Consider the following 70,493-nt stretch of genomic DNA (forward strand, 5'->3'; position numbering starts at 1 on the left):
TAGAAGTTGCTATTGCTTCTAAATTTGAAAATAAGGTCAAACATCTATGCAATCAGTAAGTGTGATATCTGTATTCTCATCCTTCTGCAAAGTCTTGGTTTGAAAAATTTTTTTTCTTTTTAATCCAGGTCAGTTTCCTGATCCAGCTGTTCAGTTTTACAGAAAAGTTGTCAGCAGAACTGCTAGGTTGATATACGGTGTTGCAGGTTCCAGAGTGATATTTTGGAAAAAAGTTTAAAATTAGTGTTGTAGCAACTATTCCATAACTTACAAGCCTCCAACAACATGCGATATCATTAACAAATAAATGAGCAGAGAGAATAAACAAATTCTTTCATACATGAACAAGGTCATGGTTGTCGACTATACTAGTATCTTTACAACTGCCATATTTACTGACTTGTTAAGTCATGTAAGTTATTTTGAGATCTTGCCAAATAGGGAAGCTTGCTTTTTCTGTAGAAAATGATTCAGACAAAACTTGTTGGATAAACTCAAATAATTCCACTGCAGTTTGATAAGGCACTGCCATAGTGTCGTGCACCAATTGCAGCCCTGCCAGAGCTTCCTGAAAGCTTTTTGTTCATTTAGTGTGTTGGACAGGAGTCTTCCATGAACACTGTGTTAGATCAAGGAGGGGAAGGTGATTGAGTGTTGGGTTTTTTGGGGGGGGGTGGGCGGGGGGCAGGGGAACCTGATCTTACACTGTGCATTGCTTCTTTTTGTTTGTAACCTGCTACATATAAAACCTCAAATTATAGTTAACTTTGTGTTAAGAGTTTCATTCTACAAGGAGACTTGCTAGAAATACCCATCATAAATTTCAGTAAAGGTAATGTGAGGAATTCCTCTTTAGCAGGTCTACTTAAATTATTTTATTTCTATAAGCGATGCTTTGAAGTGCTAATGCTATTGCTGAAGCAAAAATAACTAATACTGGAAATTGTTATGGTAAAATTTTTACCTGTTATAAAAAGCTGTGGGTTTTTTGGGCACTTAGATACTTTCTGAAGTCTGGAAATACTGCTGTATGTGCTCCAATTCAGACACGTTCTCTTGAGTTTGTAGTTCAGCAACTACTTGAATAAGTTTTGTTTCAAATAGCAGTTACAATTGTTTTAGCGCTTGTGAAAGTGTTATGAAAGGACTTATTTATTGGAAGTGGCTTAAAGTATTTCCTTTAATCATGATCCCAGTGTGAGTTTATCTGTTCTAGCTTATTGAATCAAATCTATGCGCTTTTTGTTTCTTAAAGTTCTTTCAGAAGTAGTGAAAGACACAGTGGGCTTGACTATCTACCCCAAAATCAGTGGAACCAGAATAAGGTGTCTTGCATAACCCTCGACAGCTTGAAAACTGAGCAAAAGCGATGTTGGCCACTTCAGAGCTAGGAGTTAGTAGGTTCCTGTAATACGTCTTCCAAAAAGTAAGAGATATTACAAGTTTTGTTTGGTGCACAGAGGTGATCCTGCCAACTTTGAATACTAGCAGTCTTAAGGTGGAGAAATTTTCATATGTAACTTCCATCTGTAGGGGAAAAAAAAAAAGATCATTCTGGAGCAATATATTTTTCTTGTAAATCTTAAATATTTTAGTTTGGCAAATTTGAAATGCATGGGAGAGAATATGGAAAGGTTTTTGTTTCTTCGTCTTTAAGATGCAAGTTTGAAAGGAAAGAAAATAAATAGTTGAAATCCCCCGTTTTATGTTTAAACTACCACTTACGCTTTTTCCTAAAATCTGGACTTTTTGCAACACTACGGAGCTGTTGCCATCATGTAAAGTACACCTTCTCAAATCCACCGGCAAAACAGATCACCATCGCTCCTGTCAACAGAAGTCGCTTGACTGCTGGAAGCAAAATGTAAGAGGTGTGGTTGTGTGCGTGTTGTGTGTGCTGTAGAAATGATCAAAAACTGAGTGGACTGTTTTGTTTTAAATAAAGTCTGGTAACTTGAACATTGATTCTGACTGCTGACTGATCTCCTATTTTAACCTCTTACTGCTAAGGAAGTATTTCAGAGTCTATCCTGAAACTGATTTCTCTTAAGTGTCTTATGCATCATCTTCCTTCTGGTCATCACAGGATCGTTCCGTAAATAGCAGCTGTTACTACATAGAAAATAATACCGTGCATCAGTTCATTCTACTTTTTTTAATGTGATCTTTACACATTTATGGGAAAAGTCTTATTTTCGTTATTCTCTCCTTACTATTTTCTTTCTTTCCTTTTTCCTTCTCCCCTGCCCCCCAGCTGAAAGCAGGAATGTGTTATTAGCAAGTTCTGTATAAAATCTTGTGTGATCAGGATGAATCAGAGTACAGGAGTGCTGCTGGAGAAAGTCTAGTTTTACCAAACAAAAAGTTCCAAGTACATTTTAATGACAGTATAGAACTTATTCCACATAACTTGAATAGGTGTACTCATGCTATACTGAAAACACTTGCCCTATTGAAGAATATATAGAAAAAAATGCTTCATCAGTGATTAAAACTGTGCATTCTTTAAAATCCCCCAAATTAATATGTATATATTTCTAAATTTTATTTTCAGAACCATTTATTATGAGAACTGGTGCTGTATGCTGTAAACCAGTGTTCCTTGTTCCCAGCTTTGATCACCACTTAATAATAAGCAATATTTCATGGAGCAATAGATGCAATTACTTGTGGTTTATAATACTTCAGATTTCGGTATCTGTCATGTTAGGCATGTGATGGCTTGCTCCAAGATGTGGTTTTAGCCAGCTAACTAAAATACTTAAATATTAAATTACTCTTCTCTATCTTATATTCTGCAGGATAAGCAGAGTTTATATGCAAGCTTAAACTACTGCAGTGTTGAAGTAATGATCTATGTAAAGACATCTGTTTTAAGAAAGGAAGTACAGAAATATATACCATATGAGCAACAGGGACACTTGGCTGAGCAGCAAGCAACTTCCAGAACAGGGTTTTATATAGGACATAAAGGCAACAAACAAAAACTCTGGGAGGATGGAAGCGAGAAACTTGGAGGCTAGCAACTATATGCATATTGATATTAAAAATAAAAAAAAAAAAACCACGTGTGTGTAACACTGCTAATCTTGTGATAGAAGGTAGAGAAGAGATGACGCTGTTCTGAGCACAGCAGCAGGTAAGGAGCAGGTGTGCTAGGAGACATGCAGGTTGCGCATGCAGAGTGACGTGCTTCTCTCCCGAGCCGAGAACTGAGGAGAAGGCTGCTAAGGGATTACGTATGGATTGAAGGCTGCTATGAAGGCTTATGTGTGAATTCTGAGGACAAGAGTGGAAGAAGCCTCCCCTTTCACTGGGCTATTGCAAGTTGGTCACTTCAAACTGCTCGGGTTGGGTCGGGGGGAGAAAGCATGAATGTGATAGAATCCTTCATAATGGCATGTTCACGTATAATAGCTAATATCCCACGTCTTTCTTGCGAGGCCTTTTTCTCCTTTACAACAGCATTCCTTCTGTTGTGCAGGGATAGGAGAGAGGAGGGCAGTGAATGATGGCCATGACTATTCCAGGTGTTTAAAATATAAATTTAAATGAAAAACATGGTGTGGGCGCTCATTCTGTCATGCCCCCCAACCACTCTCTGCTGCGGATTGTATATCTTGCCTTTCTCCCATCTTTCTTCCTTCTCTCCTGGGGAGTGGGAGCCTGTACCTGCCCCTTCCCACTCTCCCCAGGAGAGGAGAGGCTGGTGGCCCTCTGAACGGGAGGATAGCAACTGGAGCCCCAGCTGGGCGCTCACCTGGCAGATTCACAGCCAGGCTTTGCTAGGACAAAATATTGGAGGGAGGTCATGAGGAATAACGTGGGAAAGATCTGCTGAATATGGGAAATGCTTTGAAAGAGGGCAGGCAGTTGAGGACCAGTTTTCCAGGGGACTTTATTAAAACCAGCTGGTACAGTCCTACTTTTATTAACTTCTGTGTATTATCTTAAATTGATCTTGACATTGCAGTAGGTGAAAGACCAGATGTCTGTACTGAATCTTCTGTTATAACAGGTCTAAAAATCTTTAATTCATAGTTCCCACAGTGAACTCTCGCAGATATCTGTTAATAATATACATCAGTCTTTTTTTTTTTCTCTGTAGAAAAAAAATAGGAAAACTTTCAAAAAATTCTAAATGTAGAATGTAAATTTAAAACTGGACGTGCTATTAGCAATGAAGAAATCTTGATGTAATCTTAATAAGGATTTAAACTAATGTTGCATAAGGTGCAGATCAACCTCCCAAAGTTTCTTCCTGTTTTTAATTACTAAAAATCACATCCAAGTTCCTTTCCCAATGTATTGCTGAAAGCTGACACAGACACTGGGCATCATGCCTGTTGGTTAGCAAATAATCTTGAGATTAGCTCGTAAAACAATGTTACCTGATTGGTTAAAGCAACCCAAATAAAATGGTGTCCAGCTATTAAAGTAGGTTAATATCTGATGAAGTAAACATCTTCAGCTGCAAGTTTCAGAATATGTTTTGAGTTTAAGCTCCAAACACCTCTTGGAGTGATGCTAATTACATTTGCCTATTGAAATGAAAAGTTTCTTGATGAAGAACAAAGGTTGTCCTGATTTACGGCCACTAGAAAAGATTGACAGTGTTATTAGAAGACTTTTTTTTTTTTACCTGCGCTAGATGAAATTTTACTTAATTGGAGAGAAAGATGAAAGTACTGTTATTTGAGTGTATTTGTATGTATTTGAGGGTTATGGGCTTTTCTTTAAATCTCCCCCCCCCCCCAACAGATTAGCTAAACAATATATTTTGAATTCCTGTTTGTGTTTTTATACATCTTTATTTGCATATTACAGGAGGGATTTTTGCCATTTAATTGTTAACTTTGAAAATATTACTTTAGATTTTAAGGGATTTATTTATTACAACAAGTGGCATCTATTAAAGAAGTTGTTTACTTATGGTCTTGCTTATCTCAAGGTTTGGGTGACCAGTGTTAGATGCCATTATAGGCTGATATATGATTTTGTTAGTTTTTGGGAAACAGCAAAGCATATAATGATAATTTAATGTGTATTTTTTTAATACTGTTCAACTTTTTTCAGTCCCAGAAATCCTGGATAGAAAATACTTTCACCAAGAGGGAGTGTGTGTATATTATACCAAGTTCAAAAGACCCCCACAGGTAAGCTAGAAATGGCATAAGAATTCACTGTTACCTTTTAAATTGAAAAAGTGATGTAAGAGTATTAGACTAACTACTCAGTCTGTAGCAAAATACTGCCTTGAATTCAGTCCTTTGTGTCTGGGCAGTCTCATTGTGTCTCTCTGTGTGTCTCTGTCTTAGATTTTTTTCTTATGGAAGTACCTTGGCATTGCAGGAATCCCCTGATAGGTGTTCACCTACTCTCCTTGCTGCTTTTAACCAGTTCGTCCAGCGGTGTGTCAATGGTGTGTCTACGGCGGGTGTCTTCTGGTTGTTTGTTTGCTCTTTTTTGCTGTTGTTGTTTTTCTTGTGTGGAGTATTTCCAAAAAGTCAGAAAGTCCCATAGAGTTATTTGGACTATATTTAGGTCTGAAGAACAGCAATGCAAGTGTAACAGTGATGTGTGAAAATAAAGCTGATAGTGATGTAAGAAAGGTTGAAAAATTCATAGAAAGGAGGAGGAAAAAGGAATATTCTGAAGGGAATGAGACTAATAATAGATACAAAGCAAAGGCTGAAGAAAGCTTTACTTCCAGGGGAGATAAGCAAAACAGAAACAAATATCAAAATATTCTCTCTAGTCCCTTTTCATCATTAAGATCTGTGAGAAAACAATGAGAGTAAAAAATTGGGAAAAAGGGTTTTAGAGGGGAGGCAGAGACTAATGAAGAATATTTTAAATCTCTTGGATGCTTTTATCTTATACTGAGTTAGACACATGCTACTAAAAATCAAGCAACTTAGTGCTAACCCTAGCATTTCTTACTTGTAGAATTTACCTTCACTAAATGTCACAGATGTAATTTAAGAGTTCCCACAATGAATGAACTTGATGTGCATAGTCGTAACATCTGGATCACTGATATGAAATAAAGACAGATTGAAAACATTTAAATTTTGTATTTTAAGGCAGTGTTGTCTACCTCAAAATATTAAAATTATTAACACAAAATTATTAATCACATTTTTTTAAGCACAAGACACTTTCTCATGAGCTTGAGAAAAGTTCTGCTTCAGTCTTTTCCATGAAAAAAATTAATATGATCACATTTGTTCCATGCAGGCAGAATACTATTTTTTTTCTTTTAGGAACTTGTTTTCAGGCAGAATAGAAGGAACAAAGTCAATGCTTTTGAATTTTTAAATTATTGTGAATTATTCATCACATTCCTTAAAACTGTGTGACCTGGGGAAGCTTTTAGAATTTATGGCCATGACTGTAGCACATGGAAAATCTGCAAATGCAAATCAAGTAATTAGGAAGCTGTTAAAATTTCCAGAGCATTTCCCAAGGAACAAAATGATCTTCAACACTTACCCTTTTAGTTTAACCCCTGTGTAGCATAAAAGGGAATTTACAACTTTCCCATCAGATTTTTTCCTTCAGTTTCTAGAATCCCATATTGTTGTTCCTGAATCATGCGTAACTGAATCAAATGTAGACAAAATCCAAAATGTCATATGTAGGCAATGTTTTTGATCCTTACTTTTTAGTGTTGGTATTTATGCTTTAGTAATTGCCAGAGAAGATTTTAAGCTCTAGTTTAATATTAAAAACCTAAATAATTAACAGTAGAATATAATTTCTAAAGAGGATAAAATTAAGAAATTGGTTATGCTCTAAGTCTGAAAACAGTTTAAGATTACTATGTAATTTCTGCAATTTCACCTGCACACATTTGCACTTGCATACTAGTGAATGGTTAACACTGCTTTGAAAATTGCAGAAAACGGCTATATCAACTTAACTGCTATGTTAACTTTAAACATTAATAAAACTATTAGCAGAAAAACAATGAAAATATTTAAGATGAAAGAGGGTAGAAATGGGAAATTTTTTTTTATATAATAAACTCACTGTGTAGAGACATGGCTGTATAAAGTTTATTCAGACATCTTTTTTTTTTCCGCATGCAACTTAGCAATGATCAAATAACAACCTTCCCACACATGCAGTTCGGCTTGGATTTACCTTAGGAGTATCAATTTGTAGAATAGGTACAACATTGTATAGCTAAATTGAGTGAAAGAAAATGTCAGCCTGTAAGTAACTTCTCAGCATCTACCTAAATATTTCCATTTGAGAGTACTGCAGCTATCTGAGTCTAAAATATTCTTGGGCTTCAGGTATTGATGGTTCAAAGCTTGAAAACTAGTTGAAAGCCACAAGACTGAAACTTTCATCTGTTTATGCATTTAGCACATTTTCCAGTTACTGTAGATCTTTTTGTTCAATAATTTTTGTGCAAGTACATGAGAAGTGGTGTGACTTTTTTTTTTCTTTTCTTTCCCTGTTAACATTTGAACTGGAGTTAACCCATATATTTAAATGGTATTTCTTACAGATGCCTTCCAGGATGTCAAATTTGTCAGCAGCTTGTAAGGTAAGAGTTCTTTTAGTTCTTCTTCACTATTTTTTAGTGTTTTTCCATTAAATATGGGCTTTCATAATGGGGTTCTAAAAAGTTTTGATCAGGATTACAAATAAGCCAGTGAAAGGTTAGAAGATTTTTAAAAAAAATGAAGAACTGTCTGCAATACTTAGATCACTTATTTATAGATATGACATGAAGTACTTGGCCTCAAAGAATCGATTGCGATTTTCTATGTCCTGACTACTCAAAGCATATTCTGGCCTCTAACTTGCTGTGTCAGCGAGCTTGAATATTTTGCATAACTGTGTTTTATTGTTTATCCTTGTTTTAAATATTTATGGCAACAAGGCTTCTTCTAGGGAAGAGATTTATATGATATTTAGAAACTTTGCTTTCAGGTGTAAATCTAGCCTGTCTCTGTTATAAATAAAATAAGTTTTCTCTCTTGTCTTCATTCAAGTATTCTAAATGATACGCTTTGGTGCAGGTGCTGTTGTGGCCGCTTGGTCAGACAACATGCCTGTTTTACTGCAAGTCTTGCTATGAAATACTCCGATGTGAAGCTGGGTGAAAACTATAATCAGGAAATAGAAGAATGGTCAGTGGAAAAACATACGGAACAGACTCCTACTGATGCTTATGGTGTCATCAACTTTCAAGGCGGCTCTCATTCCTACAGGGCTAAGGCATGTATGACGTTTACTTTTTTCTTTTTTCTTCTCTAAACACATTGATACAGGTGGTGGATGCTTTCATGTAATGAAAATGACTGGAGCTGTACAGTCATAAAGCAGTGTCTTCTGTCAGTCTAGTAATTTTATTGTGATTTGAATTCTTTCTAATTTCCCTTTAAGTGTTTCACCCCCCCCCAGAACAAGTCACTCAGACTTATCAGAGAATTAATTGGCTTCATGTACAGGCTTTACTGCAAATTGCAAATCATGATAAGAATCCATTTTTTAATCATTTCAGCAAAACATTACATTAAGAATTCAGTTGCATATTGTTTCAGACTTACTTAGAATACATCTTACTCATCTGTGGTGCTTGCTCACTACTGTTACATTTTTGTAACACCTGTTAAATAACATCTGTTATTTAACTCTGTATTCATAAATTTTCAAACTTGGAAAAAGTGTTTAAAATTATGGGCAGATGGGGAATATACTTCTTTACTAATCAGCCTGATTAGATTAAGGTTGAGGGGGGGGCTGTCTACAACCATTTTGTGAAAGACTTGGTAGTGATGGTGGAAAATGTTTAATGCTCATGCAGATTTAACTGGGAAGAGTTTTGATAGTTTAACTCCTGTAACCAAACTGAAGCCCTTGAAAGAAGGAGCTGCATTCTTTATGCTGCCAACAGAGCCTCCCAAGGACCGTCTAGATCCTCCCCATGGGGAGAAGGGCTCCTAGCAGAATTCTTTCACATTGGTATAGCAGTGTACGTGTTCCCTCATACACTTAGTATACCTTAAAATTGCTGAGAATCCATTTCTAGAAGTACAGAAATAGCAAGTTACCTGTACTTGCTTCTGCTGAGCACCAGTGGGGTTGCTAAAACCACTTTATTGATAGCAATGTTTTTAGTTGGAACTTGATCAAGGTAGGGCTTACTTTCTGCATATCCCCCCCCCCCCTTGTTTTGAACAGTTCATATTAAGGATGTAGAAGTATTCTTAGCTGATGAACTGACTACATCTTGAACTGTTAACCATAGCAAGCTTTAAAAAGCTGCTAGATTTGAAGTTTTGTATTAAAGAATGTAGCTTTTCTTCCCACAAAGAATAGGGAGGGAAAAGCAAGTCACTTCGTCTTTCTGTAAGACTTTTCACATGAGACATGCAAGTTTTCCCAATAGACGGCAGAAATTTTAAAAGTATTTCTGAATTTAATCTAACTTAGAAATGATCCAATACTTTCAAAAAATCTCATTTTTCTAGGGCACTGTGTCAGCAGAATGGAATAACATCATATTTCTGTAGCCTTTTCCCCTTTTCAAAACTTGCTTTCAAAACTATTAACTATCTTGGCCTTAATTTTGGAGGGCATGATGTAAATTTGTCTACTTACTGCATCTGCCTTGTTTCGTGGAAATAAATTAAATTTTCTGTAGCCAGGGTTAGGAGAATATTTCCTGAAATATGTTCTGGTTGTTGTTTTTCCTCGCTGATTGTGTGATGGTTTCTTCTAAGAACCTTTTAACTCAACTTTTTTTCTTTTGTCTTCAGTATGTGCGATTGTCATATGACACTAAGCCTGAAGCTATTCTGCAACTTATGCTTAAAGAATGGCAGATGGAGTTGCCGAAGCTTGTTATATCTGTACATGGGGGCATGCAGAAATTTGAACTTCACCCACGCATCAAGCAGTTGCTTGGCAAAGGTCTTATTAAAGCTGCAGTAACAACAGGAGCCTGGATTATAACTGGAGGAGTTAACACAGGTAAGAAAAGTACAAGTGAATGTGCACAGTTAACTGGATTATAGCTTATAAAAGCCAAAAGATTTAATGGCTGCCTAGCTGTATCTTAAAGCAAAGTGTTTTTCAAGTTTTAGTTTGGTCAAGTGAATTTAAAATATTTTATCACACATTTTGAACATATATAGCTTGAAATGGCCTGCTGTATTGTCCCTCAAGGACAAACAACACAATGGTTTTCAAACTGCAGGAGGAAAAACTTCCACTTCTTATTGCTTTATTTGTGATTAAAACAAGTACAGTAATGTACTGGAAGCTGTCTTTTAGTTCTCTCTAAGCTAATACTTATTTTGTTGCATTACTAATGTGTGGTGCTTTGTCTCCTAGTAGTAGGTGTTGTGCACTGTATGGGTGCTTTTTCTTTGGTGCTCTGTAAAATGAGTTCTCAGCTCCTTAACAGGCCAAATTAATAAAATAGGTGTATTTCTTAAAGCTATTCTTTAATAAGACGTGGTACTCAATATATTGGAATTGTTTTTGTGCACAAACAGGTGTTGCAAAACATGTTGGTGATGCTCTAAGAGAACATGCTTCCAGATCATCTCGAAAGATTTGCACTATTGGGATTGCTCCATGGGGAGTAATTGAAAACAGAAATGACCTTGTTGGAAGAGATGTAAGGATAAACTTATCTAATTGAAATAATTATCTACATGACTTATTTTTTGTCAAATCTGCTCAAGCGTGTTTTTTCACTGCCTTTGCAACATTGGAATGCTTGCTTTATAGTGAAGATGCACTGACATCTGTGACTTAGGCAGGGTCTTTAGGGTAAACAAGTTGCAAAATGCAAATGCACTAGAGGAGGAGCTTGTTCTAAAGTGTGTGTGGTTTCCCCCCCTCCCCCTGGCATTAGTGAATCAAATAGCAAAAATGCTGAAGTATTATAGAGAATTTGCATTTACAAAGGATAATAAATTGAAAATTTTTGATACTGAATCTTCCAGGCTAATGTTTGCCAGAGTGGTCACAAGTTTTGCTTGTAGACAGACACCTTTTCAAGGGACCTTTTCTCTATTATCCTTCAGAACCAAATTCTTTTGTGATAGTTACCTGTTTTGCTGCACGAAGTTACGTAGCTAGCTACAGCTGTTGGTGTATCCTGACCCAAGGCATACTTACATGTGTTAGTGCTTGTTGTTTTCCATCTGTTGTGTCTAGACAAATAGCTAAGTTTCACAGGGACTAATTTGAATCTTTAAAGTAAAATATATTGTTGTGTGCTTATACTTAGGTGGTTGCTCCATATCAAACCTTGTTAAACCCATTAAGTAAATTAAATGTCCTAAATAATCTCCATTCCCATTTCATTCTGGTGGATGATGGAACAGTTGGAAAGTATGGAGCAGAAGTTAAATTACGGAGAGAACTGGAAAAAACTATTAATTTGCAACGGATCCATGCAAGTAAGTAATCATGATGACCAAAGACTGAGTGTTACTATGCTTTACTGAATAAGATGTTTATGTCAAATATTCAAATGAGAAAATACAAAAACTAGGGKTTTTTTTGCATGTTTCAACCTTACTTCTGGTAAACAACCATTTTGCACATCATTTCAGCTGCTGCTTTGGACCTTAGGAGTTGCTGAAAGACTTAGGATTTCTCTGAAACCAGAGAGGAAAATTCCTCATTTGAACAAAGCTGGCAATTTTGCTTTGATAAAGTAAATAGACATCATTTGAGTTATTAGTGTGTAGTCAGGCCTTACCAGTCTGATTAATGTTTTTGATGGTGATTGCTTGCAGTTCCACAATAGAGAAACTGAGTTTGGAAAACATCATCTATGTTTGTGTGAGGAAGCAGTGACTTTATGTAGTGCTTTCCTAGCTATGGAGCTGTGTGTGTGTTTTTCTTATTCTTCTAAGAATTCTTCCATGATATTCCCTGTCAATAGCAGGGTTTCCATGTACCTGTGTTCAAATTAGGTACATTTTCCCTTCTTTGGAAATTACTGGTGTGCAGGAGGGGAAACAGGGTTATCTAAAGAAAAATTTTCACTTTCCTGCAGTAGTTTGGGAGTGTTCCTGTGAGGAATATCTCTTCTGTTTTGTAGATTGTGTGTTCTATTGTATTTATCTGGCTTCTTTGCAGGCCCCCCCCCCCCCCAAAAAAAATACCCAAAAAACAAAAAAAAACCCCAGTGCTTAAAACTGTGCATTAGCAATAGTTAAAATGTATGCTGAACAGCATTTTAACTTTCATCCAATAGAATGGGCATGCTTGGTCTGTTAAAAATGTAAAGTGAATGCGCTGGCATTGCATATGTACCTACTACATTGTTTCCGTTAACTGTTTTTAGTTGGCAAAGGTGTATGCAATTCTTTCAAGCATGCACAAATAGATCAGTACTTTACTTCATCATCAGTTCTGCAAGAAATCCAGATTGCATTTATCCAGTGAAGAATCCTTGATTTCAAGTATTTCTTACACCTCTGTTTGTGACTTGTTTTCAACCCAATTCTAAGATGTTTTATGACATTAACTTGCTGTAGTTTGTTTAAAAAAAAAAAAAAAAAAATTGTCGAACCCATTATATGACCTAGCTGTTCTTTGTATTTTGGAATAAATGGTTTTAAAGTAAGTTGTTATTTGGAGTAAAATGTTTTGTTTTGGAATCTACTGTTTCCCCACTTGATCTTGCTATTTAATGCATCTTTGACAAACAACAGTGAGAAAATTGGCAACCCTAAATCTGTATGTCCTGGCAAAAATCTGACATTTCAGGGTGAGTCAGTGACCATGTACCTAGAATAGAGTGGTGTAAGTAGAAGGCAAGAGCTGAAAAAGCAATCAGTGTGAATAGCTTGCAAAATAGTTGTGCTGTAGCTGTGGCTGGTAAAAGAGAATGGAAATAATAGTGTTTGACTATAGCTAGAACTCTCCAGCAAGAAAAGTAGATATTTTGAGAGAGAATGTATTTTTGCATTTTAGATATGTGAAATGTCTACCCTTGTTATTGCATTTGTGTAGATAAAATAATGACAAATAATGCTTGTTTGTTATTTATTGACCTTCAAATGTTAACCTTGTCTGTTAGTATATGCCCCTCCTGTAACTTTGACACTAAAAACTTCTTTTGCTAGACCTGGTGAAATGCTTCATGTTTTATGCTTACGTTTTCATTTATACTGACAAAGGTCTAAAAAAAAAAAAATTGAAAAATAGGGATTTGTTTGTGTATTTACAACTTTATAGGAATTGGCCAAGGTGTGCCTGTGGTAGCACTTGTATTTGAAGGTGGACCCAACGTCATACTCACAGTTTTAGACTTCCTTCAAGAAAGTCCTCCTGTGCCAGTGGTAGTATGTGAAGGAACTGGTAGAGCTGCAGACATATTGGCGTATGTTCACAAGCAAACGGAGGAGGGAGGGTAAGTTGTAGTACTTCTAGTCAAACTCTCAGTTATATAGAGATGTCTTTTGAGAGTAGTCCTTTAATGAATTTGTGCAAGAGCTTTATCTATGGAAAGACAAAAGCTAAAAGAGTGTAATATTGCATGTGATACAGTTTTCCAGGTTGGCTGCGAATAATCACTTTGGCTAAAGACTGAGATTTCTTTCCAGTTCTGGCTTCCTCCCATGTGACATCTACAGAATCTGGGGCAACTGGCATGGTGGGCTTGCTTTAGCAATACTTACAAAAGGAGAGGAAAAGTAGATACACCTATATCCTAAATAAGGGGAAACATCTCGCATGTAACTTCACTAATGTGCAGTAATTGTGTTATACTGTTGTAACTAGAGCACCCAACTATCAATTTAAATGCTCTGTCTGCTTTGACCCCAGATTTAAACTAAGCAGCAGTAACCTGCTAAGTGACTAACATGACTTTTTAAGTATGCACAATATACTGTTTTGCTCAACAGAAGTCAGAGCTGGCCAGACCTTCCAGAGATGTGAGAATGACTTATCCTGAATACATTACCAAGTTGCTTGAAAATATCACTTGACTTGATTGAATGGAAATACTTGTATGCCATTAGTTATTGCATGGTAGTAGCTTGCCTGAAAAGGGAACAGGAAAAGTATCTATATTATTTCTTCTGAGTAGTGTTAAAATTTAACTTTATATAAACTTAAGTGCAGAAAACAATTGTCTGTTCATAGTTTCAAAAACAAAATGTGATTTGCTTGTGGTCCGCAGTCCTCAGTGGCTTCCAGTTAGCTGCCAGATTTGCTTAAATCTTTAAACATGTTGGATACTAGCTGCAGGGACTGCCTCAGGACCAGGAGGAGGAGATAAATGTAGCGCTAAACCAGACAGCTTTGTCCATTGAGAACGAGATCAGATGCAGATCTTGCTCAGAGGGGAGAGTACTTACCTGAGAATATCTCAGAACTGAGTTTGGGAAGGAAAGGGAGAGAGGTTGAGTTACTTTTAGGAGGCAGTAGCAGAAAGTCTTAGATTAAGCAACCTATACTTCATTATAATGGTTGCCCAAGCTTTTGCCCCTGAAACAATTATAAGCTTATAAATGGCAGGACTTTGAATGGACATGTTCAGACTAATTAAATGTGTGGCTGTTCCTGCTGTTCATATATAACAATTTGTGTTTCTCTGTTTGTTATAATCTCAGGAATGTTCCTGAGGGTGCAGAGCCTGAAATCATTTCAACTATCAAGAAGACATTTAATTTTGGTCAAAGTGAAGCGGTTCATCTGTTTCAGACATTGCTGGAATGCATGAAAAAAAAAGAACTTGTAAGTAGATATCACTATAGAAAATCTTTATGTAAGGTACATGCATTTGTGTATCTAAAATGAAATCCTTTCTCAAAATGTTTTCTATGATCAAGTTCTTAAATTTTTTCTGGCCATAATATATCTTTCCAAACACAGAAGATAGTCAAATCTAGGGTTTTTTTGTATACTTTATCTCATGGCCAAGAGAGACTTCATTCTTGTGATTACTTCTGGTAATTGAAGTTACTTCCTTGTTTCCAATCCTATCTGTTTTCAACTGATAGGATTCTGTTTTGTTTATAGTTCTGTATATGTATTTATTTTGTTTGTGGGTTTTTTCCTTTTTTTCTTGTTTTTATTTTATTATATTTTTTGAAAGCCTTTAGGTGTTCTGCTTTGTCTTTTAGTTATTAGCGTACAAATGAAAGACTGCTATCATTGAATGCTTAAAGTAAAAGCACTTAATAGAGCCTGAACTATTATATATAGCTCTTTTATATATGGCCTGAATTCAGGTACTGGTGTCTCATTTGGAGACCTTATTATGCTGTTCCGAGTTCTTAAGTTGACATGTTCAGCTAAACACATTTGCTGGCAGGTTAATCTTGTAATCTAGAATGAACTGGGGAGGTAAACAGAATACTGTGTGGTAGCTGATAGAGATACTGTGATAGCCAATAGAGAATTGTCATCATAGTGCGAAAAGACATTGAAGAGTGTAAAGGGTTTCTACTTTGCTTTTCTCATAAAAGGTTGTTTTTTGTGGCCCCCACTTAGGAAAACAGTCTAGAGTACACACTGAAGGTAAGATTTAAATTGAGTGTAGATTTAAAATGCATTGAAGATAAACAGATTTTTTTCAATGTTATTTCAATTCCTGATATAAAAGACTGGGGCTAATCAGCTTTGTCCAATAGAATAGGAAGAACATGTGTTTAAAAATAAATGTATTTTTTTTTTAACAGATTACTGTTTTTCATATTGGGTCAGATGAACATCAAGACATTGATGTTGCGATACTTACAGCATTGCTAAAAGGTGAGACTTTAAAGAGCATTTAGAATCCCCAGCTATTGTAGTTCAGTGATTATATACTGGAATATTTATAAAATATAATCTGTAGGAATCTTTATTTTTTAAGCAAATAATTATCTAGTATGCTTTCTCATTTTACAGTGTCATAATCTATGTCATAACTGATAAAATATCTACCACAAAGTTATGCTGTATTACTTGATTTGACTGCTTTAAGAAGTAAGAATTGTTTAATGTTTTATATCTTAATTCATTTAATTTTTTTCATTGTGTTTTGTTTCTTAAGGCACGAATGCATCTGCATTTGACCAACTTGTCCTTACACTTGCATGGGATAGAGTTGACATTGCCAAAAATCATGTTTTTGTTTATGGGCAACAATGGCTGGTATGTATGCAGTCTAGATTAAGCAGAATGGCATTTTCTGAGAGAGAAACTCAACTTTCTGCAAAGAATGAGTCTTTTGACTTAAAATAGTCTGTAGAATACTGACACGTTTATTTTAGGACAGTAATTTCTGAATACTTGATAGATTTATAACTGTTTTATTATTGTGTGCTTAAAAATAGTCCAAGAATTTTAGAAATGTGCTAAGCATTGCGAATAAATAGGGGAGAAAAGACATTGCAAAAGATGAAAGCTGAATTCATGTTGTTCAGATGTTCTTTCTTTTTTTACAGTTATACAATCATGTAACATTCTTAAAAAGTAGCTAGCAAAATACATATATTAACTTTGGTTGGCAGCACTGCTGCCTCTTTCAGGGAGAGGGAGAAAGTACCTATTTTTTGTAGTTTGTAAATTAGTTTGAAAACTACATTGTGATCTTGCCTTTTCCCCTATTACTATAAAGATAAAATACAATCTTATGGGACTGCACAGTCAAAAGTACGTACTGGAAGGCTTGTTGATAGCAGGGATAGTCCTGAGCATTTGTCTTTGGAGCAAATTGTGCTTTAAATGTTTTATGTCTTCCTACCTTTCATCCAATGTCAATATATGAGAACAGCTGAACTATGTTAGACTAAATGTCAATTTAGTCTGGTGAGCATGTCAATAAGAGATCTCTGTGGAAGAGTATAGGACCAGAGAAAACACCCAGCAATAAGTTCTCAGAATATTCTCTCATCATGTAATTGTGTGAAGCTCGGGCGATTTCCTGAACCCAAGGTGGCATCTTTGTAGACATAAAAGGATCTGCCCTCTGTAAAGGAATGAGATCAATTTGTAACCTAAGTATACTCATCTCAGTGCATTTTTACCGGTTCTCTCCAGCCTCTAGCCTGTACTCGTTTGTTGTAGGTTGGCTCCCTGGAACAGGCTATGTTAGATGCCCTTGTGATGGATAGAGTTGCGTTTGTGAAACTTCTGATTGAGAACGGCGTAAGCATGCACAAGTTCCTTACAATTCCCAGGCTGGAAGAACTTTATAATACAGTAAGTGAATGACTGCTTTTTAAACAGATTGCTTTTTAGAAAAGCTTTTTATTTGCTCAGTGTTGTGCACTGGGTCATGCGCACTAGCCTACGTGCCATGTGATGATGATAAGGCCAATCCTTCACAGGAGGTTGGAGTTGAGAAGCGCATGCTGTCTGGCTGCGTTGCAGTGCCACAGCTGCTTTCTGGCTCTCCAGAAATGGCACCAGAAACAGTTTGTTAGCAGGGTGTTCATTTGAGTCTGATATTTGGGTATAGATACTAAAGAGGAAATTGCAGCACAGTTGTGGAACGTGTGAAATGTAAATCACAGTGGGGAAGAAAACAAGAGAGAGCCAGATGACTGAAACTTGCACGTAAAACAAAGTCCATAGACAATATTCATAAGGTGAATTCTGTCTATAGCTGTTGATCTTACCATAATAAATAATGTAATAAATAATAATTGTAAAAATAGCTTATTTTGTGAACCTACATGGTTATAAACATTGCATAGAAAAATTGTTTCCATGAATGCTGATTTAAAAATTTTAAGGTAACTTTTGTATAACATTAAGTATTTACCAAAAAACAAAAAAAACCTTTTTGTCAAAAACTAACCATGAGTAGTGAATAGTATATAAATATGTTTTAGGCTTGCATTAACACTCTCATTATCTGGTTATGACAAGAAAAGCCTTGAAATCAATTTGTTAATAAACTTGTATATAGGAGACCACATGATCAGACTTTTAAATTAATGTTTTACGGTGTTGCTTTTTTTTTTTTTTTTTTTTTCCCCTTCACTTGATGTGCTTTTTTTAATCAAGATCTGTATTGGTGCCAGGGTAACCATATGTCTAAAAGTATAGCAGTTCCTGCCTTCACAGGAAATCGGAAAAAGAAGAAAAATCATCTTTGGTAAAAAGTGGGAATGTTCAGATTACAAATTTAAAAAGTAAGGGAGCTTTTACTGTGGATCCTTCAATTCTCTAAACACGAATATCAGTGTGTGTGTGTTCCTGTAACTTAAAATGGCTATTTGTTAAAACTTGTTTGTATAATTTTTATAACAAACAATATGCATATTGTTGCTGTTTGCATTCTGTTTTTTTTTTCCTTTGTGGACAAATTATAGGTGGGTTAATTATGTCTCAAATCAGAAGTACCATCAAAGTTGTAAAATGAAACAATAAGGAAATACTCTGTACTTAATATTACAATTTGAAATATTTGCCTTTAATGGTTACTACTTGTTTTTAAAAACTAGGATTTTTTTTTGAGTCAACATGTGATAATACTGGGGGACTTCTATTGTAATCTTCTCATGTTGTCTTTGCACTTCTAATTTCTCACTCCAACGTTTTTTTTTCCCCCCCCCTTCTGTTTTATAAAGAAACAAGGCCCAACTAACCCAACTCTCTTTCATCTTGTTCGGGATGTCAAACAGGTATGCTGTAAATGTAAAAATCTGTCAAATAGCCGTATTAGGTTGGTGGTGGTGTGTGGGTGTTTTTTTTTGTTTTTTTATGTCTCTCATTTGTCAATTTAATCTTGGAGTTATTAATTAGGTTTGATTGAAGCAATAAGCTACCTCTCTGCAGTCATACTGTTATTTCCAAGATTTGCAGTTGCATGCCTAGCGCCTCATTGCCAGACAGATGTGCACTAAACCTGATGAGTGTTGTCTTTTTTCCTCTTGCTTCTGATTGTTTTGCTTTTTGAGGGGTTGGAAGCTGATATGCACAGGTGGAGTCATTTTGGCTGTTAAACAAAAAACCCCACAGCAGAACAAACGTACATCCTGCTAGGGAAGATCATACAGAAAAAAAACTACAACCATGTCTCCTTTGAAACTACTAAATATTGAGCCATGTAGATAGGTTTTTATCATGAAAGGCTTAATTATGATGTAACATGTAGAAACATTCTAAGCAAGATTAAATTAAGATTATAATTTGCAAAACTAAAAGTACCTTTTGTATTTCTAGGGAAATCTTCCTCCAGGATATAAAATCAACCTGATTGATGTGGGGCTGGTTATTGAATATTTGATGGGAGGAACCTATAGATGCACCTATACAAGAAAACGCTTTAGAGCTATATACAATAGTCTCAGCGGGAACAATCGGGTATGTGGCAGTTGGATAATAAGACAAACTGCTTCATATGTTCATGACTAAAAAATAGATTTTTATATATATATATATATATATATATACACACACATATTTTGAAAAAGACGAGCCATATTATTTTGTTCTTTTTTTCGGTGGACTGGTTCTTTTAAGACAATTGTAATGCCTATGAAGGCATCTAGGAGCTGTTTTAGGGTTGAGGAGAAACAAAAGGGTTTTTTTTAATGCATTTCCTTACTCTATCATCCCAATTACTTTTCTGTTCTTCCCCCTTTTCCTACTTGTAGGGGAAAAATGGGTGCTAAATGTGCTGATTCTCCAGCACTTGGGATGCAGTTATTCCAGCTTCTTGGCAGTTACACTGGTTGCTTTAGTAATATTTTTTTGAATTGTTTTTAATTTGATACTTCTTAAGTGTTTAATGAAAGCTCTAAATGTTGATGTTATATAAATTCATCACAGTTTCAGTGACAAAGTAAGTGTTCAGTTGCTCAGCTAAGCACCTGGCTGTAAACAGTTGATTGTATATTGTCTTGTAGGTAGGTGTTTAAAAAAAAAAAACAAAAAACAAAAAACCAACTTGCTGTTGTTCTTGTTGCAGCGATCTGGGCGAAATCCTTCAAATAATACTCCTCAGATGTGTAAAAGCCATGAGCCTTTTGGTAACAGGGCAGATAAGAAAGAAAAAATGCGACATAATCACTTCATCAAAACAGCACAGCCGTACAAACCAAAGGTACGGACGTGAGAGGGCATGCGGCGGTGTTTCGTTCTTTTTAGGCTCTTAAGAGGGGATAACCTGGATGACATCTGAGTGCCACTGAAATAAATAGTAGCTATTTTAGTGTAAAGCTGAAATTTCAGTCTTGCCTTCATGCTTGTTTATAAACCATCTAGCATGCTTACAGGATTGTGTAAAGAACGTCTTTATATTAGTCTTCCGGATAAACTCTGGTACATTAAGGAGCAAGAGCTTATGCTTGGCACAGTTCTAGCAACGGGGGAACTATATGGTTTTGTAGACAGAGCATGATTTGGCTCTGTTATAGGCAGTCTTGATGACTTTCTTCATTTGTGTGTAGAAATATTAGTTACAGCTTTTCTATTGACCTATAAATCAAAGCAATTCAGTCTCTCAGTTCTTTGAATGATTTAGACTCAATTGAAATTTTGAAAGAAAGTTCTAGCTGCTTCTCAAGTATGTTCAGAAATTCATTTCTGTTTTTATAAATGCATATCGCTTGAGCCATTAGATCATTGTATTTTATTACAGTTTCTATAATGAACAATTCAGAGATTTAAAATGTAACTTTCTGATTTTATTTTAAAGATTGACACTGGTGCAGAAGAGGGAAAAAAGAAAAGAACCAAAGATGAAATAGTAGACATAGATGATCCTGAAACAAGACGTTTTCCGTATCCTCTCAATGAGCTGTTACTTTGGGCAGTGTTAATGAAGAGGCAGAAGATGGCCCTGTTCTTCTGGCAGCATGGGGAGGAATCCATGGCTAAAGCCTTAGTTGCTTGCAAAGTATACCGTTCAATGGCATATGAAGCAAAACAAAGTGACCTTGTTGATGATACTTCAGAAGAATTGAAACAGTATTCCAAGTAAATTACATTTTTTTTATTGTTAAAGATCTGTTCTTGAATTTCCCATAAAAAACAGTAGGCTAGACATGAACAAAACCCTAACTATTCTTTTAGCATACTTGAAGAAAATTGATTTTTTTTTTTGAAAAGGATTCAGTGGCGCTCTAGTAAAAGTTGTGTATTAGATGTTGCCCATTTTACGAACTGTTACAGATCATGACTTATAGTTTAATTAAAATGGCACCGAATGTGCCATTCATTTACTTCTGCGTGACTTTTTCCTTCATAGTATTTTAATAATTGTATGTAGTCTGCATATGTTTTTTTATGGAAGTCACAAATCCACATGCTGTACTTCTGAGTTATAATGCAGTATATCTGCCAGAAAACAGGAGAGGTAATAGTCCACTTGGGCTGCATTATTGAGAATTTGATTGTACAGGAAAATTAAGCTTGAACTCAAGATCATCTGTACACATACTAAGTTTTGATTGCTTTGCTCTTTTTTTTTTCCTTCTAGTGAGTTTGGTCAACTGGCAGTTGAACTGTTAGAGCAGTCCTTCCGGCAAGATGAGACTATGGCAATGAAATTACTCACCTATGAGCTTAAAAATTGGAGTAACTCAACTTGTCTGAAGCTAGCAGTGTCCTCAAGGCTTCGTCCATTTGTAGCTCATACTTGTACACAAATGTTGTTATCAGATATGTGGATGGGAAGGCTGAATATGAGGAAGAATTCATGGTACAAGGTAAGCATCATCATAGTTCATTATTGATGTAAGAAAGGTCAACAGGACATACTTCATTTAGGCCTAAATAGAAGGAAAGCATGTGTTTAAATAGTATAAAGCTTTTATCACTCTAGCTTAAGTTAATAATTCTGTAAAATAGTTCTTCTATAACATAATCAAAACTGGAAATATTTATTGTTAACTGTTCTTTTGATACTCTATTGTCTTTTTAAATAAGGTACAGAAATATAGAAGGCAGAAAACAGGCAAGTAGCCTTTAATCAGAGGCTTAAATAGATCATGTGAATACTAATCCACTACTAAAAATATAGTGGTAAAAAAATTAACAGAAAAAGAAAAACACTGTAAGAATATAGTTTCATGCATTTTGGCTTTTTACAGGCTGCGCTTATGACTTGATGTAGAAAAGCTTTGTATATACTTTATTTTGAAGGAAGAAACTGAGCAAAGGGAGGGTACAGCATGAAACACGGGTAGGCAAATTGGGAGTAGGTTTTCCAATGGTGCCCTGTATGATACAGATCAATTGAACCAAAATGGGGGTTGCATATTTCCTTGAGGTGGTGCACCAAAAACTTATTGCTGCTAGGAATATAATGAAATACAACTTTCCTACAAAATACCAATAAGCATCACTTAACTTGTGACCTACTAAAATCCTCTTTGATAACTGATTCGCCATTTTCTTGCTTGCTTTGTAACAAGCTAATGACAATAAATAGCTTTTACCTGTTTTCTTCATCCTTATCTTAGCCTTCATTTTTCTACCATGAGCTGAAAAACAAGACTCATATATACTTTTAAATCTGCTTTGACAGTACACAGTTCCAGAGTTTCTGGGCAGTAGATTGAAGAGCAGAGTGTAAACAGAACGTCTCTGGATCTTCGGGCTTGGAGTACATTCTCTCTAGTGGCTTTTGATTCTGAAATTTATTGTTTGTTCCCCTTTCCTATATCCTCAGGTCAAGGAATGCTCTCTGTATGTCGTCTTTGCCTCTTAAGTATGTATATAAGTAACAACAACTAATTATTTTTTTCTACTTTTTTTTTTGATCTCACTAACAAGCCAGGGAAATTTGGTTTGTACTTTTACAGGGGATATTCTGTGTATTGGTGTATTCTGTTATTTTGATATAGCTGTGAACTATTTTAAAGGTGTTTGCACTTAGTCTTCATCTTTTCCAGGTGATACTGAGTATTTTACTCCCCCCTGCTATACTGCTGTTGGAATATAAGACCAAGGCTGAAATGTCACATATTCCTCAGTCTCAGGATGCACATCAAATGGCAATGGATGATAGTGAAAACAACTTCCAGGCTGCAGCAGATGAAATACCTATGGTAACACGGCAGGGGGGTGGGGGTGGTGGTGCAGAAATACTAAAGGCAACATTTCTAATTTAAAATAAAGAATAATTACATTTTTAAAACTAAAACAAGACTTAAAATACCCAAACAAATCTCTAAAAGCATGTGTTTCTGTGTGTGACATTAACAACCCTTTCACTTTAGGAGGTGTTTAAAGAAGTGAGAATCTTGGACAGTGCTTCAGAAAAGCATGATATGGAGACACCAGCAAAACCAAAAAGGCTTCCAATTACACAGAAATTTTATGCATTTTATCATGCCCCAATTGTGAAGTTTTGGTTTAATACGGTGAGTTTTATTCTGTGTGAATGTGTTTTTATTTGGAAATCTACTACAGATTTGGGTTTTTTTCTCAACATGTAGCTCTGTGACTTGAATCAGAGTTTAAGCACTATTTTTTTTCTAATATTACCTTACTAAACTGGAAATGAGAAGTACTTAATTCTGAAAAACTGCATACCTGCAGTGCTCAGGTATGTTTTTAAGTTTGTGATGGTTTTGGTAAATATCGATCTTGTAAGGTAATTAAGAAAAAGTATTTAGCCTGAACACTTTTATTTGGCCTGAGCAATTAGTTTCATCAACGTTTAGCAGTAAATCCATCATCATTCATTAAGCTAAAAAATGTTCATGCAAGAAGTGTTCTTGCACAATTTTGTTTAAAATATTGTAATATAAACTCTATAATATTTATTACAGAAAAATAGCTTACTGCTTCTACTTTTCCTCTTAGTAAGAGGAAACGTTTGTGTCTCCATCTAAATAATAACCTTTCTGCTAGGGTAAATGTACTGTAATCATATGTGAAGCTTTTATTTTATACCACATCAAAAGAAGCCATGTACCTCTATAAAGAACACTTATGTAATTTTATGAATAATTTTCCTTGCTGTTTTTAGTTGGCATACTTAGGATTTCTCATGCTTTACACATTTGTGGTCCTTGTGAAAATGGAAGAATTACCATCTGTTCAAGAGTGGATCGTTATTGCTTACATTTTCACATTGGCAATTGAGAAAATTCGTGAGGTATGTCCGTAATAATCTGTGATTCCATGTTTCTTTGTTGGTTACAACAATATGCTTTAAACTGTCTTAATAAACAGGAGAATCTAAGAAACCTTAAGCATCAGAGTACATGATGTAATAGCTTTATTTTAAACTTTGTAAACTGCTGGTTTTGGTACAAAAGGCTTCTTGGGCTTGCTTTTGAATCTTTCCTATTTAAAAGGTGGGGTGTATTTTGGTTTATTTTGGTTTTTGGGTGTCTTCCCCACACACACACACACAAATTTCAAGGAACTGGCAATGGTGCCCTGGTCTGTGTGTGTTTTTTGTTTTTGTTTTTTTGTTTTTCCAGAGCTGATTTTTCTAGCTCTCTGTCTCTGTGACTCTCTGTCTACAAGTTGCGGTGCAATAAACAGCCTTGCTTTTCTGAGGGATGACACTTGCAGATATACCCATTGCTTTCAGTTAAACTCTGCCACTGTGACCAAGATGAAACAAAACCAGAAAGCTTTATCAAGGCAAGACAGCTATCGCAGCTACAACCGTGCTGACAAGCAAAAGACTTCTTTCAAAAGTCCTAGAAGAATCTTTTAAATGGAAGAGCTAATCCATTAACCTGGTACCCCAGGTCCAACTGAAGGACAGAAACTAGAGCTCACTTTTGTAACAGTAACTGTATCCAAAAAAAAAAAAAAAGTAGCAAACGGAATAAAAACAATTCCTTTATACGTTGTTCAGGCAGATGGGAACATAATACATCCTCCTTCTAGTTGGGAAGCTGATGCAGTGCACTGTTTTTTTGGATTCCTCAGTTTTAACATGTGAACAGTGATGCATTTGAGTAGATATTTTATTTTTGCAAGTATAAAAATTTATACTAATTCACATGTTTTAGTGTTCTATGTGCAATAAGTGTGAGGAGACCTGACTCTTAAAATTATTTTTTCTGCAGATCTTTATGTCAGAGGCTGGGAAGATTAATCAGAAGATTAAAGTGTGGTTTAGCGATTACTTCAATATCAGTGACACAGTTGCCATTGTCACTTTCTTCATTGGGTTTGCATTGAGATTTGGAGCAAAGGGGAACTTTGGTGAAAACACTTACAAAGAGAATTATGTTTTTATTGCTGGAAGAATAACATACTGTCTCAATATAATTTTTTGGTATGTGCGATTACTGGATTTTCTAGCTGTAAATCAGCAGGCTGGCCCTTATGTTATGATGATTGGGAAAATGGTAAGTACTTATTCTGGGATTTTTTTTTTTCCTACTGAAATACCTTGCTGCCTCTATTGATAACTTTTATCATTTAAATTTAGAAAAAGTTTGCTTATCCTGGTGTAATATGTTGTCAACTCAAAGTGTGCAGATGTAGCTAGCTGGGATAGAACTTAATGTGTTTCAATACAAGTACTGATTAGAAAGTTTCCTTTGTTTTACTTGCTATTCCTAAGCCAAAGATGTTGCCCTCTGGCTCATTGCTCTTCCGATATCAAAAAACATTTGAATTTGTTTTAACTTTAAACAAATTATTTCCATTCATTGTTAGCGAGCAGCCCTAAAATTTTTTTAGGTAGCTTTTCATAATTTTTTTAAAGTTGGCAGCTGCAGGGATACACTCATAGCTTCCTCTGCGTTGCCGTGTAGTTCTGGAATTTTCTTTCTTCCAACCTGGTGGGCTGTTTAACGGGTTATTTTATATCCGGCATTGAGGGGTACTGTAAGCGTGTTCATAACTAACCGTACATCACGGTTATGTTTTGTAATGTGAAAGCACCTTTCCCAGCAAGCAATTGATAAGCGACGGTTTCAAAGCCGTCTCGGAGACCCCTGTTTATTGAAGAGCTCAGTAAGTCCCTCTTCTGTAATAAGGCGAAGTGAATGCTGGGGGTTACGTGCGCTGCTCTCGGCAGGAGCCCTGCTAGGGAGGAGGCAGAATTCTGCGGTGACACTGACGGACCAACAGGCGAAAGAGTAGTCGCAGTAGGAATGAAAAGCGTGGGGGGGAGGGTTGTAAGGTTTAAGAACTGTGTGTGTGCGTGGGGTGGTGGTGTGTGGGGGTTTTTTGGGTTTTTCCCCCCCCCCCCCATAAAATGGTTCTTACAGAGTTGAACCCTGTTGTTCCTTAAAAGGAGGGGTTCCAGTTACGTGTTTTTTCTCTTTGGTTTGTTGCCGGAGGCATAGGTGCTGTTTCTTAGTCCAAACTCAACCCTTGGAAAACTGCACCTGTATTTTGTACAGCTGTTCAAAAAAAATATAGGAAGGGATATTTCTCTTGCTTTATCAGCCGCTACTCTTCCACATGAGTATTTAAGTATTGTGAAGAAAATCTGTCAATTACCTTTTGGCCAAGAGCAGTAAATGTGCCGTAAGCAAGGAGACAAGAAAACAAATTTTCTCACAGTGTTTAGTTGACAAATTTTCTGACTGACGTATAAAATGCTTTAGACTCTTTTCATTAGAAAATATACAGAACTCATCAAGCTCACACTGTAACTGTAAAGACTTTTAAACTTGTGAAATTGTAATTATGACCTTGTGGGATTAACTGTGTGTTGTGTTTTGTTTGTTCATAGGTGGCCAACATGTTTTACATTGTGGTGATTATGGCACTTGTACTGCTTAGTTTTGGTGTTCCTAGGAAGGCAATATTGTATCCTAATGAAGCACCATCTTGGACTCTTGCTAGAGATATTGTGTTTCATCCATACTGGATGATTTTTGGTGAAGTGTATGCATATGAAATTGATGGTAAGACACTGCAGTTTTGAATTAAATAATGAAAGACTTTTTCTGATGAGATCTTCTGAAGCTCTTATGAAATTTTCATTTTATGAAATGAAATGCCTTGTATTGTTGACATATTGATTCAGGTCATTGGATTATCTCCTCTTTGTGAGCTTCACCTGTATAAGTTCTTGACCTGACATCTGTTATTCTCACTTTTTCATTTTCCTGTATAAAGCTTGAATGGCTTAGAAAACTCTACTTAATCAGAATTTCTCATAAGGCTATTCCCAGCCATACTTCGGAATTTTTTTCACACAGCTATCATGACAAAATTTTGGCTAGGTGTGTGTGGGGGGGGGGGCGCAACATGTTATCAGATTAATACCATAGTATAATAATACTGTGGTATTAATCAAACTTTGTCTACCATATTGCTAATATGTGGGGATTTTTTGAATTGCAGAGCAGTGCATGATGGTTATAAGTGGTCTTTTTTTTGCCTATATTTTCATATAGGCGTTTTTCTTCTGTCATAGCTGAGTGCTAAAAGCTGTACCTATTTTCTGTGTCATTTTTTCCCAAAACAGTGTGTGCAAAAAATGCTGATGCACAAGTTGCTCCTCTCTGTGGGGCAGGAACATGGTTGACCCCATTTCTTCAAGCTGTCTACCTCTTTGTACAGTACATTATTATGGTTAATCTACTTATTGCATTTTTCAAGTAAGTGTATGGATAATTGATAATTGTTAATTTTTGCTAATCCTTTGATAAGTTTATATCTGACTTTAATAAGATGACTGGAAATCACATATCCTGGGGGCAGTTCAAAGCAATCCCATTTGTTAGCAGCATTTTCAGGCTCTAAGGCTGGTCTTTAATTCCCCCTCACTGCAAGCCCATGACCAAGGAGGGAAGGTTTGTGATGTGACTGGTATGTGTCACATCTATGAGACTAGGGAAACGAGAAGTTTAAGAGAATTTAAAAGCATTTTGAACCTTATTAGTCAGAAAACAAACTAAATTGCTTCTGGATCTGTATATTGACTCTTGCTTATGAGTTCATCTAGGAATTTCTCCTTTGGCTGAGTTCAACTGTAGAGTAAATTAGTCTTCTGCAATTCTCTGCAAGCATTTGTTTTTTGGGAATAAGCGGTTCACTGATACCGAAGACTGGCAGACTGCAGAATTAATGTGGGCCAATACAAAAATCGGTTTAGTTAAAACTAATTTTGGGGGTTTGGGGGCAAATTTGAAATTTGATCTCATGATAGGGTCACTTATTTCTGAGAAAAGGTACTGAGGTGATATTAGTTGAGAGAAGTTCATAACTCTCCTAGCTTTAGAGCATAGTCTTTTCTTGAATGTGTTTAGTTTCCACTATAATCATTTATCCGGTAAAAGATAAGTATGTGCTTTTCTTTCTTACTTTTAACTATCTTCAGAAATCAATTTAGTTATCGAAGTGTAAAATACTTGATGTGTTAAAATGCTTCTTTTTGTTCCCTTTCAGCAATGTGTATTTACAAGTAAAGGCAATTTCAAACATTGTGTGGAAGTATCAACGCTATCATTTCATTATGGCCTACCATGAAAAACCTGTTCTTCCTCCACCACTTATTATTCTTAGCCACATGGCTTCCCTGTTTTGTTGTATATGTAAAAGAAGAAAGAAAGACAAGACTTCAGATGGGCCAAGTATGAACAGTTCTTATCCAAAAAATTGTTATAACTTTTTTTATGCAATTAAAGCAAGCTGTCAGAAAAGTGCTAACTTCAAGTTTATAAATATATTACTATCAGCGCAGTGGAGAAGTAGGTTTTAGTATTCGGTATTTTTAATTTTGCATAGCACTTTAATTCTCTTCAGAGTTCTAAGGTGTTTTTACAAGGGGGATAGTACATGGCTCTTAAAAAATCTCTGGTAAGACTAATTTTCATCAAAAATAAATAATAAAAAAACTTATCAAAAGACCGAGTTTCCTGTTAGTGCTAATGGGGGAAGTCCATCAGTCCCCCTCCCCCAAAAACACTTGGTCTTTATTTAAAACCCTTTGAAAATTCAAAAAGAAAAAAAATTGTTTCACAAATAATAAAATCCAGCTAAGGAATCTAGACTCTTCCACACTCTTCCACAATAATACAAGTGAAAAAGAGTATCAGAGGGGCATAAGGAATGATAGCATTGTGCACAGATCATCTCAGAATTAGTATTTTTATTTGAAGTGAAATCTTTGATCTTGGGCTTCTGTTTTAGCAAGGAGAGGAAGGGACATAGGAGGCATTAGGTGTGTTTTGTTTTGCTTTAACACCTTTTGTAAAGTTATGGCTATTAATTTTCATCACCTCTACTACCTTACTATATATGCATCTCTTGAACTGTTGTTTTTTCTCTCTTTAGAACTCTTCCTGACAGAAGAAGATCAAAAGAAACTTCATGATTTTGAAGAGTTGTGTGTTGAGATGTATTTCAATGAAAAGGATGATAAATTCCATTCTGGAAGTGAGGAGAGGATTCGAGTCACTTTTGAACGGTAGAATATTTATAAATAAAACTCATGAACGGAGAAGCTTATGGGGGGGGGTAAGTGTGCTTTCAGGGAGGTAAAAATACAGCTCAAGAAACTACTCAAACCAAGTACTAGTGCAAACTTTATATGATGCCTTTCCATTGCTATGCGAAGTTAATAATGTGATTTATATATTTATGTATTCTGCAGAATAGATTTGCCAGCACTCAGTAAGTTGAGGCAATGGTATAATTTAGTTGTTCATGAAATTTTTATAAAATAATACATCTGAAAGTGCCGTAGACCCTTTATTGATGTGTATGTTAGTTTTCTGGTTGAAAAGAGCATACAAATATTGTGTTACAAAACAGTACAACACTCTTATACCATCTTACCAGTTTCAGAGATTTTTTTTTCCCCTTAGATGGGCAAAAAGGTTGCAATGATGTTTCTTTTGCATATTGAGAAAGCTCTTCATAGCTCCTTCATATTTTGATTTTTTTTCTTAGGGTGGAACAAATGTGCATTCAGATAAAGGAGGTTGGTGATCGTGTCAACTATATAAAACGGTCATTGCAGTCTTTAGATTCACAGATTGGCCACCTACAGGATCTGTCTGCTCTAACTGTGGACACTCTGAAAACACTGACTGCACAGAAAGCTTCAGAAGCTAGCAAGGTTCATAATGAAATTACACGGGAGTTGAGCATTTCAAAACATTTGGCACAAAACCTCATCGATGATGGCTCTCTAAGATCTTCTGTGTGGAAAAAACACAGCATTGGAAATGTCTTTGGTCCTTTTCCTCAAGGAGGCCTTGAAAGAAGTAATGCTTTACTCTGTAACATTTCTATACGTGATGACAGAGAAGGCCAACATAAGACAATTGGTCAGGAGTTAGCTCCAGTTCCCCGAAGAGAAGAAATAAACTTTCAAGAGGCAGGTTCCTCAGGCAGTGCCTTATTTCCAAATGCTGTTTCTCCTCCAGAACTTCGCCAACGAATACAGGCTGCAGAGATCTCAAAATCCAATAGTAGAAGTAAAAAATTAGGCAATTCATCCAACAGCATGCCACATGTAACATCTCCAACGGCTAAATTTTTTGTTAGCACACCATCTCGGCCCAGTTGCAAAAGTCAGCTGGATTCTTCAGTAAAGCATGAAGAGACTGTTTGCTCTAAGGCTACAGAAGGAGATAATAATGTAGAATTTGGTGCGTTTGTGGGTAAGTATAATAAAGTAGATTCTGAATGTCCTGAAGTCATTATTAGCTGCTCTTATCCTCTTGCTTCTGGCTCTGCTTGCCTTGCTTTCACCCAACCTTGTGTTGAAAATGGAGGATACGTTAATTGTGGTTTTATTCATGATGAGAGTGACACTAATGATAACTACAGCTGCAGAGTTGACAAATGTGATCACCAGTCCTCTGTCAACTTATCGAAGAACAACCCCCAAACGAAGTTGTCTTTGTCAACTTGCGACATGACGTCAACAGTCAACTGTAACACAAGTAGCAACTCACATGGAAAATTGAATATTAGAGATGAACTTTCCCAAAGTCAGCATGTTCTTGCAATGGAACTACAAAACCAAGATTTATGTTCTAACATCCTTATGGGACTACTTCAAAAACTGTGGACCAAATCTAAACCACAAGGTTTGACTTATCAAGAATTGTATGGTATTTTGGGTGTATTTCGGTTGCAGGTGACTTTATTCTACTGTTATGCTCTGCTTTTTTTTGCTTTTAACATCTCTAATTTTCTTATGTTGCTTGGATTTTTTTTTTTACTTAAAAATTGTTATTTCTTTACAATTCTGTCACATAGACAATATTTTTCTGAAAAAATTAGCTAGTTATTGAGTATAGCAGTTTCATGCAATTAGCATCTCTTCAACTTCATATAGGCATTATAGACAAACTTTGGGGGACTTATTTTAAAGATCCTACCTTCTCATTGCACAAACTAAAAATATTGTCTATTTCTTGACGAAATTACAGAAGACTTTTTAGGCTGATGGAATCCTGGACAAATATCTTTGTGGTATCTGTGTCAAGCTGAGGGATCCTCCTGTACTATGTTTCTAAACACTGGTGTAATTGGGGTCTTCCACTGTTGCCTGTGCTAATGTATCTTTTGGCAGTCCTTTTGGAAGCTTCCAAAATCCCTTTCTTGAATACAGCATTATGCCTCCCCTCGAGTTTTGCTTAACAGTAAACAGATGCATGTTTTTGGTTAGAGTACCTACACATTTGAATGGTAAAACAGTGGCAGATTCATTGCAAAACACAGGTGTGGGTTTACTAACTGATTACTGCAAGATAGGTAATGCTTTAGGTTAGGCTTAGTGTATAATACAAGATTGCAGTCTGGAATTGCCAAGTTGCCTGTAGAAGTGTTAAATACCCCACGTGTTCTCAGTGTATTTCAAAGGTTTGTACAAGATGCAAGCATTTGAATCTTTAGACAAGGATTTGTTCTACTGCAAGACTTGAAATGCTAAGAAGATAACTCTATGCACTAGCATTTTTAGATTTGTGTATGTGTAGGAAGAGTATTTGTACACTCGCTAGCTACTTGTTTATAACTTCCTCATGATTTAAAAAACAAAACAAGACCCTTTATTATTCGTAAAGCAAGTCTAAACAAAAATAACTGCCTTGGTGATTGTATAACTCTATCTAATCTTTGAATGTACTTCACCACTAATAACTTCATGTACTAACTATACTTATTTTATCAAAGCCAAATTTTTAGCATGTGGTCCTGTGACATCTAGCATTTAGAACATACTCTTCATTCTTATTGTCCAGGTTCTATAGAACTTTTGCTACAGTGCAGCTTTACGTTGTCAGTCCAAATAGGTTTTCATTTATTGGAAAGCCACAAGCTTGGTAAAACTGAAGAGTATTTCTTGCAGCTCGGAGGATGAAGGGTATATTGTAAAAGCTACCACAGAAAACTGCCTGCTTTTCCTTCATTTATTGTACTTACATAAATACTGCAATTTGGACTATCCAGTTCCTTCCATGTAAGGCATGTACATGTGAAATTTTAGAATGTTAGTTTCACATTTTGAAATGTGGCACTCCACGCCTTAATGTGGGAAAAGCAATTGTTTTCTCTTAATATTTTATTACACTGATTTTTATTTTTGTGTGTTTGGAAAATTTTCTCTAGTGCAATCAGGCGCACACAACTTAAATGGAAACTTAAATGGTTTGTAACCTTTTGTTATGATGATACAAACTATTTGGCATGGTCAGAATGTTGCATGTTGCCTTGAATTTTGAAAACTCTTTTTTTAATCCACTGTGTCAAAGGTCATAGAGACAGCATGGAATTACAGCGGTTTAAAGAGGCAGCAAACAGAATTAAAGAAAGAAGTTCTGGTATTGAGGTAAGCTTGGAAGATTTTCTGTGAAACTTAAGTTAATGGGGATAGTGGCTTTTTATTTTATTGTAACTTCACAATATGTTTTGAAAAACATAAGAGCAAATATAATTGCAGAACTTATATAAACATATCCTGGCAAGAATGCATATCTAAGTTTTATGATTAAAGTATAGTGGAAACCCATGCAACCTTAACTACACATCAAGTACTGTTGCTTCATAATATGATACCAATCAAATATTAAACAAGATCTGATGGTATGAAAGCAGAGATGAATATAATTATGAATTAAAATTAAGATAAAATTGTGTCCCACGATTAGAATGTTTAGTGTTGCTAAATGAATCATTTGATGCTCGTAAGTTTCAAGATGGGTGTAGCAAAATTTCAGTGAATTAGTGATGTTTTATAGAGCAAGATGATAGTGTATGTGATTAAAGAAGTGACCATGCAAAAAATTGTTCATTCTCTTTCCAAGGAAAAAAAAGTTTTTCCAGAAAACTTCTATGTGATGTATAATTCCAGTATCCTTAAAGAATAATAAAAATAACTATAGGAAAGTTATTAATCATGACAAACCTGTCCTGTAGTTGCCATAGCATATAAAAAAGCTAATTTTCTTGCTCTAGCTGTTAAGATAAATATATTGGTAAGTATGAGTTCCCATTTGCAGTTACCCATTTTTTTGAGGGAGAATCTGATATGAGAATTTAGTTATGACTGCGATGCCAGTGTTCTGCGGAGGTGCTCCTTCTGGACCTTCTGATATGTATAACATGTGACCACAAAACATCTCTCTCTTTTTTTTTTTTTGTCTATTTTTGCATGGGTCTTCTGGTATTAATTTTACAAATTGCCTTATTTGTTTTTTAATAGGAGCAACAGGAAGACTTCAAAAAAGCTGTTTTGGAGGGTATAGAGACAACCAGACTTCAGGTAAGTGAAGAATCTTTCTGTTTATTAGAGCCATGGTTTTCTCCCAATACTGAATTTATTCATTACAGATAAGATAGGAAACTCTGTTTTCTTATATCTTTATCCATAAAGTAACCCTAGACATCATTTAAAAAAAAAAAAAAAAGGTGGAGGGGATTTGGGCTATTGAATAGTTATGATCTATTTTCAACAAAAAATTACATCATTTGCCTTTAATCAACCAATATCTTCATCAGGTATGACACATTGTAATTGGGATATCCAGACGTAGTGCGTACACAGTAATAGAATTTACTAAGAAGCAGTCTGGAGGAAGCAGGATCTTAAAATCTACTGCAGAAGGCCTAATTTCAAACACACTAATATAAGTTGGCATATCTAGAATTCTGACCTTTAACTTCTGTACAGGAATTGATCTTTTGTCCTGGAAGCTTTACTGTTGCTGATGAACTGGAGAATTGTGGTTGAGTCAGATTTAGCAAGTTTTGTAAAACTAGAAATTGGTGATCCTTTTAATGACTGGTGTTCTGGTTTCACAAGATGCACTGAGCTGGCAGCTGTCCTCAAAAGAGGGAGGATCTGCATTTCCCTCTCTTCACCATGTTGTTCCTGCCGCTTCCTTGTGTTAGCTCTGGTGTTGTTGTACCCCTTTGCAAGACAGTTTAAGCTGTTAAAAGTGCAAAAAGATACCCTGTCAAAATAACTGGATAATTTTCCACTGCTTAACAAATGCAATTGATTCACAAAAGGGATCTAAAAAATGCCAGACCTTGTGCAAGAAGGGGCAGGAGGGGTTGTGTACACCTTCTGGCGACAGTGCACGGCTACCTTGGCTCTGCTGCATGTGAAATTGGAGAACCTCTGTTCTGGGCAGAGGAAATATGCCTGATGTAAGAAACAAAGTTGGTCTTGGAAGCTGATGTTGCCTTGTCTTCTCTGATATTTCGCTGGTGCTGGTGCACTGCTGCAGGCTCAAGCCTTCTTATTGCTTGCAGAGCCTCTGTACTAGAGGTTAATATAGCAAGATGTCCCTTGACACAAGTCAAATACCAGGTTGCGAACTCCAGCAGCATTTCCAGAAAGTACCACTCCTTCTAAACCCTTAGTTGCCCCATCTTGACTGATGTAATTGTTTTGGTTCCTACCATTCATGTAGGCATCACAGTCAGTGACTGTATGATGCTGAGGATGGTAGTACTGTTCCTGAACACTGAAAAGTCTGTAGATCTAAAAATGGAACTTTAGAAGACACTTTCCGCAACAGTCTTTGTCATCTCTAGATAGATACATCACACACACAAACATATTTATATGTCTGTGTATGTATGCATATATTTATTTTAAGAAAGGAAGGTGCAGAAAGCTGGTAACAACTTCCCAACTGTTTTAAGTCTTGAAATCAAAGCAGTGCATAACATTCAAAGGCCTAGTTTTCTGTTCTTCAGAATCCTGAATTCATGCTTTTTATTCAGGTAACCATTGGAATTAATAGGCTGGTTGTGAGGCATGTTCCAGCCCTATGTCAGTCTACATGTAGTTCCAGTTTGTGCCTTTCGACTTTTGTGCAAAAGAAACTTATTGTTTGAAGCTGACCACCTTAGTGGATATTCTGAGAGTATATAACTATTATTTTTAAGGAATATGGTCCTGAGGAAATTCATTCATAGATTTTAGGTTTTGATGTGGCAAGATTTCCTTACATTTTGTCACTGTTTTCAGTGGATCCTTAAAACTAAACTTCAGTTTCTTCCACAGCCACGTTCTCAAGTGAGAATTCATAGTTAGGTTAACAAATACAAAATAGCTGAACTTGTAGAGATCCAATGTAACACTTTTATACAGCTGTATCTTATTGTAACACTCTCTTTAAGTCTTCCTTTAGTATAGGTCACTAGTCTTTGTATGCACCTGAAAATGTTAGAACTAATATTTGCTGTAAAGATCAATTTAACTGAATGAAGTACTTGGTTTATGTATTTTTACAGAGCAAGGTATTTGAGGTACATACAAAAGTAAAGAACAAAAAAATAAAGGTAATCCTAAAAGAGAATTTTAGGCAAATTGCATGTTGGAAGAGTGGCAGTAGAAAACAGGGATAATGATGACTAATAATAATATGTATCTTTCTTTTGTAGGGTCTTCAAACTGACTGCAGCCTGAGACAGTCTAGTTCTTGTGGTGGATTTACTGACTATCCCCTGAACCCTTTGGTGATTCATTCAGAACAACGTAAGTGTGCTGTCTCTTCAGGTGATCCAACTTTATCTCCAAATTGTGTTGACAGTAGGTATTCCAAGAGGATACAAAAGAAACACAAAAAGTTAAATCATCTTGACCCCCATGATTGGTGTTATTTGAATCAGGTACTGTTTCATTCTGGTTCTTCTAGTCGTGCCAGTTGAATCCTGTAACCTTGCGTTTGCCACAAATAGCTGAAGTCATAAAAAGCTAAGTGATCTAGTCAAGACTGTGCAGGAAACTTGTAGCAGTCAGTTACATGTGGATCAAGCCTTTTTTTATAAGAGCTGCATTAAACTGTCTAGTTGCCCACTCTGTTAGAAGATAGGTAAGTAATAATGGCATATTTTATTCCTTGTCCAGTTACGAATTTCTTTTATTTGTAGTATGTAACAAGAGTAGAAGAGCATCAAGTGAAGACACTCAGCAAGTAGACTCTAAAGCAGCCTTGCTGACGGTTTGTATCCTTATTTATTTATTTATTTATTGGTTAAGTAGAACAAGAAACTCAGAAACTGAACAAATAAACAAATTGTATAAAGAATAATACTGATTTGGGCACCCTCATTTGTCAAGGAGGAAACAGAAGGGGACCAGTTTTGACTGAGGGAAGAAAGTCTGCTTCTTGCTTATATGTAGAATGTTTTATTTTAGAATAGAAATATTTAAGTAATCCATAAAACAGTAGTGGATATAGCCTTTTCTATTCTTTAAATTGTAGTTGCTATTCCTCAGTTGTGCTTGAGCCTTTTCATTCGACTACAGTTTAATACAGCCTGGAGAAATATTTCCACTATACAGGCTGTGCTGCAGGATCTTAAAGCATATAAACCCCAAGAAAATTAAATACGCTGATTTTGCTTATGAAACTGAAACCTTTTGTTTTTTTCCCCACTTTGGTTTAAAGGATTGGTTACAAGGTAGACCTTCAAATAGCAGTCAAATGTAAGTAAGCTCTCTGGTAACTGAGCAATTTTATTATTATTTTGATTTGTGTGTGTGTTTTGTTGTTGTTGTTTTGTTTCTTTGTTTTTTTGCTATAGTGGTATGTTTAATGCAAGAACAAGGCAAAGGTTGTTTTCTAACAAATAATTGAATTTGTTCAGCATGTGAAATGCTTGGACAAGTTCCATGTAAATTAATGGGGCCACATGTCAGAGGGCAAAGCATGTCCTTAAATGAAAAGGTCTGTGTTGACACTTACTAAGGAGCTGGCTTCCTGGTGTAAAGGTCTTTATCCAGCGTTTCAAACTGTAAATGTTCTCTGAAATTGTGTGACTATTGCTCTTGTTAACAATTATTCCCTGAGTTAAGTGGCGGTTAAAGCCGTTACCTTATTCATCTGATAACGGAAGGGTAAGCTGTTGTGAACAAGTTTTAATTAAAGCACCTCTGTGGGAATGAGCTCTTGTGATGCAAACTTCACATAAAGTTGTGCGTGACCTGGTATTTAAAGTATAGTTCTAAAAACAGGAGGCTACTTAACAGCCTTCCATTACTGTTCTGTAATTAAGAAACCTGTACTGCCCTTGAAAAATAGGATAAAAACAGTACTGTAAGGTTAACAAGGTGATTCCAGAATGATGTGTCAAAATCGGTGAATACAAACCAAGAAGTTTTCTGAGAAGTAATGACTGCCTTTTTTTTGTGGGGGGCATTTCACAGGCCATCTGAAGAAGATGCTTTGAATGGTGAGTTTGTTTCTAATATAAACAAGCTGGGAGCTTTTCATATAAGCAATAGTTTGGGTTTTGTATGAGAATGTATTTAACTATTGATAATTTGGATCTTAATGCACAGATGATACTGAGATAATTATTTTTCTTTTAATAAATAGCCTACCATTGAGCACTACAAAATTCTTCCTGCTCCACTCTCTCCCCCTGCCAAGAGTTAAATAACCCTCTGCACCTCAAGTCTTTTTCAGACTTATTAGTTACTTTGAAAACTTTCTTTGCATGTAGTGATTTTTAATATGCAGTGTAGGTAGCAGGTAGTATCTCTTTCATTTCTTGATCCCTTCCAGGTATTGCTTCTCCTTTCAAGCCTATCATGGATATCAATTACTATTACTCAGGTCAGTGCCTCATATGAACTAGTACTTTGTATTTTTAACTACATTTATTAGATTTTTTTAAAGTTTAACAACTGCTATAATTTTTCTCTAGCTGTAGAAAGAAATAACTTGATGAGGTTATCACAGAGCATTCCATTCACTCCTGTGCCTCCAAGAGGTAAGAACATAATTCTTGTTAGTGGATGGAGAGTCAAATTTCAAAGGACTAGTTCGATGTAACCTTTTTGGGAAGAAAAAAGAAAAGCCTGTATAGATTACTTCTAATATAGAATGATCAAGCCAAATTTGACATTTTTTCATAACATCTTAGATGTAGATAATTAACTAAAATAATGTCTAGTGTCTGTCTTGCAACACTCAAATATAAACAAGTCTAATGACACCTTTTCTAGTGCAGTGTTTAATTGTGTTTACTTGTAGTTGTCCTCAGCAATGGTGATACAGTGGTAGTGGTATTGTAGTAACAACTAGTTTTCATAACAAACTATTCTGGAAGAACTCCTTTAAGCTAAGATTTGTTTTGACTCATATAAAGTGAAAACAAATATTTATTCAGTGTTCTTAACACTGTTTAGACAGTGTCATTAATGGTTCTAATCAGGAGGACAAAAATGCTGTGTTATCTTGCTGCTGTTTGAAAGAAGTTGGAGAGGGGTCTTCCCACTGGCTAGTTTAAATTTTTATGTTAATTCAGAGTATTATTAACAATATCACTGTGTGTTGAAATCTAAGGAACTGGATGTTTTCACTGCTTGTAATTTTAAACTTGGAAAAATAAATGCAGCAATTGCTTTTTATATTGTAATGTAGGTGAACCAGTCACCGTGTATCGCCTTGAAGAAAGTTCTCCCAACATCTTAAACAACAGCATGTCTTCCTGGTCACAACTAGGACTCTGTGCTAAAATTGAATTTTTAAGTAAAGAGGAGATGGGAGGAGGTTTACGTCGAGCCCTTAAAGTAGTATGCACGTGGTCAGAATATGATATCCTGAAATCAGGACATCTTTATATCATCAAGTCTTTTCTTCCTGAAGTTGTGAATACTTGGTCAAGCATTTATAAAGAGGACACTGTGTTACACTTGTGCTTGAGGGTAAGTTTTATTCTTGTCAATTATTAAACACTGGCAGGCATAATATTAATATTAAACAGGATTTTTTTTCCCCCTTGAAAACTAATATATGTTAAAATCTAATGTTCTCCATGACCTAAAGGGTTAAAAACTCTACTCCAGTATGGTTTATTTGCTCAAATAGCCCAATCTTTTAAAATCTAGACATTATTTCAAAAGGAAGTGATTTACACTGTTTTGGGAGGAATAGACACTTATGGTTCCTGCTACCTTTTCAACTCCCTAATGTTTGCTGTCATATAATACAGCTAATGAGATATGGGCTTTGACTTGTAGGAAATTCAACAACAGAGGGCAGCACAGAAGCTCACATTTGCTTTCAATCAGATGAAGCCCAAATCCATTCCATACTCTCCAAGGTGAGTGTGTTTAAACTTTCCTTATGTTGCACGTTTGTGACTTAGAATGCCTAAAGGGTTGTGAACATATGGATCAAATATATTAGGTGTTGATTTGTGAATATACGTCTCAGAGCATTGCTAGGAATGTCTCAAACTGCAGAGTTAGCCTTGGTGGTATTTTCTATTGATACTTTCTTGTACTGATTCTAGGTTAGTATCATAATATAAATGACTTTGTATAGTAGTTTCAAATTATGTAGATGACTTGTAAATCAATAAAAAACCTAGTAGTAATGATATATTTGTCTTAACTTCTATTTTAGAAATAGATTCATTAACTATGGTGATTATTATTTATTTATGCATGTATTTATTTTTATTAGGTTCCTGGAAGTTTTCCTGTTATATTGCCACTCTGCTGGTCAGTGGTTTGCAGTTGAAGAGTGCATGACTGGAGAGTTTAGAAAATACAACAACAACAACGGTGATGAAATAATTCCAACTAACATGCTAGAGGAGGTTATGCTAGCTTTCAGCCATTGGACGTATGAGTATACAAGAGGGGAATTGCTGGTGCTTGATCTGCAAGGTAATGTCCTTATTTTGAAATTGGGTTTGGGCCCAAGGCAGGGAGGGGTGTGTGTGTATATGTATATATATATACACACACACGCATATATATATATATATATATATAAAACTTTTTCCCTCTTGTAGTAGCATCTAATAATGATGCATATGCCCGTAATAAATAATAAGCATTACGTAGTGCATCTTGATCTAGTTAATTGGAATCAATGGTGGGCTTATTTAATATAGCGTGAAATGTTATAGCAACACAGAGAATATTAATATATATTATTTCCTAATGATTGGCACCATTAAATATATTTGTTGGCACACTTGTGTGGTACCAAATATATGGTAATCTGTATTTATCCTGAATTGCGTCAGATATTCTGGCTATGAGCAATTCTGTATAGAAAATTTCTCTTGGGTAAAAACTTAAGTGAAGAATTGTAGGCAGATGTAAAAATAGCAAAATGTTTGTTTAGAAGCAATTTGTGTAAGGGTAAAGAGTGTCCCTTATCATTTGATTCTTTCCCCCTTTATTCTGGGGGAAACTGAGAGGTCATAACCAAGGATGCCAAGGGCTTTCAATATTAATGCATTTATGTAATATATCAGATTTAACTTTTTCTTCATATGCTGTCTGAAGGTGTTGGTGAAAATTTGACAGATCCCTCTGTGATAAAAGCTGGAGAAAAAAGGTAAGATTAAAGAAGGATTTAAAGAAAAGTATAAAAAAATCACTTGAGAACACATGCAATCCATGCTTATGTACACTTTATTTTTAAGGTCATACGATATGGTGTTTGGTCCAGCCAATTTAGGAGAGGATGCAATAAAAAACTTCAGAGCTAAGCATCACTGTAACTCCTGTTGCAGGAAACTTAAACTTCCTGGTAAGAGTTGCTGCTGTTTTTCTTCTAAGACACTTGTGTGGTACGTTGTATGAGATGCCATGCCATAGCTATGTCATGCTGTGAAAATGGGATAATTAACAACAGCAGTTTTGTAATTTTAGTTTTAAAAGGGTATGTTATTTTAAAATAAAATCCTAAATGAAGAAATAAAGAATGTCTGCGTATTCTGTATCCATATGCACAGTATTTGGGGAAGGTAGACTAGACTGATCTAGACTTCAGAAGGTACAGTTAAGAAAAAAAATCCTGGATAAACAGGAAAAGCTGAAGATGATTGCAGAACTTCTGACATATTGAACAAAATGGTGGTTTATTTGTGTTTTTTTTTGGTTTGAATTTTTTTGATTTTTAAAAATGTCTTATACTGCAAAGATTCATTCTGTTAAAACACTTGGTTTTAGATATTTCTGTTGCATGGACTAAGCTGTACTCTTCTCAAACCTTGAAATTGTTTTTCTGTGTCAGGGTTTAGATTCCAGCAGAACAACATAAGGAAACTTGCATGATTCCTGCCCGTTTCATGCTTCTCTTCCAGGCTGTTTGTCTCAGGAAGAAAGGTCGTTCTTTTTATTTTAAATTTGAGTTGGAACTCCTGGTAACATCAAAACATATTATGGAAAGATCCAATTTCCATTGAAGGATGACTCAATATTTGCTATAATATCTATAAATAAAACAATATTCTGAAGTTTTCATCACTTTTTTTTTTTAAGCAGAGCTGCTTTAGGCTTCCCATTGAATGTATAATAAAAATATTCTTTCTGACAGTGAAGGCATATTGAGGAATTCTGTTTCTAAATCCTTAAGCTTATACTATCTGAATCTGGAAGAAAAAATCTGAAAATATCTGAAAGGTTTTTATGCTTCACTGATTCTACTATACTGAGAAATACTAACCCATATGACTTTTCATTTTGTTTGTATAGATCTGAAGAGGAATGATTACACACCTGACAAGATTATATTTCCTCAGGATGATTCCCCTGAATTGACAATTCAGCCTGGAAGCTGCACCAAAGAATCAGATTCAGCTAATTCTATTCGTCTGATGCTCTAATGATGTGACCAAATCAGTGGCTTCGTCCAAACTTCATGGAATGTCACAAAGTTGTCACTTATCTTTCCTTCACTTATAATTATAAGAAAGATGTATCAAAACAAGGATCGCTGTGTTATAAGTGGAATTTTAGGTGGTCCGTAATCTAAGGACCTAACAACTTGTGATAACCATCTACAGAGAACAGCTTGGCAGCTGATCACTAAAAGGTTGAATAATGACACATATTTATGATATGTTTTTAAAGGGGCTTTTTAGCAGAAGGTTTATTTTTAATTTTGCTTTGTTTTAGTGGAGGATTTCCTCTCTGTAATCCTGTAGTGTGCAATATGCCTTCAACCAAAAGGATTTTGGTAGTTGATGTTTTTAAGGTGAAGCGTCTGTTTGGCAGCTGTCTTACTGTCAATCAGCCAAAGACTGAGGGAGAAAGCACCTACCTCTGTAATGCCAGAGTATTCGCTGAGCATTTTCAGAAGTGTTTTGCTAACGTTTTCTCGCCAGATCTCTTTTTTTTAAGAGGACAGATCTGAATGAGGTGTATGTATACGCCAGTAGGCTAAGGTTGAAGGCAGAAACTTGATCTGTTCCGAGAGAGAGCAGGAAAGAGAGAGTCTCCTGAATCAGGATTCAGCTTCATGGCTGTAAAGCTGTTTTTGTGGAATAGAGCCCTAATTGTGCATAATGTAATTTCTTGTTTTATACATTTCAGTTTTATCAAGTCACCGTCAAATAGTAACGAACAAAGCCATGATAGACTGGTTTAATCACATTTAATAGAAGAAATAGTATGTACTGGTCCAAATAAGTTGCCTTGTAAGAACACAAGTTGGAAGTGCTTTTCTTTGTATGTAGTGACTGCTTCAGAAGTTATGCCTTCCAAAGATCTCATAAAACCAGTATATCAAAACCGAATGTACACATAACTTTTAAATGTATTTAAAAACTGTGTAGAAACATCTTTAATGTTATGTTGTTTGTGGTACTTATTTAAGAGAGACTAGGGTTGGATTATCATTATGTAAAGTACGGGAGATTGCAATGCACCTTTATGCCAATAAAATGTAATTTAACTGTCCCAAATATTGTTGAATATTCAGCAAGAAGAACCTGTTGTCCAACTGAAGTTTCATGCTGCGATTTTTTTTTTTGTTACATAGGTACTAATTTGTAATTTTTAATTAAAAGGGCAGTATAAAGCTCTATAAATTTTTTTATTCAGTAGTGTATCTTATAGATACAGACCTAAGGCACGAACACAATAGCTGTTTAAATGGTGTTTTATGTTTGACGGGGAAAGGTAAAATGTTATAAGGATATAATACTGTATACATTTTGTATATCATTAAATCTTTAAAGAATCTAAAATAAATTTATTCTTGTTTACAGACTTCTGCTCTCCGTCTTAGTCTGAAAGTTTATTTGTTTGAATTTGAGTAACTCTTTATGTGGAAAAGTAGAATTGGCCATGCTGGATCAAAGCAGTTGTCCATCTTTGAGGTATCTCAACTTTGGCTTACACCACGAACTAGAAAAATGTGAAAACTCCTGTAGTGGACAAATACGTATGATAAGATTAATAAGTAAATGAACCAAAATATCTTAAACCTCTTTAAAATATTTGTTTTGAGTTAAGAGCTCCTCCTTGGGTGCCTGACTGCATCCCCTTCCATTGCTGTATGATAATAGGCATCTGTTAAATATATAATCATACTTTTTTGTTTTAATGCTATATTTTTGGCCAAGTAAGAGCAACGGTTAATGTGCAAGTGAGACTGGCTCTCAAAATTGGGAGGGATTTCTAGAGGAACCTCTGAAGTGTTCTGCAAACGTGACCAAATTTAGTATATAAGATAGGATAACTATTTCAGGAAAATTGTAAATGCAAGTTAAGAAGCTTTTTGCTTCCTGACAAATACTTGACAGTGCACAGTTACTTTTACAACCATAATACTATCTTCAGAGTTTTGTCTGTGACTGACTTAAGAAAAAAGTGACTTTTGAAACTGGGGTGTGTGTGATAGTGAGGAGTGTGCTTTCTGCTTGGTATTGTAGTGACTGCGGCCTGAATTCTCTGAAAAGTTGAAAGGAACAGAGAAGGTTGGGGACGCATATAAGACCTGGAGTGTTTCTCAGTGGTTTTACGTATTTCCATATGTCTTCCTGGCTTGAATGCTGGCTTACTCTGTAAGACTTGCAGGTTTCTCAAAACTCTAGCTGTCTCTAAATTAACTTGAGGAAAAAAAAAATTGCAACTTTAGAAATGGTCTTTTCCTCCTTCAGACCAGCAGAAAAAAATAAATATCAGCTTTCTTCAGGGAAGCCTTTGGAAAGATATGATGGCAAAGAAAAGAATTTGTTTGAAGAAGTGGTCGGCCCTTGTTAGGATAATACCTTGTTCTATTGGCCTCCTGTTTTTTAAAAGTAGGCTGTAGGAACATCAAAATTGCCTGTGTAAATGAGCTTAATTTGGCTGACTGCATCAGGAGTGTCATTCCTCTGCTGAAATCTCATCACTCTTGAAGTGCATGTCCATCCCTGCCTGTGAATAGAGAAGAGATTGTGACCCTTTAGCTTTAAGTGTCCTGTAGGTTGAAGAGGAATAAAGTAGAAGTACCACTGAACATGGGAGAGCTTCTGTTAACTATCCAAAACCAAAACATCAGCATATATTCTAGTTTTTAAGTACAGGAATACTAATTCAAACTTTTTCCAATTATTTTTAGTAAAAATCTGAAGTGCTTCAATAATTTTCAAACTAAAGGGATATTTAACTCATTTAAGGAATATTTCCTATATAGGGAAATAGGAATAGGTAAGTTGTGTTGTCAGGTGGTTTTGATTTCTCCCACCATCCTCAGAATATTTTCATTAGAAGAAAAACCCTTTGAATCCAGGTTAAACTGAATGTTATGTACTTGTAGACTGGTGTTGGTTGCTTATGTAACTTCTGTTTTAAAATGCACTTTAGTTTTCTCTCGCATCCGTATTTCTTCATGCAAGTCATCTCAAATATTCTGGTATGCTAATTGAATCTTTTAAGTAATGCATCACATTCAGCACTGACTGCCCTATTGCAGCATTTAGGTGCTGAAATATTTCAGCGCAAAACAATCACGAGTACATTGTGGCAAAATCACAGACGATGAGTCTCTTGGGGACCTGGTTTCCTAGCACTGGTCAGCAGCCATGTGATCGGGAAAAGGAGGCATTTGTTTTTCCCCCCGAACAGCATCTCACTTAATGCCACACTGCTTACCGCTGCAAGAATTTGAAAGGGAAAAAGCTTGCAGCTGGAAACATGGTAGTAACAGTTCAAGTTGTATACTGGTAAGAGATCAATTTGGGAAAAAGTACAAAACAAAACAAAAAGCTTCTGAAAACAGCTGGTGATTTAGTATTTCTTCTTTTACAGCTAACTCTCTTGCAAGTAATCTGTTTTGTGCCAAGAGTAACAGGAGGTTAATTCTAAGCCCCTGAGCTTGCAGTAGGTAGTACAGATGTGGATTTCTGTACCACGTGTTACACTAAAAGTAATAGAATCAAGGTCTTGATGTGGGTTCCACAAGAAGTAGGAATAAGCGTACATTTTTGGGTTCTAGTATGAGGCATTTTAGCATTGCTGGGTTGAGTACTAAAATTCAGCTATACTGATTGTAGTATTTTAAAAATACTGACTATATTTCAGGATTTTAGTAATTTAGAATTCTCAATGCAAATTTTGTTGTACCTGCATGAGAGCTATTATAGTTTGAATTTAATATAAATAGCTTTTAAGTGTTTCCCAGTAATAGTTTTGAAAAGTTTTTAATGTTGCCATCAACTTGTATTTGAACTTAGTACTTGCTTTTCAATATATTTCTTCAAGTCATCTTTCTTTTTCTTTTTTCCAGTTCTTCAAGTACAGTTACTTTCAATAAGAACATCTTTAAGAATTAGTGAAAGCTGAAACAGTGTTTGTTAATGCTCTGAACTGCTAAATGTTTTGCAGTGTCATTGTTTTGCATCCTATACAAGACAAAAAAATTTTTTTCTTCCCTCTATCTACCTTTCTTGGTTTGTTTTACAACACATCTTAATTAGTATTTCAAACAGAATTTTAAAATAAATTTATTTAGGAGTTGGCCATAGTCCCTCTGTTCTGTGCTGTCCTTATAACCTGTCCGAGAAGTTCATATGGAGCAACACTGATGCACTGGGACTTCTGTATGTAACAGACAAGAATTGCAAAATCATGATATTTTGAAGCCTTGTAATCAAACACATTCGCTCAAAATGAGACTTCAATACACCTTCTAGATGCTGAGTTTCAAAATACATCAAAGGTGTCCATGTTCTGTACACCAGTCTGCTGCTAAGAAACAAAGCTAAGTTCTTGGTCGTTTGGTTGGGTTTTTTTAACATGCTATTTTAATGTTTTTCATGCACTTTTTTTGTGCTGCTTAGAACTTCTTTCCTAGTGTTAAGACATGCCTTTTGGGGAAATTTGCAAGTAAATATTAAGTATTTTCTAGGAAAGGCTGTTTTAATGGATGGCTGATCAGGTGCCTACACACAGCAGCGTTGACCAGCATGACAGAAATAGGTCCTGGAAAAATACTTGACTAGAAATACCTAGATCTGTACCACAGTTAGCAGCACAGCAATGCTGTTGCTCTAAATGTTTGGCTCTGCTCACACTTGTCACTAATAAAATGAAATTGTTAGTGAAATCAAGATGCAATTTCTTTGTATTGACTACAGTGGGGCCGGAATTTCAGTATATTAAATTACTCTAGAAAATAACGTAGTTGCTTGCACTAATACATCGCTGTAAACGTAAAGTTCAGGAGCAATCTGTAGACATTAAGCCTTTGGGTGTTTTAATTTATTTTTGTGTATTTGCTTTTTCATATCAGAGGATGAGAACATGCAGCCTGGTACCAGGAGCTTTCCAAGAAAACCAAGGGATAAGTTCCCGATGTGGAGATTTCAGATGAAATGAGCAGGAAAGGTAAGATGTGCAGGGCTTACAGAGGTAATTATCATTTTATTAGTAATAATGAAATCTATCTCAGTATTATTTAACCTTGTAGAAGGGTAAAGACAGCAACTGATACCAAAACCCACCAGAAACTAATATCAACAAATCCAGATGGTGGCTTCCCACGTTTGTGCCGTATCGCTATATCATCACTCATGCATGCACGCAGTCACGTGAGCAGTGTTGGAGGTGGAGGGGAAGCCCCAACAACTGCTGAGGGCTGTTGGGTGGGGGGAGAGGAGGGTTAGGATAGGTGCTTCTTGAACAGTACTTGACAAACTCTTTTTTGCAGGGTGCTTTGGAGTCAAGATAAATGGCGAGCTGATTATTTTCTAAGGTTGAAACTTCTGGCTTTCCCTTGTCGAAAGATGTAAGTAACAACCGTTGCAACTGGTTGGCAGCCGTCTCTCCTGGTGTTTCCCCCAAAATGGATTTACTGAGGGGAAAAAAGCCACCTGTCAGAAGTGACAGGAGGCAGGAAGGATCTTCCTCTTCCGTCGTACCCTTGCCGCAGTTGAGCAGTAGATCTTTTCCTGCAGAGATCTGCTAACGTTTTGCTCAAGTCAGATGTTTGTGGTCATTCCTCAGCCTGTGCTACAGCCTTAGCTCAGCCTTTCCCCGAGTTTAGATAAAATCTCCAACTTCTTCCATCTCAGAGGAGTATCAGTCAGTATGTTCTTGTTAAGTCCATATTAGAAAACATGATATTTCTTTCTAGTACCAGACTAATCAGGAAGTCTTAGAGTAAGATTTATTTAATAAATAATGCTGTTATTTTGCACTTTGGATTCCACCTGGATTCCAAACTGGGACCAGATGCTTTAATGACTCTTCTTATCAAAAAGAAGATAAAACTAGGAAAATATCAAGAGTTGTCCTATAGAATACAGAGCATATATAAGTGGCTAAACTACAGTGAAGTAAAATGAATTCCTTACATGGATTTTTTTTGTCTATTCTTGATATTTTCTCCAATGTTCCAACTATCCTAATTTCTGCTTGAATTTTATTTCTGTAATCATGTGCATTAGAGGTTCATTCATCCTTCCTCCCCCAGGCCCAGGAGCTGCAGGAACACTGGAAATGCTGTGATAGAAACGAGATGAGGGCTCCATCACAACAGGCTCTTGGAGAATTAGCAAAAGGACGATGCTTGGTGTAACCTCAGCTCTGTGTAGGCTTCAGTCTAGACCTGCACAGCAACAGGAATAGAGTGCATAAATGCATGTGTCATGGAAATGACTGGTGCATTTCAATTATCCGAAATGAAAGAAGCTGCTGCAGTTGCTTTTCAACAGGCCTTTTTATAAATCCATATCACTTACTTGTCTCTGGAGTCCTCTGTAGCACTTTGACAAAGTACCTCTATGTAGGCTCAAAAAAATTGCAGCCCAAGGGGGGAAAAATACATTGTACTTTGATTTCATATTCTGCATATTTGAACAGACTGAATACGCATCTAGTAAGACTGAAGTCCCAGTTAGTTGAGGTTGTTCAACAAAATGTAATTTCAAAAAGCATTTCAGGGTGGGGGAAAAAAAGGTGTAAATTTATGTACCTATTTGTAAATATTCAAGTATATGTATATCTTTGTTAAAAGTTTAATCCACAGGTTTTTAGTCTATATTTTGAAGCATTTGAAACTCTGGGTAAAGTACCTATACTATTCCAGATCCAGTTACAAAATTGTACATCAGATTTTGAATATTAGGAGTGCGTGTGTGTGTGTGCTTTTATGTTTCAGTTTGCAGATACGCAGCTTAGGAGATTAATAGCAATGACGGCATATAAACTGTCCAAAGAGCACTGAGAGACATCTTTTGCCTGAAGCTTAACAAATAAGATAATTTAAGGATTTTTTTTTTTTTGGGGGGGGGGGTGGTTCCCTGTGCCTCTACTGTGGGGACCTGTTATTTCTGGGTCCCAAATTGTATGTTAAATAGGGAAGATCTGCTGCTCTCTAATGATGTATGAAATTCAGAGATCAACCACATTGCTCCATTAGCTAATTTAAAGGACACTTCTGCCACTACCCCTTTTCTCCCAGAAAATCTTAAACCACAGATGGTTTTCCCAAACGCTAGCAAACTAATTCCAAACGATGCTTTAAGGCCGTTCCAGCCACCTCGCTTTTACAGTAAACCTTCTCAGCCATCACCACCCTTCCATTGGCGCAGGGAAACTATAAAAGCCACCAAAACCAGCGGCCGGCACTAGCAGAGCCGGGCCGGGCTGCAGCTCTGCCCAGCGGAGCCGCGAGCCCGCGGGCGCTGGGGGCCGGAACGCGGGAACCCCGGAGCGTCACAAAGCGGAGCCGGGCGCCGCGGAGCCCCTGGCTGCAGGGCCGCCGCGCCGGGCGCTGCCGCGGGGCAGAGCAGGGCTGACATGAGGAGGACAGGGTGAGCGGCGGCTCCCCGGCCCGCGGAAGGAGCGGGCGCTCCGTGCGGCAGCAGATGGCTTCCCAGGCACCGGCCGCTCCCGACGACCTCGATGTGTTTTACCTTCTGTGAGTCTGCGTTTTGTGCCGCTCTCTGCCGGGGGTGACCCCAAGAGATGGGACTGAGTGTTTTCACCGGGCACTGAGCTGTAGGAGCAGCCGATCGGAAATGCTGGCTCTATCGTTACTGAAGCTTAGCAGGAAACGGCCAGTGTTGAGGTTATGTAGGTGTTAGATGATAGAAAACGGCTGCCAGTATGGGAGAGCTCTGGCAAGGGGAACTTGGGCAAGTGCTGTTGAGCTGAAGAGAAAGAAACGGTTTTCTTGTTTTACAAAATTTTTGAGATTCCTTTTTTTTTTTTTCTGACCCCTCTTTCTGCGTAAAATAGTAGCCCTTAACATTTTCTTCAAGAGAAGCAACATCAGCAAGTGTATCTGGGTTGTGCAGGATTTGTATCCAACCTCTCTTCTGCCTAACTGGGGACGGGGACAACTTGGTTCTGCACATACAAACTCTTTTGCAGCAAGAGAACAAATCTATTAAAATTTCTTAATGTGAATTAAGTAAGGTTCTAAGGAAAATGTCTAGAGAGCCACCTGTTTACAGCAGCATGCTGAACGCAACCTATGGTTTGGGGAAATATGTAAGTACCATACTTACTAAGGAAACAAAATGATATGTGTTTTGTAGGGAGAAAGGCTTAGTATAACCATTTACAGCTGGCTCTGCTTTCTGACTGATCGTGCATGGAGTCAGAGTGAGTGGAGTTTTAGGAGTAACTCTAAAGTAACTCCCAATTTTAGGAGTTTTAGTAATTCCTAATTTTCGAGATTACTTTAAAAGCTCAGGTCTTTAAATGATACCTGTTAATGAGGTATTCACCATTTTGGGAATAGCTGAGCGCTGAAAATATGAAGAAATGGTTTGTGAAATACTAAACAGGACAAGAGAAAACCAGCTCTCTTAAAATGAGACTTAAAATTGTAAGTTCGGAAGTTACTTGGATGGGAGGAAACCACTGATAAAAAGATAAAGAGGAAACCTGTGTCCATCCTCCCAGTTAATGATGTGCTGTCACTGCTGTTTTCAGTGAGGAAGGATCATTTAATTCACAGTAGCACTGCCATAAACTGTGTATTTCTTCTGTCTTTAACATGGAAGAAGGTGGGTGTGGACCTCGTATGCACTTGTTGGTTCAAGCTTTCTGCCAAAATTCTAACTTTGGCTTACGTACAAGGTCCAAAATTAGTTACTGACCTTGAGAATTCCCTGATTATTTATTCGCTGTCTCCTTGTCCGAGGCTCAGTCCTTAACGTAGCCGTCCTTTTACTCTGTTTGGGATAAGTTTCAATGGATTGCACTTGCTGCGTTCGACAAAGTGGCCGCGTGGCTCTTCCCAGCGGTGCTGCGGGAGGCCGTTTGCAGCGCCCCAAAGTCGAGGGGTTGAACCAGAACCTCTGACCGGGGAACCGGGGCAGATATCAGGAGCTGGCAGAAGTGAGAAATAAGCATGCAGGCAGGGAGGGGAGGCTTTGCTGCAGGTCGTCCCGATGGGACAGAGGAAAGGATGATAAATACCAGAGACGGATGCTTTTGCTACCTAGATGCTAATGGTGTGGCCCATATTGTTTTTTATGCTTAGCAGGTCTTTTCCACTATATTAGCTCAATGAAAGCAAATGTGAATGTGACTTTTAACGATTGATGCAGCAGGAAACGTCTCCTCAAGACAACGCCAGTTGCTCAGACGTAATACAAAATGCTTTGTAGCATGTTAGCTTTCCACTGTTGTGTGTTTATCCCCGACAGCTGGAAATGCAGCTCTGTTTGCTTGGGGAACTTGAGGGATTCCAGCAAGGACTCGCTCGACGAGATGAACCACCTGTACCAAGGGCTCACTGGCCTGCAAAACCTGGGCAACACGTGCTACATGAACGCCGTTTTGCAGTGCCTCTGCAGCATGTCGCCCCTCGTGGAGTATTTCCTCTCGGGAAAGTATGTAACGGCCCTGTGCAAGTAAGTTGATTTATTCACACTACTTGTGCTTTTTTTTTTTACTGTCATTGCTGTCTCACTGATGATTCCTACTACTTTCTAGTATTTGCAAAAACCCTCGAACCAAATGACAGAGGCCATCAGAGTTGTACCCATATGTATTTTCTAAGTTTGTCTATTATGTTCCCATTTGGAAGGAGAGCCACCGCATTTTCATACTTTACCTGAAGCTTTTGTTTATTTTTCCCAAGGGAGAACTGCGAGTCTGTGACTGCCTTTGGCTATCTGATGTCTGACATGTGGCTTGGAGAGTTTGACTGCGTTTCCCCAGAGGTTTTTCGGTCGCTCCTGGGGGAGCGGTACCCAGCGTTTACCAAGCGGACTCAGCAGGATGCGCAGGAGTTTCTGATCTGCGTGCTGAACGAGCTCCATGAGGCTCTCAAGAAGGTGAGAGCCCCGCTGTGACCTTTGGGGCTGTCGCTCTGTTTGCTCTTCGCATTTCATCATTTCCAGCTTAGCGTTTCATGCAGTAATCCCCTATTCTCCTCCTCCTCCAAACTGCATGTGATGTGGCTGCTAAAATTGTCCTTTTCTTCCTTTGGTCCACAGCCACGTGCACGCAGTGGTTCCTTGGAAAGCTTCCCGTCTCAGGCCACCTCAGATTGCAGCCCCTCATCTACATGCTAAGGCTATCTGTAGTTCCCTCTTACTCACCTCTCAGCTCTTCTTTTTCTCTCGTTGCTCCTCCTGTGCTTTATATTTTTTTTCCTCTATTCCTCTTCATCTGCCTAAAATCTTCATGTCTGCCAAGCCCATGTCCATCTTTTTTCTTCTTCCAGATCCTCTGATAAACAGCTTTGCTAGCAATTACGTGTCTACCTCCTGCTTGTCCTGAACATTATACTTTTATTCCATTTCTCTGCGAAAAGGGGTTTATCTTGCTCTGCCTGTACAGCAGCTGAAGTAATACCATTTTGGAGTCAAATTCTGTGACAATACTAAATACTAGCTTACACAGCCAGTGGGTCTGTTTTAAGTCCACCATACCCTTTCACAGAAGTTAGTAGTTTGTCAACGCTGCTTTTCAGGATTACGTTAGAAGAAGACGTGGTAAACTGCACAAGAAAAACACGTCATGGTGGATCCTCTGCCCTCTGTCGCAGCTGGCTTGGGGCTGCCGAGGGAAGGGGCTGGGAAGAGAGAGACCTCCAAGGTGCTGCCAGAGTGAATTTGTTGTAAAAGTAGTGAGGGGTGATTCCTACAGCAGAACAGTGCATCTGCCCAGGGAAGAGGAGGCCGGTAGGTGAGGATAATGAAGAGTCTGGAGAGAAAAAGAAAAAAAAAAGCGCAGCTAAGAATTGCTGAGCAAGTGAACAAGTCAGAGCTCGTCCTTTTTAGGGGACTGGAGCATCTCTCTTATGAGGAAAGGCTGAGAGAGCTGGGCCCGTTTAGCCTGGAGAAGAGAAGGCTGAGAGGAGATCTTATTAACGTGTACAAGTATCTTAAGGGAGGGTGTCGAGAGGATGGAGCCAGACTCTTTTCAGTGGTGCCGAGCGACAGGACGCGAGGCAACGGGCACAAACTGAAACGCAGGAAGTTCCATCTGAACATGAGGAAAAACTTCTTCACTGTGAGGGTGACAGAGCACTGGAACAGGTTGCCCAGAGAGGTTGTGGAGTCTCCTTCTCTGGAGATATTCAAAACCCGCCTGGACGCAATCCTGTGCAACGTGCTCTAGGTGACCCTGCTTGAGCAGGGGGGTTGGACTAGATGATCTCCAGAGGTCCCTTCCAACCTCAACCATTCTGTGATTCTGTGATTCCAAGACAGACTCATGTTTGACGTTACATGCGAGGAGCTGCTGGGATGGCAGGGGAACTGTTCTGGGTAACCTAAGCACAGCGTACGTCTGTGTGTAATCAAGGCCACCAAGCTAATAGGTAGCTGGAAGGAGACGCTGATAAATAGCACTGGGAATAAAACAGTTCGAATACTGGTTATGCTTACTTGCCCTTTTATCTTGACCCATTATCTAGTTCTTTACAAACCAAACCACAGCTCTGGACAGTACTTGTCAGTATTGCTGCAACCTATGAAAACCCTGGGACTTTATAATGAGTTCACAGACACCTAATGATTAACTGTCAAGTTGCAAGAGCCTGTCCCCTGCCAAGCGACAAAAGGATGTCAGCTTGCGTTCATGAACCATGTTTTATTCAGTTAAGATCTTAGTAATATGGAGCATGAAATATTATAGATATAAGAGACTATTTAAAAACAGTCTTACTGCCCATAGACTCTTCTCAAAGAGTTGTTAAGTACATGGAGAAAATTTCAAGAGGCCTGGCATGTAGTAGCTGTCATTCATTCTCACTTTCTTTTGCAGGTTTGATTGTCAAGACACATGAAATACTTTATCTTGTGACCATTAAAACCCTGTGAAGACACTTGTGAAACAGTTGGTTATCTACATTTTATTTTATTTATTTATTTTCCCCCCCCTGTATAGTCAAGCAGCAGAAGATGCCAAGGAAGCACAACTGGTGCAAGAGAAAGCAGAGTGACTGTCAGTGAAACATCTATTATCACACAGTTATTTGAGGGACAACTCAGTTACGATATTACGTGCCTGGAATGCGAGACCACCACCGACAAACCTGAGATCTTCACAGTTCTTTCTCTTCTCATCCCCTCTGAGAGCGCATGCTCTCTACAGGTAGGACTTCTGATACATCCCCAGATTGTTGGTCTCTGCTTGACATGGGAATAGGAGGCTTAGACTAATACATGTCGTTAAAAAGATGCAGGTTTTTAGGTACTTTGGTCCCCTGGGACCTAAAGGATATTCTTTAGATTGGTATCAGGTCCTACGATGAGTGGAGGTTTCTAAGCCAGTCTCTGGCCTGTGCAGCTGGTGACAGTGTGGGAGGATTGCTCCTGAGCTGCTACAGGGTGAAGGACATTAGAAGAATTGTTCAAAAGCAGCTGTGAAGATTTTTTCACTTACTAAAATATTTCCACAACTGAGGGAAAAAAAGAAGTCAATGTTGGCGGCTTTGTGTTCTGAGCATTGTCCTGACGTCGGCCACGCTATATCACACTTCGATTTGCAGAAGCAACGGGTAGAGAAGGGAGCTCCAGAAGATGGCAAACCCATCTCTGACCTTGCTTGGAGTCTTCAGGGGTGGAGATCCGATTGATCAAATGATTGTGGTTTTCTTTTTTTCTTTTTCTTTTTTCTTTTTTTTTTTTGGACAGGACTGTCTCAGATGCTTCTTTCAACAAGACACACTGACTTGGAACAACCAAATCCATTGTTCCTGGTGTGGGACAAAACAAGATGCTGCAGTAAAGGCCAACATAACCAAGGCACCAAAGATAATTATTTTTCATTTAAAGAGGTACAGCTACATATGGTAGGGATTTGTGAGACATGGAGGACAAGCACTTGTATTTAGATAAAAATCACTACAACTAGATCTTTTTAGTACTGTTGAGACCTGGAAACTAAAACACCTGCCATACATGCAAGTTGCTTTTCTGAAATCTCAGAAAATGTGTTTTGCCTTTTTCTGTACTGCAACCCACTGAATTGCTCTCTCAGAGCATTTGCTCTCTCTTCTCCCTCTCAGGAGAAGGAAAAACTCCATGGAGGGTGATTGAATACATAATAGTACAGCAGTACCTATGGTCAGGAGTGTGAATACTAGTTCCTGTAGCAGTTTGGAGAGTTTGTGACTATGTTCTGAGTGTAAAACTAAAACTGGGTGTTTTGCTTGTCCTTAATGCAGTTAAGACATTGCGTTTTTGTTTCTCCCTTAACCAAATCAGGTCTAACATGCAGCGCCGCAGGGCAGTGTAAGAGTTCCCACTTTGCTTACTTCACTACCCACTTGTAGTCAGTTATGCCAAACTTTGAAGAAGTTATTCTTTCTTATCAACTTCTCACTTATAAAAACAAAATTTACTCTGGGTACGGCTGGGCTTCCCAGACATGTGTTTATATAACAGAACTATGTTATCTAAAGCTAGTATTTAATTATTTCCCTTTTAACATACGCTTTCCTTGACATGCTGAAATTAACTTGTGCCCCCCCGCCAAGCTGTAGCCCTTGGCCACACTATAAAAGATTTAAAGCGCAGCGTTGTAATCAAATGCTACAGAGTACAGCGGCGTGGAGCTTGGCAAGAAAGAAGAGTTGACAGTGATGGTGCAGTCCAAAACTTTTAGGACATGGTGACACTGATGCAGAGCTTTGACTTCTGTCTGCTCTTGGCACCTGTGTCCCTTTCTAATAACCAGAAGTGTCACGAAGCAAAATATATTTTTTTTTTTTGGGGGGGGGGGGTTAGTGCATTTTCTGGCAGTTTACAATAATACTTAACAGGAATATAGGGCTCTCTGTTTGAAAATGCTGGGTAGTCAAGCATGGTTTATTCCTTCCCTTTTATTAGGGAAGTCATTAAAGAAACTCCCACAAGACTGAAGATGACCATTATTCAAACTAGTTCAAATTTTTTATTTCAGGTTTGACTGTCAAGGCAACTACAAAAAGAAACTTTTAACTGACATTTGCTATCCACTCAGCAACCTGGACCTCTCTCCGTACAGTTACCCGTTCTTCCACAGGAACGCCAAGTACAGCTTGTGTGCCGTCGTGGTGAGCGTTGCCTTCCCTGCTTTAGTTGTAGTGCTCTGCCTAACGCAGTGGATGAGGTCTGTGTTAGTTTGGTCTTGGTCAGAGCAATAGCTGTCTCTGTTCCAGGCACTTAAAAATTCAGAGGCTTAAAAAACAAAACCAAACAAAATAACAAAAGCCCTAACCCTACTCTGGCTCCACATATGAGTGTGTCTGTTGAGCTGAAGTGCTTCCTAAATAAAAGTGTCGGTAATAATAAAAACCAACACGTTTTTTCATTAGTGAGAAGGTGCTACACTCCCTAATGAAAATACTGCATTTGGTTGCCTTTTATAGTGGCAGTTAGAGTCTGTGTGAGAGCGTGGGCCCAATTTGCTTGAGTAATAAGACACCAATGACATGGCTATAAAAGAGTTTTAGTTTCAGAATTATAATTTAGCATATTTAAAAGTAATATTAAACTTGTACATATGCTCCTAATGTACATTTTCCCCCAGGGCTGTGAATTTTTCATGCATGCAAATCCTGATGTTCCACGAACATCGTAATACAGTAACAGTATATAACCAAAGAGGAGAAATGTTATCACCCACCTCTCCCTCCCCCCCCCACCCAAATCCCAGTTTTAGAAAGTGTGCACTCCTGCCAAATAATGCCTAGTTGCAGGCTCCTCAGCCTTTCCAGTGTAAACTCAAACCGATCCTGCATGGATCCTTGTCTGTAAACAAGGAACAAGCAGCCTCTTCTTCACTCATGGCAAGTTACAACCTGCTTATAGTGACCCATATCAGGACTGCTAGCTGGGTTGCAAATCTAATATTGCAAAATAGAAAAGCATAATCATCATCTATGAAGTGTCTGTTTGCTCTGTTTTAAAGCATTTATTTGAATTAATAATCCTCCTTGTAGGCCAAAGGGAGCTAGAATCTTCTCTCCCACCTCTCCCAAGTGCAATTAAAAAAGTGATTACTAATCCCTAGCTTTGGCTCTAAGGAGAGGAAGAGCCTTCTGTTGTAACGAACCATATTGTTTGTTACAGAACCACTTTGGATTTCTGGACGGTGGCCACTACACGGCCTTCTGCAAGCACTCGGTCACCAAGAGCTGGTACAGCTTTGATGACTCACAGATCACTGCGATCCCAAACTCCTCAGTGCAGACTGCTGCAGCTTATCTTCTGTTCTACACCTGTCAAGCCTTCTCTGCACCCACAAAAAGCCGCTAGCAGTGAAAGACTAACAGTGAGTAAGCTAGTGATCCAAGTTCATTGGCAGTGTTAACTCAGTCCTGTTTCACCAATAAACTACAGTATTTGCATTACTGGATAATCTGTTGTGGTCTTTTAGGAAGTAATTTCTAGAGAGACCTCTGGAGTTTCAGCTTCCAAGTCCATTAAGGAACATATACCAGTTCCATTTGCCTATAGTCTAGCATTTATGTTTTCCATGACAAAATTCATACATCCCTCAAAAGAAGATAAATGCTGAGTAGATAGAAGCACTTGATACAATTTAAACAACAGAGAAACAAGATTTTTCAGGTGTTGTTTTAAGCTCCCTGACAGCAGGCTACTAAGGTGAAAGCACATGACCAGACCACTGGGGCATTTGTTTTGGAAAACAGCAGGGGAGGAAGCAATCACTAAAGTAAAGACAGAAAAAGATGCTATTATCCTATTGTCATTTTTGTCCCTCTAGCATCTCAAATGCATTCCCAGGTTGTAAGCTCCTGGAAAACAATCAATCAATCAAACCTGCTCTTAATTCCATCAGCAAGATGCATGGGTGTAGACAGATTAAAAGCCTCAGACTAGGATTTAAGATTTATGAAAGCCATCCTAATCAGGGAAGGCAAAAATCAAGCCAAATACAGATCAGAGAAATGTGTGAGATAGATACAACTAAAATATTTGTCTAAAAGTGGGTTAGTTTCTAAACTAAGTATTTTTTTCATCTGAAGAATCTCCGAACTTTGCGAACATGAGTTAGACTGTCATTATGTAGAATCCTGACCACTACAGACAGAGTAGAGAATGAAAACAAACCTAAATGCACATTTTAGAGAATATTTTTTAAATCATTTCTTCATTAAGGTTTTTAATGCATGTGTACATGAAATTATATAATAAAAAATTAAAAAGGAAAATCTTGTTTGTTTAGAATAACTGAAGTGCACAAATATTGACAAAAGCTAACAGAAAAATACAGTTCTGCTTTTTTATTAAGTAGTGTTGCAATTACTTAGAACTGGCAAATAAAAGCAATCCTCTGAGTTTTAGAGATTCTCACAAAAAGGATGACATTTTATTATATACATAGTTTTGATGTGCAAGTATGCAATCAATATGTACACTTACATTCCTAACTGTTTACATCGTTCTAGAGTATTCACAGTAGAATCAAGCTTAAGGTTAGAAATGTGAAAAGGCCATAACAGTGAAAGGAAAAAAAATAAATCAAGATATGCCTTGGGATTTTAAGACATCTTAAGCTACTTCTTATTAATAGATTTCAAATGACTGGGTTAGAATTTAATTTTGGAGCAGGCTAAAAATATAGCTGTTTTTAAATAAATGGTAACGCAAGTATGCTTTTTAAATGGTTTCACAGATGGCGGTATTACCACAAGCGTTATTAATCAGTCTTCTGCTTTAAGCAATAGTACTGACCAGAAAGAGCTTGCTGCAGAGAAGCTGCTGCAACCATCCCCATGTTCTTTAAGTGACTACGTTTGTCACAATTTTGCATATTTATATGCATTCCCATAGCTATTTTGCTCTTATACAAAGAAAAAGAGTTTTCTTATCCCACACTGTTTTATGTGGCCATATCCACTGCTCGCTGTTCATAAGAAGTGTAAAAGAGAATATAAGCAGCTGAGGATTTCACAGATGATGCTGAGATCTCAGATACTTCATGGTCATCAAACTTAAACCAACGTTGTTTTGCAGCATTTTTGCAGTAGGCTGTGTAGTGTCCTCCATCCAACCCGCCATAATGATTCTGTAAAACAGAAGAAGAAAAGAACTGATGGCCTTGAAAGCTGCCATTTGTTCCCTGGTTAGGATAAGAAACTGGGATGTGAGATTTCTGACAAAATACCAAACAGTCTCTTAGGCCTACAATTTCATCTGCAACCAGGTAGGTGGCTTTGAAAGCCAGATGATCACACAGACTGACATAAAGACCAGGTGAATTCTGAAGTGTGACATGGTTACTTACTGATACTGAAAATAGATTGTATCTCTTCAAGTTATTCTTTGGACCAATAACGTACTGCGACAGGTCAAGAGTTTCCAATGGGAAATCTACAGAGCTTTGAAGTTTTTGCTTCCATCTTCCATCATAGGAAAATCTACAGAATTAAAAAGCATTATTATAAGTTACAGGTTGTTCACAAGCTATCAAAGAATGTTAAGCCGTGTTCATTCTCTGTTTTTAACCCAGACAATATCTCAACTAAAGATGAAACACAGTTTCACAGACAGCATTTGGCCCACAGTTCTGTTAATACTTGCACATGTATGTTTCTTAACATAGAAAATTCGAAAGGCTACTTGTAGAAGTATTTTGTGAATTACAGCCTAGTAAAACAGGCATCAGATGAAAAATAAAATTCTTGCAGCATTACAGCTGGAAACAATCTAGAAATTTCTCTAATTAAAAATGTTTAGCATTAGAAAGAGCAATCTCCATGAAAGCCTAGTCACTTCATTCTAGTTACTTTGTCACCACGCAATGCCATACCTTTTCAAGTGCACAAGAAGAACAGGTGGTAGTTTCCAAATTTCTATTTTTTTCAAAGAATCTCTTCGAGTTTTGCAATGGCTACAGTAAAATCTATTGTTATCAGTGAGCTTTTCCTCTTTGGAGAACAATCTAAGGCATTCCTAAAACAAAACAGGAAACACAGATTGTGAAGGGCAGGTGTTTAAGAAAGTATACCACAAATGTTTGTTTCCTATGGGGCTGTTAATTTGCATCAGTTATCTGCATGCCATGTTTTACAGAGATGAGGAAAGCTGAGTTCAGTCCATGTGCAGAAGTAATTTTTCCTGCATACATTAATTAGCCGCAAGTCTTTCAAAATGTACCAACGTTTTGTTTAAAAAACAAAAATACATTTATACTATGACCTACAAAGACAAATACTATACAGTCTTTTCTGCTGCTGTGACTTAAGTATTTCCATCTTGTTTGTATTTTAAAACTTTTAAGAAATGTCTGTTTTTTTTAAACTTTAGGAGAAATTAAAAAAATAGGGAAGACTCATGCTCATGTTTCAGGTTAGTGTAAATTAAGCTGGAAATATTGACAAACCCTTTCAACAAGAGGTCGAGTAGAAGCAGCATCATAACAAAATCATGAAAAGAAGTGTTTTTACTGTGAAGGCTGTTTCCCTCTCTTGTGCCACCTTACCTGCAGCGTACATTTACTAGTGGATGCAAGTGGTAATGACAAATACATGAAAGCCTCAAAGGTCCGGGACTTCTTGTGACATGTAAGACACTGCACTGTAGATTTGAATTGGCCTTGAAAGAGTGCCACAATAATGGATTCGTTGAGCTGTTTGTGTTTGTGCCAAGCTAGTTCTGCTGCTCTGAAGTCATCAAGATGATCATTGTTTTCTTCCTTGTATCTCTTCCTGTTGTCAGCCTGGATAACAGAAATTTAAATACCTTAATCATATGTTAACATGTGAAAATAAAAAATTTCATCTATAGGCAAACATACCATTGAGCATTTCCAAAATTATTTAAACATGTCAGTGTAGCCATCTATTTCTTATCTAGTTACGTTTATTCTTTTGTTCTCTTCAGTACCTTTTACTGATACAGAATTAATTTCTACATTAATTCTGAATACTCATATTTCATTCTATTTCCTTCCACACAAGGTTCTAGTAACACAAACAGCAATATGTATCCACTATAAGTTAATTTAAATTGTGAAAAACTTCTGCTTTGAGACATTGATACTGGTTTCTCGCAAAAGTCATGTGCCATACCAGTAATCTGGTTCTGAAACGTTTTAGAAGTACCTACCTTGCCCTCAAATACTCATACTAGTCTCATGCTTCGCCTCCACCCACTAGCTTTCAGTAGTGATGGAATCTGCAAGGGAATGACAGATCACTTCCCCCAAAATTATTACTACTTGAAAATAGCTCTACTTTCTGAAAAACTAGATATGTATCTACCTCCAGTAACCTAGATTTGTGGACTAAAAGCAGTAAGGTAATAACTGTCATGATCACGAAGTAGAAAATATGTATGTTTTTGTGCATCAAGTGATGCTTACACGCTACAATTAACTTAAGCTAATGGACCATCGGGGGGTCATAAAAGTAAGGGGAGAAAACAACTGAGCAGCAAATAACTGAACATGATCTTATGCTGCTAGCTTTATTATAAATTCAATTTGATAGTAAAGTTCTGTTTAAGAAGTCTTTTTACTAATGCATAATGATCTACACTAGTTGTTTTAAACCTTTTTCTATTTGCAGGTGCTTATCACAGAGTTAAGGTTACAGCACAAAACTTGCTTCTCCTAGCAAGCTTCTCCTACCTTTAGTGGACTCCTGAGAAGATTTCTACAGGACTCAATGGCCAGTACTCTCCAGGCTGAAAACCTTTAGATTACATGTTCTCTAAGTACAAGGCATATGGTTCAATCATTCAAGGAGCCTGACAGGTGAAGACTCTGGGGGGTACCAGTACCCCAATGTCATGAAGATATCATCAAAGAAAAGGGTTTTCCCACCACAGCTCAGAAAACTGGAAGTAAATTGCTACCTAATCTTTGTCTTATTGTCCCTTCGTTCTGCAACCCACAGCACCTTTGGGCTCAGCCTCTTCAACTTCTTGGTCTGAAGCAGCTACAAAAGTTAGCCTCTACAAGGGACTCCTGACAGATGATGCAAAACTGAGTAGACCTCAGTACCTCCAACTCTACATAAATATAGGAAAAGCAAGCCATTTTAGCAACTGAGACCTCCCAGACAGAGCGAGGTCAAGGAAACAGGACTTGGCCTCTAACCAGCAGTGGAGAAGGTAAAGCCAGCAGAAAAGCTTGTTCAAGCATACCCAGAAGCTGCTTAAAAAAATATATATATAAATAAATGTTTACATATTTTTGCTTTAGCACAAAACTTTTTTACTTAATTCCTCTTATGAAGTAAAAGGCTTTTAACTTTTCTCTTGATCATATGACAGATGTGTAATTAACTACAAGTGTATTACTTACTTTATTTAGGTCTTCATGCAAGCCATCCATTAGAAAGAGAAGCAATTCTTGGGAGTCCTGCTGGCTATACCCTGCAAATTGGTCATTAATCTTCCCAATAGTAATTTTAAAATCTTTTGGACTGATGTATTTATACTGTCCTGTCCACAAAGCTTTCATTATTACACCAAACTCTTCAGCCACTTCCCCTTTATGCCCCAGGAAGTTTGACCTGTACAATTAAACAGACATAAAATACAGTGAGCCATTCAAATAAGATTTTATTATTATGAATTCAAGACTTCATCCTAGTTTTAATGTAATTTCTTTACACCAAGAACAACTACTTGTAGGAGTGAACTAAAGTTTTTGTCTACTTTGGCACTATATAATTTACATACTATGTAATTAGTTCCATATTCAAAATTGAATTGGTGGAAGGTACAAATATTTTCAGCTTTTGTAAACTGCTACTCAGATATTTTGTTTGAGTCAGGAGACTCAATGTGGTGAGCACAATTTAAGTAAGATTGTTTAGTTAAGCCCATTTTGTCCCACATCTGAACTTGAAAAAACTCTCAAAGATTTGAAGTTAGTGTTTTCTTCCTTAAAACCTTAACCCCATTACAATTTTTTTTTAAATTAACGACTGTAAAGACATTCTTCCTTCAGCTGTAAATTAAAGGAGGAGAATAAGAGATCATTACCTGTTAATATCATCTTGATATAAGTTTCTGTTAAAATAATCAGCCAGATGCGGTGCATTGCACAGACACTGTAATATGGAATTCATATAGCAAGTGTTCCCTAGATTACGAAGTCCTGTGAGAGCTGGTCCCGATCCCCCAAACACAGGATTGAGATTCCGAATTTGTGATGCAGAGAGTCTTGAAATTTCAGCTTTAGTGTAACAGATTGGTCTGTAAGGAGGAAATTATTATTTTTTTTTACCAGTCTCAGACTTGACACTGTACAAGGCACACTGTAGTGCTCCATTCTGTCACGCAGCGACCCAGTTGTCTTCTCATAGATCACTCTGAAGCTCTGAGAAGGCAGCACATTTTAGCCCTTGGAGTCACACGGCATGCCTGATGTCATTCAGCAGACTTCTCCAGCCAAGCAGCACCAGCGGGCTCTAAAGAGATCCCTGTTCCCACTGTCTGGCTAGAGAGGCAGTCTTGCAGCATCAATGGACACAGAAAAGCAAGACTCTGCACGTAACTTAACAGAACCATCCTCCCTCATGGGGAAATGAAATACCCTGTCACAGGAAGTCACCAAATGCTGTCATTTAAGGTATTGAAGACTAGTCAATGCAATAATGAGAAATCAATACATACTGGCCTATAAGGCAGCTGAGCTACAGACTAAACCAGTATTTTTTTTTTTAATTCATGGATGAAAAATTAACTCTTAGCTGATTTAACTACTCAGTCTAAAAACTGAAACTCTTCATTTTACAAGTTGTCAGAAGCCTTAGCACAAATACCACCACATAAAAAGCAACTATTGACCAGTTAACACTGTGACCTCCAAAAATTCATGTTACTGGATGATAATTGCAGTAATTCTCAAAAGCGCCCTATACTTGGAACTTGTAGCGGTGAAATTTATGTCTGTCAGAGAAACTGTTGCATGCCTTTGTAAAGTACTTAGAAAATATTAATGGAATGTAGCTGGATAAAGACAAAGCAAGTCCTATACGCTATCATATTGCATGAATTGTGATGCTGTAACTTATGAAACCTACTTATTTTCACGATTGACTGCAGGGGTTACAGGAATTCTTTTCTTCTCTTCCTCCTGAATGGCTTGGGTTATATCTGGGGACGAGTAGGAGCGCTTCAGTTTGGAGTGTTCTTTTTCTCGTTCAGCAGTCACCTGTGGCTTGGGTTTATGGGTTGGTGGGGTAGATGGAGGAGTGGATGAAGGAGCCATTTCTGGTGGATACATATGAACAGTGTTTGTTGGCGAGTGATAATAACGAAAGGTTCCGGTGATTGGATCCAGAAACTTGGGAAAGAAAAACAAATTGTTTCAAAGCCAGGTAAAAATCCATCATTAACTTACTTACCTAGATATGAACTACTTTAAGAACAGTGCCTGAGTTTTTCAAACATTGAGATGTCACAGTAGTGATTGACTGACTTAATGGATTAAATTTATTGGAAGGCACCACTTGCACCAAAATAAACAAACAGCAACTGCTCAGTACCAGAAGCTGCAGATGAGCCCCACTTGTTTCACTAAAAATTAATGTTAAGATTCAGAAAATAACGGGGAAAGTTTAAGAGACGCAATCAAACAAGATCTAACTTAGAAATATGATGCAACTGAAATTCATTACAAAATTGCACAAAGTAACTTGATTATAGTTTCAGAATAGAAAGTTACCTTTGCCCAGCCTGCAGGCAGTCCTGGTATTATCCTTCCCATTTCCTCACTTCGTGCTCTCATTAATGGCTCCCGCTGAGACTAATAAATGCAATGGAAATGTAAAGTATGTACAGTTAGTTATGCAGAAGAACAATCTGTATGTGACTTCTCTTATGTAGCTGAATGATTTTATACAAAACAGTTCAATAAGAAATCCTTGATTATAGCTAAAAATGTGACATTTTAGAACAGAAATATGGTAATATAGTACCACTTTTTTTTTTTTAATCACTCAAGCTATACAAAACCCATTTGTTGACATGCTCCAGGAAAAAAAAAGGCAATTCAACTTGCAAAAATCTGAATAGTTAATTCCTTCCCTAAAGAAGCTACTTTATTAGGAATACATGCTTCTGTTAAGCTATAAGGATGATCTTCTCTCCAAAGTGGGATGCAAAGTAGTATGCATGAGATGATGAACATGTATGGAATACTTTGTTAATCCCATCAGAAACATATAATGATTTCTAGTGAAAGTTTCAAATACATTTTTTGAAGATGAATGACAAATGTAAAAAGCAAATACAGCTGTAGAATATGGCACAGTCTTTTCCTAAGGAGAAGACTTCTAAAAATTAAAATGAGGTGGAATTTAACATAATATGAGATATTAATCATAAAGCATCTGCTCTTGATTGGTTTTGGCTACATACAACACATTGTATTTACTTTAAGTCTTTCAGTATCTTGTTCAGAATCCTCTCTAAGGGCTCCTGGCTTTTGAGCTCCACTGTCTGGTTGTCCTTTAACCCCAGTTTGCTGTAAAAGATTTTGAGAGAAGGCTTTCAATTTTCATGTGGAATGTCAGTAAAGAAGGCCAACAGAGCAGAATTGGGAAAAAACAGAGTTATTTTTTTGCTGCTGTTGTTAAACACAAGTGCCACCAAGAATTGGTTAGAGCAGGTATCTACAAATAAACTGATAATTTTTATTTTTCCTAGCCTATATAACAATTCTTTGGAATAGTCTTTACAGCTGAATGTTGTGTTACATAGCATAGTTAGGTAGTTTCAAGAGCTCATAAATAAAGTTCCACCCATACCACTCTCCCCAGTAAAAACTGTGGATTTTACAATTTGTTTTATGACTTTTTTTTTTCCCCTTGTCACCATGACAAATATCATCCATGAACACGGCACACTGTAAAGCCAACATTATGAATTTATCTATCATGGACAGGAATACATGAAGTTGCTCTGTCAGTCAAATACTTAGGAATGACTATATTAAGGCTTCCCAGGAAGCTTTACTTTGGCTTCCTTGTGCATTAGTATTACACTAGTATCAACAAAGTTGTGTCAAATACCAACTGCAAGAAAAGAAAAATAACCTAACACATTTCTGAGAAGTTCTAAAAAGTGTTTAAGGCATCTGTTTTGTTATTAACCCTGGACTTCACAAATGGCCCTTTCTTCCACAGTCAGATGAGTATTTTACACTCACAGAAGTTTGCAAATTTTTCGTGGGTCTGAGGAAAGAAGAAAATGTGACTCCAAAAGATTTGGAACTGGGCTGCTCTCAACAAGTATACTAGATTAGGGTATTGCTCTGCTTCCTATGTTAGTCAATGAAATAAATCCCCTGTTGTATCAGTGTTAACGCATCAGCAAGCTTGTTATGATAATTTGATTTGGTCTTTCCCTAGCATGTGTTACAATAATAGAGTATACATTACAGGGCTGACATAAGAGATTGAATGTTACCACATCTCTACCGCTGAAAGAGAAAATAGCAGCCTATGGGCCATCCCTTCTATTTCCACATCTGTGGGAAGTTTTTTTATCCTATGGGAATCCCATGCTGCCCACTACAGTCAGACTCCAAGCGCTCTAAGCTGTCTGTAAAAATCTAACCTTTTGTAGTTGCAGTTGGAACCAACTTTCTCCTCTGTGTTTATGTAAAAATGGCAGGCCTAAATAAAATTCAAATATATTTAAAATTTCCAGATTGATACTATCTCACTTCAAGGTGCATTCACAAATCATACTGAATAATTACTTCAAGTTTGGTGATGATTTTCTCTTTTCTTACTAACCTTGCCTGAGGCGGTCACAAAGGTCTGAGATGCATCACCCAATGCACATCTCTGCATTTCTGGTGTTCTGGTTCCCTTTTCTCTTTCTTCCATAGATACTTTGTCAATCTCAGTACTTTTTGCATCAATACTTTCTGGTTCATTTTTATTTTGCTTTTTTGCTTCTATTACTTCTTTGTGCGCTCTCTCTTGTTCTTTTTCCTCCTGTTCTCTTTTTATCTGCTCTTCCCTCTCCTTCTGTTCTCTATCTTCTTTGGCTTGTTGTAGCTTTTCTTTGTATTCCTTTTCTTTCTTTTCTTCCTTTGCTTTTTGTTCTTGGTCTTCTTTTTCTCGCTTGAGTTTTTCTTTCTGTTCTTCTTGTTGCCTCTCCCGCAATTCTTTTTCCCGTTTGTTCTTCTCTAACAGGGCAGCAGTTTCTGCATGTACACGACTTTTTTCTTCTTCTGTCAAAATGTTCTTTGCATCACGTAGTGGCTTTGTAGACCGGTCTGGAATGATTCGTCCATTCTCAGCAGGCTGGCTGTCGCTGATTGTACTTTCAGATTTTGGTCTGTTATCATCAGGAAGTTTTACTGAAGGCTTTTTAGTACGATCAACCTGTAACACAAAGTGTAGCACAACAAATTCACTACAACTATTACTGCTCTGTTAGCTAAATTTTTTCTAAGTAAGTGAGATTTGTGAAAGACTAAAGATGATGTAAAGTCTACTTCTGCCAGAGAGATGATGAACTTTCAACTTCAGTACATCTGATTGTTCAAATTACTTATTAAGGAAATTAGGTATTCACTTAATTTCCAGATGTGAGATAAGAATTAACAATACTGTCCTTATGATTCTATAGAGCTTAAGCACTCGTTACTACAACTCAATCTTTATTTTCAAGCTTTCAAAGGTGAACATTTTAGGGCAATCAATCAAGCCACCTTAATTTGGGTGTGGTGCTTTCAATCATATGACAGAGCATATGATTAAGGCAGATCTGCTTGGTGAGGAAAGGTATTTAAGAATGGCTTACGCTCAGACCTAGGAGAGCAGGTTGTGTTTGATACTGAAATAGAAGAAAGAGATAGTCTAGTTCAGGGAAGAACAGAGATAAGTAAGAAAAGAGATAAGGTCTTTTTCACAGGTTAGGGTCCCTTGGCTAAAATCTGAACTTAGAGGAAGCATCTAAAAGAAAGAAAATGAAGAGCCCTATCTGCCAAGGAAAACAAATTACTTTAGTACAAGTCCTCTACAAAGTTTTTTTTGTTTTCTTTTTTGTAAAGAAAGTTTTATCCCTGTGAAAGGAAGAAAAAAAAATTCCTCATACTTTTGCTATCATGCCAAGAGTGACAGACTACTTGGAATATTTCAGAGAGCAGGGCTTTGGAACAACCAAGGTAAGACATGGCCTAACTTCCTTTCTCCCCACTTCATGACATGTGTGCTTTGAGTAGGTAAGTTTGTTTACAGAGTTTCTTAAGTAATGAGTAATTGCTGACCCTCAATTTCTCAGGCACCCATGACAAAATCTTCATGGAAAACTCTGCAAGTATGTTAAGTACATTCAGTTTAATAAAGCTCTGTGGATTACTTACCATAGCTTCACAGACCATCAGTGGTCTCTGCACCACTGTACTTGTGTAATTCAGTATCTGGCAAGACAAATACTGAAAATACTTCTTCATGGGTTTAGGCTTCTATGCTTGGTGGGTCTTTAGTGGCTTAGCATTATATTAGCACTGATTAAAAAACACAGCTTACCTCAGGGATACTTCTTGTAATTGATACTGGGTTAACTACAAATGAACTGTCAGATTTTGGAATAGTAGCAGCCTGTACATTTGGTTTGTTAAGCGATTTTAGTCTCTCTTCCAAATTACTTCCCGTTTCTTCATTCTCAGTTACTTCTATTGGAGAAGGCTTTATAGCAACAACAGGTGGAACAGGAGCTGGCTCTTCCAGAGATGGATAAGTAAAATCCACTAGAGAGAGAGAAAGCAGGGGGAGGGGGGAAAAAAAAAGGGACAGCTCTTAAAAAAGGAGAGGAAAAAAAAAAAAAGCCTCCACCAAATCCCAAAACTTATTTAGAGATCTAGCCCAGAACAAGGCTATCACAAATATACTTGAGCAAATTAAAGTTACATCCAGTAATGATGAATGTTGGGAGGGGTGTCATGCTTTATACTTACAAGAAACAGTCACTGCTTCACTCCTGCTATGCTGGGGTGGAGTAACTTTAGCGTTTGTTGTGTACTGGGGAAAACAAAGGAGCCAGTTCTCATAACCTCCTTCTAGGACTAAAGGTTCATTCTGCAGTATAGTTTTGCTTTCCCACTATAAGGAAAAAGGTTGAAATTAAGTGATTTAAAAATAGCAAAGAAACTTTTCAATCCTAACTCCTATGTTGTAGAAGTTTTTGTGTCTAGTGATCACATTAAGAGAGAGGTTATTTTTGCAATTTCTTAAGAATTAAACAGGCTGCAAAACCCCTTTGGGGACAGGGATTCCTCCTGCGTTTGGAGAATGGTCAACGTAATGAGGCTCCTGGTTCTACCTACAACAGTATCTGAATTTTTCCAAAACAGAACTATTTCCCACTTGTTCTGGTAACAATCCTCCATGCAGAACAAATATTTTTATTATAACATTTGCTTCAGTTTCTTGTTTGATAAGCCTGCTGTGTGATTAGGGGCATCAGCTTTAGAAAGCCAAACATTAACTTTCTGAAAAAGCCTGGAGAGTTCAGGCTCAAGACTGGTGTCACCCTGAGGTCTTCAATATTTGGACATGAATCATGTGCAAGGTTCACAGCCTATTCTGTAAAGCAATAAACAGGGAGAACTGCCTGAACTATCTCCGAATAAAGATGTGCAGTCTTTTACAAGACTGACCTGCATAAATAGAGACAACACAGCTGTAGCCAGAATTTTAACTTAAATTTGAGCAACTTTAATATTTACTAGAGTCTAGAAGCTCCTTGCACTGATAAAGCTCAAATTTAAATTCATGTTTCTCTAAAAGTGAGATTCAATAATGCACAGAAGTTAGCTATTCTCAAGATATTTCTGGAGTCTCCTTCACACAAACGCCTCCATTCTAGAAGGTGCCTGGTCGACAGAACTGCAAAGGGGAGTTAGCCTCCTTTGGCCTGCCTAAGCAGAGATTAGGTGGCCAGCCCACTCGCAAGAATGAGGAATTACAGTTGCTAATATGGGAAAGAATGTAAAACTGTCTCTGGCAGACAATACTAAATACTTTTCCAAATATCTCTGTCAGCCAAGAACCTAAAGTTTGAGCTAGTTGTTGAGGAGGGGAGTTAAATCATGTTGGTCATTTACCTATTTAACTGGCTATGCAATCCACTTCTAAAGCACAAGCAGGGGAAAGTGCAGCTTCAACAGACTATATTTCCATTATCAAAATAAGCAGTCTTTGAAAACTGAACCAAGATGTTTGCCTAAAACATCTCAAAAGTCTCCCATATACTTTGTAATTATAGATACTTTCAGGGCTTCTTATTTATTGGGATAAAGTAGTATAAAATGCCAAATTTGCCAACCTTAAAAAGTGCATCTTTCAGGCTTTGAAGAGTTGTTCCTAGTTTTAAGTCTCCTGCAGAACTAAACCAGTCTAGCAGTATAACATAATCAAAATGTCCTCTCTTCTTCCATGGATCTCTAGAATCCTCTGGGAGTCTAGCTTCAATCCAACTAGTGGTAACCCTGAAATGTATTAACATGCACTTAAAGACAAATATACAAGTAACATTTTGTTCAAAAATGTATA

General features: G+C 37.1%; 3 protein-coding genes across 9 annotated transcripts in view; 2 read left to right on the forward strand and 1 right to left on the reverse strand.

The window, feature by feature from the left end:
• Positions 1–1,713: 1,713 nt before the first annotated feature.
• Positions 1,714–48,728, forward strand: TRPM7 (transient receptor potential cation channel subfamily M member 7). 4 transcript variants are annotated; one of them, XR_003252613.1, is made up of 43 exons: positions 5,026–5,156; positions 7,523–7,561; positions 8,040–8,238; positions 9,783–9,996; positions 10,524–10,648; positions 11,267–11,438; positions 13,231–13,405; positions 14,613–14,736; positions 15,684–15,756; positions 16,040–16,140; positions 17,056–17,190; positions 18,567–18,620; positions 19,162–19,302; positions 19,910–20,044; positions 20,639–20,919; positions 21,422–21,650; positions 22,839–22,994; positions 23,166–23,309; positions 23,921–24,049; positions 24,981–25,265; positions 26,606–26,780; positions 27,347–27,479; positions 28,270–28,454; positions 29,158–29,290; positions 29,776–30,491; positions 32,592–32,668; positions 33,542–33,601; positions 35,737–35,851; positions 36,226–36,296; positions 36,747–36,784; positions 37,505–37,530; positions 37,866–37,916; positions 38,008–38,073; positions 38,727–39,010; positions 39,326–39,408; positions 39,774–39,979; positions 40,610–40,661; positions 40,750–40,856; positions 41,804–42,143; positions 43,321–43,431; positions 46,830–46,924; positions 47,247–47,324; positions 48,012–48,728. XR_003252613.1 is itself a non-coding variant. In XM_026060562.1 (40 exons), the coding sequence occupies exons 4-40, from the start codon at positions 8,095–8,097 to the stop codon at positions 41,932–41,934; spliced, it is 5,526 nt and encodes a 1,841-aa protein (XP_025916347.1). In that variant the 5' UTR covers positions 1,714–1,864; positions 5,077–5,156; positions 7,523–7,561; positions 8,040–8,094; the 3' UTR covers positions 41,935–43,314. The 4 variants fall into 4 exon arrangements, 3 of the variants coding, with proteins under 3 accessions (XP_025916347.1, XP_025916345.1, XP_025916346.1); XM_026060562.1 differs by lacking the exons at positions 43,321–43,431; positions 46,830–46,924; positions 47,247–47,324; positions 48,012–48,728 and adding an exon at positions 1,714–1,864 and having other exon boundaries at positions 5,077–5,156; positions 41,804–43,314; XM_026060560.1 differs by lacking the exons at positions 43,321–43,431; positions 46,830–46,924; positions 47,247–47,324; positions 48,012–48,728 and having other exon boundaries at positions 41,804–43,314.
• A 2,512-nt stretch (positions 48,729–51,240) lies between these two features.
• USP50 (ubiquitin specific peptidase 50) lies at positions 51,241–62,264 on the forward strand. Of its 2 annotated transcripts, XM_026060495.1 has the most exons (7): positions 51,241–51,408; positions 51,639–51,834; positions 53,897–54,103; positions 54,646–54,788; positions 55,916–56,048; positions 57,067–57,268; positions 61,533–62,264. In XM_026060495.1, exons 1-6 carry the CDS (start codon positions 51,266–51,268, stop codon positions 57,250–57,252), a joined length of 1,008 nt encoding a protein of 335 aa, XP_025916280.1. In that variant the 5' UTR covers positions 51,241–51,265; the 3' UTR covers positions 57,253–57,268; positions 61,533–62,264. The 2 variants fall into 2 exon arrangements, with proteins under 2 accessions (XP_025916280.1, XP_025916279.1); XM_026060494.1 differs by lacking the exon at positions 61,533–62,264 and having other exon boundaries at positions 57,067–57,995.
• The window catches only part of USP8 (ubiquitin specific peptidase 8), a 25,165-nt gene continuing 12,764 nt past the window's right edge, over positions 58,093–70,493 (reverse strand). For 2 of the 3 annotated variants that reach the window (XM_026060493.1, XM_026060491.1), the window contains 13 exons: positions 70,267–70,429; positions 68,897–69,041; positions 68,469–68,689; positions 66,723–67,319; positions 65,357–65,446; positions 64,646–64,726; positions 64,002–64,264; positions 62,959–63,171; positions 62,273–62,483; positions 60,446–60,682; positions 59,774–59,916; positions 59,249–59,381; positions 58,093–59,029 (listed from right to left, as the gene is read on the reverse strand). In XM_026060493.1, coding sequence (XP_025916278.1) covers positions 58,844–59,029; positions 59,249–59,381; positions 59,774–59,916; positions 60,446–60,682; positions 62,273–62,483; positions 62,959–63,171; positions 64,002–64,264; positions 64,646–64,726; positions 65,357–65,446; positions 66,723–67,319; positions 68,469–68,689; positions 68,897–69,041; positions 70,267–70,429 — 2,683 coding nt within the window. In that variant the 3' untranslated portion in view covers positions 58,093–58,843. The remainder of the gene's footprint in view (positions 59,030–59,248; positions 59,382–59,773; positions 59,917–60,445; positions 60,683–62,272; positions 62,484–62,958; positions 63,172–64,001; positions 64,265–64,645; positions 64,727–65,356; positions 65,447–66,722; positions 67,320–68,468; positions 68,690–68,896; positions 69,042–70,266; positions 70,430–70,493) is intronic. The other variant, XM_026060492.1, reaches the window with a different exon arrangement.

The sequence above is a fragment of the Apteryx rowi genome, unplaced genomic scaffold (assembly GCF_003343035.1).
Source record: "Apteryx rowi isolate R43461 unplaced genomic scaffold, aptRow1 scaffold_17, whole genome shotgun sequence".
Lineage (NCBI taxonomy): Eukaryota > Metazoa > Chordata > Aves > Apterygiformes > Apterygidae > Apteryx > Apteryx rowi.

Bases quoted from the DNA above. Each gene is read 5' to 3' on its own strand.
- TRPM7 (XM_026060560.1), top strand. From the start codon at position 5,041: ATGTGTATTTTTTTAATACTGTTCAACTTTTTTCAGTCCCAGAAATCC. The intron at 21,651-22,838 runs GTAAGCATCATC...CATCTTTTCCAG, and splicing joins GGAAGAATTCATGGTACAAG to GTGATACTGAGTATTTTACT. The intron at 35,852-36,225 runs GTGATCCAACTT...TTTTATTTGTAG, and splicing joins TAAGTGTGCTGTCTCTTCAG to TATGTAACAAGAGTAGAAGA.
- USP50 (XM_026060495.1), top strand. From the start codon at position 51,266: ATGAACCACCTGTACCAAGGGCTCACTGGCCTGCAAAACCTGGGCAAC. The intron at 54,789-55,915 runs GTACAGCTACAT...TTTTTATTTCAG, and splicing joins ATTATTTTTCATTTAAAGAG to GTTTGACTGTCAAGGCAACT. The intron at 56,049-57,066 runs GTGAGCGTTGCC...TGTTTGTTACAG, and splicing joins ACAGCTTGTGTGCCGTCGTG to AACCACTTTGGATTTCTGGA.